General features: G+C 43.0%; 1 protein-coding gene across 1 annotated transcript; it reads left to right on the top strand.

Annotated features, from left to right (window-relative positions):
• Positions 1–15,377: 15,377 nt before the first annotated feature.
• On the top strand, positions 15,378–69,716 carry LOC135544355 (Kv channel-interacting protein 1-like). The gene is made up of 8 exons (XM_064971898.1): positions 15,378–15,714; positions 66,223–66,347; positions 66,932–67,001; positions 67,127–67,197; positions 67,698–67,805; positions 67,898–68,002; positions 68,145–68,207; positions 68,769–69,716. Exons 1-8 carry the CDS (start codon positions 15,627–15,629, stop codon positions 68,814–68,816), a joined length of 678 nt encoding a protein of 225 aa, XP_064827970.1. The 5' UTR covers positions 15,378–15,626; the 3' UTR covers positions 68,817–69,716.
• The last annotated feature ends 2,373 nt before the right edge of the window (positions 69,717–72,089 follow it).

Raw genomic sequence — 72,089 nt, 5'->3', positions numbered from 1 at the left:
GGAATGTAGTGGAGTAAAAGTAAAAGATGTCAACAAATATAAATAGTAATGTACAGATACTAAGACACTGACGGAAGACCACATGTGCCACTGTTTATGTAATGAGTTTCTTAATGAGGTGGTAATAGCACTTATGGGCTGTTATTATGGGGTGGAAATACTGCAGCAGCAGCAGCATCGTTGGTGCCGACTGAAGATGGGGTTTTGGGTACTTTTGGATACTGTTTATTTAGCGTTATTCTATAATGTAGAATTGCTACAGTAGTTGGTATAATGCAGGTGGAGCTGCTCCTGACTTCATACATTTTCGACATAGCAGCAGTGCTTTCCAGTCAAATAATAGCATTACCGTTTGTTTGCCTTTTAGAAGGATTGTTTTTACTGCACAGGGAGCAAAGTGGCAACACTGCATGAAGAGGTTTAGCAAATTTATGGCAGAGTTCGATTTAGGCTAGCGTTGCACAATGACGGACCAAATGGGACAATAAATAGGCTGATTAAGATTATGATCATTTTATTGGTCAATTGCACACAAGGGCCACCGGAAATTTGACTTTTTCTTTTAACCCAACCCCTATGAAAGACACACATACAGTGGGGCAAAAAAGTATTTAGGCAGCCACCAATTGTGCAGGTTCTCCCACTTAAAAAGATGAGACAGGCCTGTAATTTTCATCATAGGTACACTTCAACTATGACAGACAAAATTAGAAAAGAAATCCAGAAAATCCCATTGTAGGATTTTTTTATGAATTTATTTGCAAATTATGGTGGAAAATAAGTATTCGGTCACCTACAAACAAGCAAGATTTCTGGCTCTCACAGACCTGTAACTTCTTCTTTAAGAGGCTCCTCTGTCCTCCACTCGTTACCTGTATTAATGGCACCTGTTTGAACTTGTTATCAGTATAAAAGACACCTGTCCACAACCTCAAACAGTGAAACTCCAAACTCCACTATGGCCAAGACCAAAGAGCTATCAAAGGACACCAGAAACAAAATTGTAGACCTGCACCAGGCTGGGAAGACTGAATCTGCAACAGGTAAGCAGCTTGGTTTGAAGAAATCAACTGTGGGAGCAATTATTAGGAAATGGAAGACATACAAGACCACTGATAATCTCCCTCGATCTGGGGCTCCACGCAAGATCTCACCCCGTGGGGTCAAAATGATCACAAGAATGGTGAGCAAAAATCCCAGAGCCACACGGGGAACCCAGTGAATGACCTGCAGAGAGCTGGGACCAAAGTAACATCAGTAACACACTACGCCACCAGGGACTCAAATCCTGCAGTGCCAGACGTGTCCCCCTGCTTAAGCCAGAACATGTCCAGGCCTGTCTGAAGTTTGCTAGAGAGCATTTGGATGATCCAGAAGAAGATTGGGAGAATGTCATATGGTCAGATGAAACCAAAATATAACGTTTTGGTAAAAACTCAACTCGTTGTGTTTGGAGGACAAAGAATGCTGAGTTGCATCCAAAGAACACCAAACCTACTGTGAAGCATGGAGGTGGAAACATCATGCTTTGGGGCTGTTTTTCTGCAAAGGGACCAGGACGACTGATCCGTGTAAAGGAAAGAATGAATGGGGCCATGTATCGTGAGATTTTGAGTGAAAACCTTCTTCCATCAGCAAGGGCATTGAAGATGAAACGTGGATGGGTCTTTCAGCATGACAGTGATCACAAACACAACGCCCGGGCAACGAAGGAGTGGCTTCCTAAGAAGCATTTCAAGGTCCTGGAGTGGCCTAGCCAGTCTCCAGAGCTCAACCCCAGAGAAAATCTTTGGAGGGAGTTGAAAGTCTGTGTTGCCCAGCAACAGCCCCAAAACATCACTGCCCCAGAGGAGATCTGCATGGAGGAATGGGCCAAAATACCAGCAACAGTGTGTGAAAATCTTGTGAAGACTTACAGAAAACGTTTGACCTCTGTCATTGCCAACAAAGGGTATATAACAAAGCATTGAGATCGACTTTGGTTATTGACCAAATACTTATTTTCCACGATAATTTGCAAATAAATTCATTAAAAATCCTACAATGTGATTTCCTGGATTTCTTTTTCTCATTTTGTCTGTCATAGTTGAAGTGTACCTATGATGAAAATTACAGGCCTCTCACATCTTTTTAAGTGGGAGAACTTGCACAATTGGTGGCTGACTAAATGCTTTTTTTGCCCCACTGTACATACATATACAAATAGAGGTTTTGGAGAGGTGCGGGGGGCTGCCACACTAGGTGCCCAGGGAGCTGTTGTACTGCACTTCATTGTGCAGTGTTAGCACCACTAAGTAATTAAGCAGTACCTTTGTAGTGGCACAGTGGGACCTTTAGAGCCTATCATGCTATCAGCCTTCTGAACTAAGTCTGCTCCAGAGTTCACATTCTGCTGAGGGCCTTTTAAAGCATAATGAGTACATGATGAGAGGCTGTAGAACAAATCCATCATTACAAGGCGCTTAGTAACTTCAAACCTCACAGGCTGGTTCCCGAATATCATCACACCAAGATCAATCAGCTTTACACTAATTAGCGTTATTCACACACACACACACACACACACACACACACACACACACACACACACACACACACACACACACACACACACCACCAGCATATACATACACAGATAAATACATTAGATCATACCTAACTATCTTACACATTTAATGCGAACATGAGATCACCGTATCATACATCTCTTGCTCCAGTTCACGGATCTGGTTTTAATTGAGTGTGAACTGAGCTGATACACAGTGTTTGATTTGGAGTGAAATAGTTGCAGGTAATCATTTTGACAGATAGTGTATTATGAGTTATGCATGTGATATACAGTGCATCATAATGAGTGGTATCAGTTTTAGCGAGTGTGATGATGATGTGTTTGTTACTAACTTGCTATACTGTCAATTCATTCTCTCTCACTCACCCTCTCTGCATTCAAGGGATAGGTGTCCCGCTAGCAGGACACAATCTGACAACATCCGGTGAAATTGCAGGGCGCGCAATTCAAATAAATAATCGTAATATCAAACATTCATGAACATACAAGTGTCTTATATCATTTAAAAGTTTAAATTCTTGTTAATCTAACTGCGTTGTCCGATTTCAAAAAGGCTTTACGGCGAAAGCATACCATGCGTTTGTCTGAGGACGGCGCCCCCACATCATCATATTTCTCAACCAGCACAGGCTTCATGAAATCACAAATAGCGATTAAATAAATCCCTTACTTTTGAACATCTTCCTCTGTTTGCAATCCCAAGGGTCCCAGCTACAACATGAATGGTTGTTTTGTTAGATGAAATCCTACTTTATATCCCAAAAAGTCTGTTTAGTTGGCACCATCGATTACAGTAATCCACTCGTTCAACATGCAGACAAAGGAGTCCAAAAAGCTACTGCTAAACTTCATCCAAACAAGTCAAATGACATTTCTATTTAATGCTCAGGTATTCTAAAATGTAAATAAACTATAATATTTCATATGGAAAGTAGTATGTTCAATAGGACAGGAAGCCTAGTGGTTAGAGCGGTGGACTAGTAACCGGAAGATTGCAAGTTCAAACTCTGAGCTGACAAGGTACAAATCTGTCGTTCTACCCCTGAACAGGCAGTTAACCCACTGTTCCTAGGCCGTCATTGAAAATAAGAATTTGTTCTTAACTGACTTGCCTGGTTAAATAAAGGTAAAATAAAATTTTAAAAAATGTAGTAAGCACGCGCCGAAAGACTAATATTTTTCCGGTGCTCTTCTCACAAATACTTGTTCGTCTTTCAAAAACAAGCCTGAAACCTTGAATAAAGACTGTTGACGTGTAGTGGAAGCCATAGGAATTTCAATCTGGGAGATGCATTTACATAGAAACAATAGGTTTCCATAATGAGAGCCTGTGGGCTAAAAAAAAAAAAGATTGCGGCTGGATTTCTTCGGATTTCTGCCTGCCATATCAATTCTGTTACAATCTCGGACATTATTGTAACAGTTTTAGAAACTTCAAAGTGTTTTCTATCCAATGCGACCAATTATGTGCATATCCTGGCTACTGGACTTGAGTAACAGGCAGTTTACTTTGGGCACGTCAGTCAGGCGGAAATTCAGGAAACTAGACCCCTTAATGACTATCTATATTTAAACCAACTATCAGAGTGCATCCTTCACTTCTCATCAATCAAGCACTCCTCCCCTTCTCCTGCAGACATCTATATCTTCTCATCCTCTATGTACCCCCTCCCCCCTGTGAAGTTCCCCGCTCACTGTTAGACATGTATAGTATACACTTGATCATGTACACCCCCAACAAAAGCCTATTTCTCTCTCTCTCTCTCTTTCTCTTATGTGGCATGCATATTGTTTATTTTGAAAGAGTTATTGCTATCCTGGTATGCAGCTGTGTGCCTCTAGCTGTACTGGCAAGACAGACACTACACAAAGCCTACATGCCCTGCTCTCTTTCCCCGCCAGTACTCTCTGTTGTTTCCATTTAGTGATAGGTGGCTATACCTGTGTTTGTTGCGTATCATTATAAAGCAGGTTGCTAACGTGGTATTTAGGTGCACATGTATGTATAGAGTATAAGACTTTATGAGTGTGTTTCTATGCGATAGTGTTTATATTTGTTGATGCATGTGCCTGTGGGCATGACTGAGCAGTGCTTAATTTCTAAATCGGGATGTTCCGGAACAAACAGTGAACACCAGAGGGGGTTGACCTAGTGAGTCCTGAGGTTCCGGAACGCATAAAATAAAAAAGAATAAGGCATTGCATTCATATCATCGCATTTGCGTAGTGACATAGAGCAGTAGAGTAGAGACACTTGCAGAAGTGGCACACATGGGAAACATTTTTAGTAGCATAAAGTCCGGGAAAATGTTGGCCTTTTATAAATGCATTTCATGCAATTCTACATCATTTTACATGACTGGATACTTTGGCAGAATCTTTGTTAATACAACACAAATGAATGAAATATCAGGCTACTTTGACACTGACAAACTGAGAATCAGAGATCAATAAAAACAACCTTGTCTTGAATCCATCAATAGCCTAGGCTAGGTGTGTGAAGACACATATTGTAGGCTACAATATGAGGAGGAATTGATAGTCCTAAAAATGCTTTCCAGTTTCACTGACTCACCCAATGATGCACAGCTCATTCACTGGTGGTGGCTCATGCACTCGTGCCAAAAGCCCATCTCTCTTTCGGTGGCCTACAGCATAGAGTCTAAATAAATGATTAAGTGCAATGCTTGAGAGATGAGAGTTCAGGCTCATGTCTATCAGAGCAGAGAGGGAGAGAGATCATAGTAAGTGAATCTCATTCTAGTGTTGTGACTTTACTTTAATTAATCTGTAGACTGGTATTTATCTAATCAACTAACTATGTTTAATTGTTACCAGATTAAATTAATCATGTAACAATTAACTCAGTAGGATTTGGGGCACCAAGAGAGCGGTTCTTTAAAGAGTTACCATCTCCTAAATTAAACATCCATAAACAGCAAACGTATTAATCATAACCTCGTATTATATCATCAGTCTGAACAAAAATCTGCAAAAACCTGAGCCTTGCTTATGATTCAGTAATACACACATTTGTTTAATTATTTACTACCTAAATAAATTGTAACACAGGATAAACATACACACTTTATATATTAGAAACAGGTCACTAGCGGCCTGAAAACAATATGGCTGCTCGTTGCAAAATACATGGAGAGGGAGAGAGAGAGAAAGGGAGAGACATAATAGGTTGGTACTTTTAGAAGCTACTTTCACAGTAATCATATACTTTGCACACAAACCCCTTCCCTCTTTGAGTAAGAAATCATGAATATAGTTACGTGAAATGCCTTGGTTCGTCATGTATTTCTGTCGGAACCAGGCCGCCTTGGAAAGGGAGTTGGGCCTTTTCGCAGCACGCTTGTAAGGCTCTGATTGTCCAAAAGGGGTTCCCACCCGTCTTCCACTGTTGTTCTCCTCTGCCATCATCCGGTGTCTGGTGAGTTGTCATGTAGTACTGAACAGAACTACAGTTTATTCTACTTCCATTTGCTCTGGAAGATGCTTCTTTGAAGATGGGCTAGCCAGCCGTGTCGGTGGTTCCCAGTGGGGTGATGAGAGTAGCGCACTACAGTGATTGGAGAAGAGTAGTAGAATGGTCCTACTTAAATTCACTTTCGAAGATACTTTACTAAGGACAGCTAATCAGCCGTGACCAGTGATTGTCCGGGACTTGATTATCGTCTCTACCTCGTGTTGAGATTCAGAGTTCAAACCACTTTAAACGTGAGATACAGCCCGAAGTCACTCAGGTCTGATATGTTAATTCTTAACCCACCATTTTAAACAGTTTGTTCAAAATGGGCGGTTCTGACAGGCTGACACGCTCTCTGACATAGTTATAGAAACAATTTCCTCTTATAGTTTCTCAAATTAAATCCCGCCATATGCATACATGCTCAGCTGTGGGGCTTACAAGACTCGAATGTCATATACTTTTCAAGATATCAATGTAGCAGTAGAACAAACATATCACAATAATTTGATTTGATATCAGAATATACGGTGCCTTCAGAAAGTATTCAGACCCCTTGACTTTTTCCACATTTTGTTGCGTTAAAGTCTTATTCTAAAATGGATTTAAGTAAAAAGAAAGAAAAGAAAAATCTTCAACAATCTTCACAGAATAACCCATAATGACAAAGTGAAAACAGGTTTGTAGAATGCTTTGCAAATGTATTAAAACTAGAAAACAGAAATACCTTATTTGCATAAGTATTCAGACCCTTTGCTATGAGACTCGAAATTGAGCTCAGGTGCATCCTGTTTCCATTGATCATCCTTGAGTTGTTTCTACAATTTGATTGGAGTCTACCAGCTCCATTTGTTTTTTTGTTGGATACGCTATGAAGCACATATCGCTTGTCCATAAATATTTTGAAGTGTTTGATAGCTCCCATCTCTTTTACCACATCGCCTATTGCGAGCTCAAGCCTGTGTGCCGAGCAGTGCCAAACAGTTACATTGGGGAAGAGGGCCTGGAGCCTTGCTGTTACTCCGCTCTTGCGTCCCAGCATGACAGATGCAACATCACACGTAATTCCAATGAAGGTTTTGGAGATAAAGTCCTCAGTAAACTTTACACCCTCTAATGCAGATTACAGATTACGAACAATTCCACCATCAGATAATTCCTCCAGTTCCACAAGATTAACAAAAATGTTAGCTGGTACGTTCTTATCTGCCAGCTGAAGTTTGATGTATACAATCAAGACAGTCTTTTTTTATTCAAACTAGTAGCCTCATCGAGCATTAGGCTGATTTTGGGAGAGGACTGTACTATTTTTTTCAAATAGGTTCAATTCAGATTAAATATGCTGCTGTACATTGCCTTGCAAAAGTATTCACCTCCCTTGGCATTTTTCCTATTTTGTTGCCTTACAACCTGGAATTAAAATAGATTTTGTGTGGGTTTGTATAATTTGATTTACACAACATGCCTACCTCTTTGAAGATGCAAAATATTCTTCCAACTATTAAATGGGACTTGGTTTGGGCATGTTCAGAATACTTTTTTCTGAGGGCTTTTTGTTGCTTTTTTACATCAGAGGCAGAGGATTGTACTGTACATTCCACCCACTCTTTTCTTAGTTTCTATGTTGTCCAGCTCCGCTTTGAATTTTGCTTGACAAGCCGGGGGTTATAAGTTTGCTTGGTCTTGAACTCATCCTTAATCCAAATTACACCTGCTCCAGGCACTCCGTCGGTAGATGAACTAACCCCGCTCCTCGTCAGCCTCTCCCTCTGAGTCTGACTCTCTAGTAGGCCTACTAGCTAGTGGAGGTGCCGGTCGTGATGCTGAACTAGCGGGATAAGCAGCGCTGCTAGCTAAGGCAATGCCATCAGGAGCCGTTTGCTTTTCAATCCTCTCATCCGGCACTGGCAGTTCTCTGGCTCGTTTCAGGTTCGATTCACCATGTTTTTCAGGATTTTTGCATTTGATAAACTTTTCTTTTCTTATTTCCTTATTCCTTTCTGATTTGGCTTTCCCTCAGTTTCCACTTCAGTAGGGAGACGACTAGTCTTGGCTGTGTGACGTGTTTACACAAGGACCTCTTCACTGGGCTTTTATATATGGTTTTTCTGGTAGGTGGGAGAAATAACCAGGAGGCAACTTGATTTAACTCTGATTGCTTTTCCCAAAAAAATTACAGTGCCAACATTGAAGAAATTGTATAAATAATACCGCGTGATGTACACGAGCCTGGCAAATAGGTGCCGGAACAAATAAGGTCAAATCTTAGAGGTGCCGGATCCTGTCCCGGCAGAATCCAGCTCAAATGAAGCACTGTGACTGAGATCACCTTTTCATGCATGTTACAGTACTTCGATGTTTTTCCACATTGTCCCCATGATTGAAGTCAAAAGCCCTACCCCCCCCCCTCCCCCATGAGTTTCTAGTAGATGGTTATGGTTCAAGAGAAAATAGACTAATTAAAATTAAAATGCATCTAATCAACAATGCCGTTATTTACAATTAACTTTGCAACTCTTCCAACTATTTACTTTTTTCACAACTGCCACCAATTTGGTGCCACAACATTGCAGAAACACTCATATCACCAATGGTATTCACTAAGTTGATGGTTTGTATGTAGGGTAATGTTTTACAGCTGTTGTCATTCTATTTTTTATTTTAGAATGATCTTATTTCATTATTTCATACCTTTTACAGGGACAAACAGAGGACACACACAGGGCCAAATATAATTTCAGACACTTGTTGATAATTTAAAACCACGAGATGTCTCGTGATAAATTACATAAAATCCTTGAAAGTTACCAAAATTCTGGTAGTTTACTAGTAAACTTTGAACGTTTCCAGTAATTTACCCTCCTTTGCAACCCTAATCCTGGCTGAACGTTTCTGCTCAACCTACCCCAATATAGGTTGAGTAATATATATATATATATATATATATATATATATATATATATATAGTTATAATAGTTATAATAGTCAGGCAACAACATTGACGAATACGCTGATTCGGTGTGCGAGTTCATTAGAAAGTGCGTTGAAGATGTCGTTCCCATAGCAATGATTAACCTCTTGAAACTCCCCATCCCGGATCCGGGATTGTGACTAAGCCTCAGGCTCATTAGCATAACGCAACGTTAACGATTTCTGAAAATCGCAAATACAATTAAAATAATGCGTTTGCTCTCAAGCTTAGCCTTTTCTTAACAACACTGTCATCTCAGATTTTCAAAATATGCTTTTGAACCATAGAAATTGACTAATTTGTGTAAGAGTATGCAAAGCTAGCATAGCATTTTGTGTAGCATGTAGCACGCAACATTTTCACAAAAGCCAGATAATCAAATAAATAAAATCATTTACCTTTGAAGAGCTTCTGATGTTTTCAATGAGGAGACTCCCAGCCACATACCAAATGCGCAGTGTTTCCTGAAAGCGAATGTGTGTAGGAGAAATCGTTCCGTTTTCTACATTGCGCCTGGCTACCGAAACGAACCGAAAATGCAGTCACCTACAACGTGAAACTTTTTCCGGATTAACTACATAATATCGACCGAAACATGGCAAACGTTGTTTGGAATCAATCCTCAAGGTGTTTTTTCACATATCTCTTCATTGACATGCAGTTCATGGAAGCTTGCTTCTCTCTCTGTGCCCCATGGAAAAATACTGGCAGGTGACTTTTGCGCACCAATTTCGGCGCAGGACACCGGGCGGACACGTGGTAAATGTGGTCTCTTATGGTCAATCTTCCAACGATCTGCCTACAAATACGTCACAATGCTGCAGACACCTTGGGGAAACGACAGAAAGGGCAGACTCATTCCTCTTGCGTTCACAGCCATATAAGGAGATCATGAAAGACAGAGCCTCAAAAATCCTTGTCATTTCCTGGATGCCAAGTCATCTTGGTTTTGCCTGAAGCTCACGTTAAAGGGCACGCACAGAGAAGATATTTGTATTTCTGGACACGTCAGAGTGTTTTCTTTCGAACAGTAGCAATTATATGCATAGTCGAGCATCTTTTTGTGACAAAATATCTTGTTTAAAACGGGAACGTTTTTCTTCCAAAAATGAAATAGCGCCACCATAAGTGTAAGAGGTTAAAACATTCCCAAACCAGAAACCGTGGATTGATGGCAGCATTCGCGTGAAACTGAAAGCGGCGAACCACTTCTTTTAATCAGGGCATGGTGACCGGAAACATGACCGAATACAAACAGTGCAGCTATTCCCTCCGCAAGGCAATCAAACAAGCTAAGCGTCAGTATAGAGACAAAGTAGAATCTCAATTCAACGGCTCAGACACAAGAGGTACAGTGCCTTGCGAAAGTATTCGGCCCCCTTGAACTTATAGTGCCTTGCGAAAGTATTCGGCCCCCTTGAAAACATGCGGACTCTCCTTCACTGCAGCCGAGGTGAGTAAAACATTTAAACGTGTTAACCCTCGCAAGGCTGCAGGCCCAGACGGCATCCCCAGCCGCGTCCTCAGAGCATGCGCAGACCAGCTGGCTGGTGTGTTTACGGACATATTCAATCAATCCCTATACCAGTCTGCTGTTCCCACATGCTTCAAGAGGGCCACCATTGTTCCTGTTCCCAAGAAAGCTAAGGTAACTGAGCTAAATGACTACCGCCCCGTAGCACTCACTTCTGTCATCATGAAGTGCTTTGAGAGACTAGTCAAGGACCATATCACCTCCACCCTACCTGACACCCTAGACCCACTCCAATTTGCTTACCGCCCAAATAGGTCCACAGACGACGCAATCTCAACCACACTGCACACTGCCCTAACCCATCTGGACAAGAGAAATACCTATGTGAGAATGCTGTTCATCGAGTACAGCTCGGCATTTAACACCATAGTACCCTCCAAGCTCGTCATCAAGCTCGAGACCCTGGGTCTCGACCCCGCCCTGTGCAACTGGGTACTGGACTTCCTGACGGGCCGCCCCCAGGTGGTGAGGGTAGGCAACAACATCTCCACCCCGCTGATCCTCAACACTGGGGCCCCACAAGGGTGCGTTCTGAGCCCTCTCCTGTACTCCCTGTTCACCCACGACTGCGCGGCAACGCACGCCTCCAACTCAATCATCAAGTTTGCGGACGACACAACAGTGGTAGGCTTGATTACCAACAACGACGAGACGGCCTACAGGGAGGAGGTGATGGCCCTCGGAGTGTGGTGTCAGGACAATAACCTCACACTCAACGTCAACAAAACTAATGAGATGATTGTGGACTTCAGGAAACAGCAGAGGGAACACCCCCCTATCCACATCGATGGAACAGTAGTGGAGAGGGTAGTAAGTTTTAAGTTCCTCGGCATACACATCACAGACAAACTGAATTGGTCCACTCACACAGACAGCACCGTGAAGAAGGCGCAGCAGCGCCTCTTCAACCTCAGGAGGCTGAAAAAATTTGGCTTGTCACCAAAAGCACTCACAAACTTCTACAGATGCACAATCGAGAGCATCCTGGCGGGCTATCTCACCGCCTGGTACGGCAACTGCTCCGCCCACAACCGTAAGGCTCTCCAGAGAGTAGTGAGGTCTGCACAACTTATCACCGGGGGCAAACTACCTGCCCTCCAGGACACCTACACCACCCGAGGTTACAGGAAGGCCACAAAGATCATCAAGGACAACACCCACCCGAGCCACTGCCTGTTCACCCCGCTATCATCCAGAAGGCGAGGTCAGTACAGGTGCATCAAAGCTGGGACCGAGAGACTGAAAAACAGCTTCTATCTCAAGGCCATCAGACTGTTAAAACCTGATGGGGCTATGGGAAATACTGCCCCCTTTGGATGAATTGTGTGCCCAAAGTAAACTAAAACAAAACTGTCAAAAATTGCTAATATATGCATATAATAATTATTATTGAATAGAAAACACTCTAAAGCTTCTAAAACCGTTCGAATTATGTCTGTATGTAAAGCAGAACTCACAGGGCAGCCATTCTCCCAAACTCTCTCTCTCTCCTAAGAAAGTTGCTCCAACTTTGACGTCATCGCCCCCACCCTTCCCAACCAGCTACGGATCTGGGAACAGTTTCTATTTCTCGCACGCTCTCGTCTTTCAATGAGACGTGGAACGGAGAAAATAGCACGAGCTTTGACTGCTTGGTGGGCAAAATACTGAGGTGTCACGAGTTTTCAGGAGCGCGCTTTGTGAAAAGGGACTTTTTTTTCCAGTCTGGCTGAAGAGAGTTCGTTATGTTTGATTTAATCGCCAATTGTTTTGTACGTTAAAAACATCCTAAAGCTTGATTCTGCACTTAGTTTAACCTGTTTAGTCGACATATAATATGTAAATTTGAATTTTTGATGCGCAATTTTTGTGATCAGAAGTCCTTTTTGGGGTAATTCAACTGAAGATGTTAGCTTTTGCTAATACAAAGACACACCAACAGCAGCCAAACGTTATATTAGGTAAGTATAACTCCTTCCACGGCATTCTTGTCGAAGACCATCAAAGGTAAGGGAATATTTATGTTATAAAATTGTATTTTTGTCGAATCCAACATAGTAGAGAAATAATGCTAATGGCTGAGCGCCGTCTCAGATTATTGAATAGTGAACGAATTCTGTAACGTTAAAAATAAAATAAATGTAACACAGCGTTTGCATTAAGAAGAAGTGTATCTTTCTAAATATATGTAGAACATCTATATTTAGTCAAAGTTTATGATGTTTATTGCTGTTATCTGGCGTTAGCTGCTGGAGATATTTATAATTTCTCTGGTCATTTCTGCTGCATTTTTTGAACATGGCTCAATGTAAATGGAGATTTATGGATATAAATTGCATATTATTGAAAAAAACATAAATGTACTGTGTAACATGTGCTATTACTGTCATCTGATGAAGATTTTCAAAAGGTTAGTGAATTATTTTTCTTTTAATCCTGCGTTTGTGATTGTGCTATTTTGCATAGCCATGTGGCTACATATTGTATGTTTCCCTAGTGGTGGTTTAACATAAATATGTGCTATGTTTTCACTGTAAAACATTTTAAAATTCTGACATGCTGGGTAGATGAACAAGGTGTTTATCTTTCATTTAAGCTATTGGACTTGTTAATGTGTGGAGGTTAAATATTTTTAAGAATATTTTTGCTTTCCCTGCGCCACCGCTTGGGCTGAAGGGGGGTTCCTAGTTGGGAACCCGTAGCCCCATTTAAACAGCAACCACTAACTTTGAGTGGTTGCTGCCAACACACTGACTCAACTCCAGTCACTTCAATAATGGGAATTGATGGGAAAGGATGTAAAATATATCACTAGCCACTTTAAACAATGCTACCTAATATAATGTTTACATACCCTACATTATTACTGTACTCTATCATCTACTGCATCCTTATGTAATACATGTATCACTAGCCACTTTAACTATGCCACTTTGTTTACATACTCATCTCATATGTATATACTGTACTCGATACCATCTACTGTATCTTGCCTATGCTGCTCTGCACCATCACTCGTTCATATCTTTATGTACATATTCTTTATCCCCTTACACTGTGTATAAGAAATTAGTTTTGGAATTATTAGTTAGATTACTTGTTGGTTATTACTGCATTGTCGGAACTGGAAGCACAAGCATTTCGCTACACTCGCATTAACATCTGCTAATCATGTGTATGTGACAAATAAAATTTGATTTGATTTGATCATCTGACCTTATACCTTTTTTATTTTTATTTTATTTATTCTGTTATTTTACCAGGTAAGTTGACTGAGAACACGTTCTCATTTGCAACAACGACCTGGGGAATAGTTACAGGGGAGAGGAGGGGGATGAAAGAATAGGAATACCTATTCCCCACCTTTCCCCCTTCCAGCCTTCCATCCATCCCTCTATCCCGTCCTTCCACAGCCTCTTCACACAATAATCCCAATATCTCGTCCTACTTCACTCTTAGAAAAAAAGGTGCTATCTAGAATCTAAAAGGGTTCTTCAGCGGTCCCCATAGGAGAACCTTTTAAAGAACCCTTTTTGGTTCCAGATATAACTATTATGGTTCCAGGTAGAACCATTTTGGGTTCCATGTAGAACCCTTTCCACATAGCGTTCTACATGGAACCCAAAAGGGTTCTTTCTACCTGTAACCAAAAAGGGTTATCTTATTGGGACAGCCGAAGAATCCTTTTGGAACCCTTTTTTCTAAGAGTGTACTGTCATCTCAGTGATGTCCTCCTCTAGCAGTCACAATCCCTGCAGCTGGCTGGCGTATTAACCCAATGACTGCAAATAATAATCAGTGGCTTAAGGCTCACTTAAAATAAATTGAAATAAAGAAAAAAGAGATTACGTGGTGGAAGGGGAAGATGGAGCAGAGGGATGTCAGTTTTTTGGAGGCTCATCTGCAATTGGGTATGCACCAGAGTGGGGTAGGAAGAGAGAGTGTGTGTGTGTGTGTGTGTGTGTGTGTGTGTGTGTGTGTGTGTGTGTGTGAGTGTGAGAGAGAGAGAGAGAGAGAGAGAGAGAGAGAGAGAGAGAGAGAGAGAAAGAGAGTGTAACACAAGCGGTCGGGTGGTGGCTGGTGTTCTATGCTGCAGCGATCTGTCCTGGAGCAGAGCTCCACTACACTGCCGCAGGTTTCCAGCTACAAGCAGCCCAGAGAGGACCAGCCAACACACAGAGAGAGACCCCGCTGGCTGCCCACAGAGACATGCAGAGAAACACACCAGAAAGGGGGAGATAGAGGGTGATCAAATAGACATAAATACAGAGGAGAGGAGGTACTCGTCATCTCCATGGACACAGGGAACTTTCAGCAGTGCACTCGGCTCTCCACGATGGTTATTCATATTTCCCTTCTCATCCGACAGCAGAAAACAACTTTTCCTTTTAAAAGTTTGAGAGACGGAGGTCCGAGTATTTCTTACCTACCAACATCTCTTTGTGTCACTTGTTGGCTGTTTTGTGTGTGTGTGGGTTAGTGTTGGTGAGATAGTGAGTGTATTAGTGAGTGTATTAGTGAGTGTGTGATTGAATGATTGAATGTATAAGTGATTATTTGTCTGAATGAGTAAATGATTGAGTTTGAATGCATCAATGTTAGAAAGGCTAGAAGACCTCTAACTTACAAGCGACGTCATCTTTCCTCATAGTTTTCCCAGTGAGGATCCAATCTCTTCTCAAGAAGATTTGTGTTTTCTACCAGGATCATTTCAAAGGATACCTCCTTTGTGTGTAAGAAACCACTGAAGAAACCATATTTCTCCACCTTAGACTCCTATCAACACTTTGAAGGAGGCATTCCTCTCTCCTATTTTATTAGGCAAGTCAGTTAAGAACAAATTCTTATTTTCAATGACGGCCTAGGAACAGTGGGTTAACTGCCTGTTCAGGGGCAGAACGACACATTTGTACATTGTCAGCTCGGGGATTTGAACTTGCAACCTTTCGATTACTAGTCCAACGCTGTGACCACTAGGCTACCCTGCCGCCTACAAGGACCCTTTGAGAGACTATTTTACCTACTCTACTCTATTAGGAGTGGGTGAGAAGGACAGTGGCAGATTTTCTCCAGGTATTTTCTCTGTCTCTGTGTCAGGATGGCTGGCTGTACCTGCCGCTGCAGACAGGGGGTGCTCAAGTTCATCCAGTCTTTACGCAGACTCGTTTTTGGGACCCTCACAAAAGGTACTGCACCCTCCTCAACTAACACTCCTTTAGCTCTTCTACTTTTTTTCATTAGCTAGTGGAATAGTGACATTAGCTAGTGGAATAGTGACATTAGCTAGTGGAATAGTGGCATTAGCTAGGGTAACAGTGACATTAGCTTGTGGAATAGTGACATTAGCTAGTGTAATAGTGACATTAGCTAGTGGAATAGTGACATTAGCTAGTGGAATAGTGACATTAGCTAGTGTAATAGTGACATTAGCTCGTGTAATAGTGACATTAGCTAGGGTAACAGTGACATTAGCTTGGTGCTGGGTCAAGCTTGAGGCTGACAGTAGTGAACAGTGGTGTCACATCCATCCAGTGATGCCCCGTTGTTGCCCCGTCATCGCCCCTGAGGAACTAAGTGATGAGCTCAAGTTGTGACACTGGCGTATCCTCTGTTTACTCCCCCAAGTCAACTTCTGTGTCTTTACTCTCTACCTCCCCCTCCTGTTTCACCAGGTCCTCTCCTACGCCTGTCATTTATCCCTGCATTTTCCTCTCTCCTTACCTCCTTCACACAGCTATCTGATTGTATCTCCCTCTGGTGTCAGTGGCCTGCTGTCTCTATCCCTCACCTCCTATCCCCGCATCAGCAGAAAAGCACTGCATGGTGTGTCACTATGGCAACACAGCTCAGGGAGACCTGACAGATAGCTAAATGCTGCTCTATTTCTATATACAGCACTTGACCACTCTGACTAATAAAGCTCCTCTTATCACATACAGTCTATTGTCCACTTTATCGTCCTCTTCTTCACACACTGCCTGCTCTACCTGGTGTCTGCAGAAGGCTGTGAGAGTGGCTGGAGGCACGGGCTCTGGCTCCTCAAATTCAGCACCCTTTTATTGAGCTTCTTCAATGGAGACTAATCAAATCATTCAGACGCTGGCCATTAGTCTATGTTCTCAATGATATCACAGGCTGGAAAAAGTGAGAACAACCTTTTCACTTTCTCTGGGCTGCAAAATCTACACTAGCCAATCCATGACTGTCAAATGAACCAGGCAGTATTAGATGGCAGTTAAATTAAACCACAATTGTGAACATTTCACTGGAGCTAAGACTTTCTGATAACCTGATAACTCTCAGTGGTAGTTGAGCAGTCCCTCTGACAGTTTTGGTTTGATGCTTGGTAACGCAAGTGTTGAGAACTAAGCATAAAGGCTGGCCAGTTCCTGGCACTACTGTCAGAGTCTCTCTGTCTCTCTCTCGAAACTTTAAAATTTCTTGACATTTTCCACAATGACTGACCTTCATGTCTCAAAGAAATTATGGACTGTCTTTTCTCTTTGCTTATTTGAGCTGTTCTTGCCATAATATGGACTTGGTGTTTTACCAAATAGGGCTATCTTCTGAATACCACCCCTACCTTCTCACAACTCAACTGATTGGCTCAAATGCATTAAGAAGGAAAGAAACTGTACATATTTACAGCTGTAACAATGATAAGTGTCGATTGGGGGGTTGAGGCAGGATAAATGTTTTTGACTGTCTCCACAGTGGCAATGTTGATGAGGATGGGGGCGTGCCCAACCTGGTTCCTCCTGAAGTCCACAATCAACTCCTTTGTTTTGCTGACGTTGAGGGAGAGGTTGTTTACCTCATTTTTGCACTCAAGCCTTGCTCAAGGTCATATCCACATATTTTCCAACTAGTCGGCTCGACCCAGCGACCTTTCGGTAACTGGTCCAACGTTAGGCTAACTGCCACCCCTGAATCCTAGAAGCCAACAGTGTGTGTGTGTGTGTGTGTGAGTGTGTGTGCGTGTGTGTGTGGTTGTGTGTGTGTGTGTGTGTGTAGACACACGAGCAAAAACCTGTACACGAGCAAAAACTATCACACATGGATAAAGAGACTCAATAACTGAAAAAAAGAGTCCACAGAAACGGCCTGCAACAGTTACAATCAACCATTGAACATATGCTAATTGTGAGCTGTTTCCCAGTTTCCCATGGCAACCCTAATCTAGGTGCCACGGTCGGTTTAGCATGGTCGGTTTAGCATGGCCTATCGTGGAATGGTGTGTCTCTGTTTGATGGTATTTTACAGTGACCAAAAACAAGACTTGCTCTCTTGTTTTTGACCCTGCTTTACAGCTCTATGTGGTACAGTAAGATCTGTGTGGCACAGTAAGATCTGTGTGGCACAGTAAGATCTATGTAGTACTGTAAGATCTGTGTGGTACAGTAAGATCTGTGTGGTACAGTAAGATCTATGTGGTACTGTAAGATCTGTGTGGTACAGTAAGATCTATGTGGTACAGTAAGATCTGTGTGGTACAGTAAGATCTGTGTGGTACAGTAAGATCTATGTGGTACTGTAAGATCTGTGTGATACAGTAAGATATATGTGGTACTGTAAGGACTAGAGGAAAATGAAAAAGTGCTTGACATTTTTTGAAAATCGATCAATCTGGCCCTTTTGGAAGTAAAACCAGAAGTAAAACCATTCCCTTACACTCAGGCGAAAAGCATTGTTACCTGAGTGCTTTTTACCTTTCGGGGGTGTGTGTGTGTGTGTGTGTGTGTGTGTGTGTGTGTGTGTGTGTGTGTGTGTGTGTGTGTGTGTGTGTGTGTGTGTGTGTGTGTGGGGTGTTGTGTGTGTGTGTGTGTGTGTGTGTGGCCACATTACTTTTACTTCAATGCTGTATCAGCCTTCAATGTGATATTTCAACATAAGCTTGTCTTTGTGACTGCGCTGCCTTTGTGGATTGTGCAAAGCAGTGTGTGTGTGTGGGGGTGCGTGTGCGCATCTGTGTGTATGTGTGTGTGTGTGCATATATGTTTCAGTGTGTGCGTGTGTGGATTCTAAACCTGAATTCATGCAGGACTAAGACCTTCCTCTCACTACCCGCTCCTTGAGGCTAAAGACACAATTGAAGTGTCAGTTTACAAGATGTTCTTTACTGTTTCCATTTCAGGCTTCTTTATCTTTCTCACCCTCCCCCTCCAACTCTCTCCTGTTGATTGCCTAATGTTACAGTATCTTTCCTTTTTTACTGTACCCTCTGTCTTTTCATCCTCTCATTACAAATACTTTTCCTTCTCTCATTGGCAGAGCTGGAATGTTCTGATGCCAAATTTCCTCCGGCAGTGTCTTATGTAAATGTAGCATCAGATCCGGCAAACATTTTTTCAGGCTCACAACACTACCACCCTTCTCTTCCACCTCTTCTCTTTCCTCACACAATGAGTAAATAATGAGAACAAGATGATTGTGTGTATACAGGTATTTACGTAGGTTTGTGTGTATTTTTGTGTGTATAATGACACATAAATGTGGTATATTGCTGTATGTCTATTGCCCCCCCTCCTCTATGTTTATAAGCCTGTATTACATTCAATGGCAGCGGGGGTACTAAACTCTTAAAATGACCCATGACCTCCTTGGCCCAATGCCTATTAATTATCAATTCTTTACAATCACAACAGGCCCAAGACAACAGTAAAGGTCCATGTTTTCTATTCAACCAATTGATATTCATTAAGAATGCATGGTCCATTAATTAAAGGGCATTTTTGTGTCTAAGGTTAAAGCAGCTATATGATATTCCAGTGTTTTTACTCTGGATTGAGAAAGATATTTGATCCGACAGAATTGTCACTTTATTCTCACATTGTACATTGCTCCAAATGTGAAGACAAGGTGTAGCTATTTCCTAGAACACCAACACCGCCATACGGGACAAGCTAAACACCTTTTTCTCCCACTTCGAGCATAATGACTCTGAGCTGACGAGGAGAGCCCCTGAGGACAACGGGGGATACGTCTCCACGGAGGATGTATGGAAGCCATTCAAGCCTGTTAACTCTTGCAAGGTATCCCCAGCCGCACCCTCAGAGCATGTGCAGACCAGATAGCTGTTGTGTTTTCAGACATTTACAATCCCTCTCTAGCTCAGGCTGTTATCCCAACCTGCTTCAAGATGTCGACTATCATCCCTGTGCCCAAGAAAGGGAAAGTAACTGAAGTGAATGACTACCGACCCTTAGCACTCACTACTGTCATCATGAAGTGCTTTGAGATGCCAGTCATAGACCACATCACCTCCTCCCTCCCCGACACACTCGACCCACTCCAATTCACCTGCCGCACTGACAGATCCACAGATGACACAATTGCCATTGCACTGCACACTGCTCTCACCCACCTGGACAAAAGGAATGCATATGTGAGGATGCTGTTCATCAACTACAGCTTGGCCTTCAATACCATAGTGCCCTCTAAGCTCATCACAAAGCTCTCTTCCCTATGCAACTGGGTCCTAAGACTTCCTGATGGGCTGGACCCATGTGGTGAAGGTGGGCAACATTATCTCCTCCACACTGACGATCCTCACCACTGGGGCCCAACAAGGGTGCATCCTCAGTCCCCTCCTGAACTCCATGTATACCCATGAATGCGTTGCCTCATTCAGTTCCAACTCCATTATCAAGTTTGCTGATGACATGACAGTACCAGGCCTGGTTACCAACAACAATGAGACGGCCTACAGAGAGGAGGTAGGCTCTCTGGTGGCATGGTACCAGGCAAACAACCTCTCCCTCAAAGGGGCTGATTGTGGACTTCAGGAGGAACCAAGTTGGGCACGCCCCCATCCTCATCAACAGGGCAGCCGTGGATACGGTCAAAAATGTAATGTTCCTCAGCATACACATCCCTGGAACGCTGAAATTGTCAAACCACACAGACACTGTGGTGAAGAAGGCATGGCAGTGATTCTTCAACCTCAGGAAGCTGAAGAAATCCAACCTGTCCCCGAGGGCCCTCACAGTGTTCTACAGGAGCACCACCGAGAGCTGTTGGGCTGCATCACTGCATCTGACTGCAAGGCTCTACAGAAGGTGCTCACTGGCTGTGCTCCAGGACACCTACAACACCAGGTGTCGCAGGAAGACCAAGAAGATCATAAAGGACCTCAAACACAGAGCCAAAGCCTGTTCTCATCACAGACACGGGCAGTATAGGAGTATCATGGCAAAAACTGGCAAATAACGTCTACCCCCAGATCATCAGGCTGCTGAATAGCCACTATGCAGCTATCTGCTACCTTCCACCCACTCCTGCCCCCGGACATCCTACCCCTACACCCCACCACCCCCCCATCTCTGCTACTCTTATTAATATTCTACCCCCCCATTAACAGTTACCCTGCCCCCACACCCCAGTGGACTTTTATAATTGTTACCGCTGTAAATATATATATTTTTTATTGTTTCATTCACTTTTCAGTTCCTCCCCTGCTATGTTACAGTCTGAATTAAAATAAAATATATAAAAATTCACCCATCTACACACAATACTGCATAATGAAAAAGAGAAAACACGTTTATAGAATTTCATTTCACATTTATTGAAAATGAAATAACACATTTACATAAGTATTCACAACCCTAAGTCAATACTTTGTTAAAGCACCTCTGGCAGGGATTACAGGTGTGACTCTTTCTGGGTAAGTCTCCAAGACCTTTCCACGCCTGGATTGTGCAAAATTTGCCCATTATTATTTTAAAAATTCTTCAAGCTCAGTCAAATTGGTTGTTGATCAATGCTAGACAACCATTTTCAGGTCTTAACAGATATTCAAGTAGATTTAAGTCAAAACTGTAACTCGCCCACTCAGGAACATTTATTGTCTTCTTGGTAAGCAACTCCAGTGCAGATTTGGCCTTGTGCTTTAGGTTATTGTCCTGCTGAAAGGTGAATTCATCTCCCAGTGTCTGATGGAAAACAGACTGAACCAGGTTTTCCTTTAGGATTTTGACTGTGCTTAGCTCCATTCTATTTATTTTTTCATCCTGAAAAACTCCCCAGTACTTAACGATTACAAGCATACCCATAACATGATGCAGCCACCAATATGCGTGAAAATATGGAGAGTGGTACTCAGTAATGCGTTGTATTGGATTTGCCACAAACTTAACATTTTGTATTCAGGACAAAAAGTGAATTGCTTTGCCACATTTGTGCAATATTACTTTAGTGCCTTGTTGCAAACAGGATGAATGTTTCGTACTATTGTTATTCTGTACAGGCTTCCTTCTTTTCACTCTGTCAATTAGGTTAGTATATTGGAGTAACTACAATGTTGTTGATCCATCCTCAGTAACTGTTTTATAGTCTCCATTGGCCACATGGTGAAATCCCTGAGCGGTTTTCTTCCTCTCCGGCAACTGAGTTAGGAAGGACGCCTGTATCTTTGTATTGACTGGGTGTATTGATACATCATCCAAAGTGTAATTAATAACTTTACCATGCTTAATGCCTGATATTCAATGCCTGCTATTTATATTTTTCACCATATACCAGTAGGTGCCCTTCCTTGTGAAGTATTGGAAAACCTCCATGGTCTTTGTGGTTGAATTTCACTGCTCGACTGCAAGACATTACAGATAATTGTATGTGTGGGGTACAGAGAGGAGGTAGTCATCCAAAAATAATGGTAAACACTATTATTGCAAACAGAGTAAGTCCATGTGACTTTTAAAAATAGTTTTACGCAAAACTTATTTTGGCTTGCCATAACAAAGGGCTTGAATACTTACTGACTCAAGACATTTCAGATTTTAATTTTTAAGTAATTTCTAAAAAATTCAGAAAACATAATTCCACTTTGAAATTATGGGGTATTGTTTGTAGGCCAGTGACACAAAAATATATCTAAATTGAATCCATTTTAAATACAGGCTGTAACACAACAAAAGGGTGTGAATACTTTCTGAAGTCACTGCACCCTGCACCCACCCCCCAATGGACACTAATTGTATTTATTTTTATTTATTTGTTTAACCTTTATTTAACTAGGCAAGTCAGTTAAGAACAAATTATTATTTACAATGACGGCCTACCCCGGCCAAACCCGGACAATGCTGGGCCAATTGTGCACCGCCCTATGGGACTCCCGTTGTGATACAGCCCGGGATCGAACCAGGGTCTGTAGTGACGCCTCTAGCACTAAGATGCAGTCCCTGTGATTTACTTACCTGCACTGTTGGAGCTCGGAGCAAAATAAGTTCACTGTACCCTGTGATTACATTGATGAATGTGACTAATAAACCCATCTAATCAAATGTATTTATATAACCCTTCGTACATCTGCTGATATCTCAAAGTGCTGTACAGAAACCCAGCCTAAAACCCCAAACAGCAAGCAATGCAGGTGTTGAAGCACGTTGGCTAGGAAAAACTCCCTAGAAAGGCCAAAACCTAGGAAGAAACCTAGAAAGGAACCAGGTTATGAGGGGTGGCCAGTCCTCTTCTGGCTGTGCCGGGTGGAGATTATAACAGAACATGGCCAAGATGTTCAAATGTTCATAAATGACCAGCATGGTCAAATAATAGGCCTGGGACAGATAGCACGGTGAACCGGTCAGGATTCCATAGCCACAGGCCGAACAGTTGAAACTGGAGCAGCAGCACGGCCAGGTGGACTGGGGACAGCAAGGAGTCATCATGCCAGGTAGTGCTGAGGCATGGTCCTACGGCTCAGGTCCTCCGAGAGAGAGAAAGAAAGAGAGAAAGAGAGAATTAGAGAGAGGAGACACTGTGGCCCCATCCGATGATACCCCGGACAGGGCCAAACTGGAAGGATATAACCCCACCCACTTTGCCAAAGCACAGCCCCCATACCACTAGAGGGATATCTTCAACCACCAACTTACCATCCTGAGACAAGGCCGAGTATAGCCCACAAAGATCTCCGCCACGGCACAACCCAAAGGGGGCGCCAACCCAGACAGGAAGATCACATCAGTGACTCAACCCACTCAAGTGACGCACCCCTCCTAGGGACGGCATGAAAGAGCACCAGTAAGCCAGTGACTCAAACCCTGTAATAGGGTGAGAGGCAGAGAATCCTAGTGGAAAGAGGGGAACCTGCCAGTCAGAGACAGCAAGGGTGGTTCATTGCTCCAGAGCCTTTCCGTTCATCTTCACACTCCTGGGCCAGACTACACTCAATCATATGACCCACTGAAGAGATGAGTCTTCAGTAAAGACTTAAAGGTTGAGACCGAGTTTGCGTCTCTCACATGGGTAGGCAGACCATTCCATAAAAATGGAGCTCTATAGGAGAAAGTCCTGCCTCCAGCTGTTTGCTTAGAAATTATAGGGACAATTAGGAAGCCTACGTCTTGTGACCATAGCGTACGTGTAGGTATGTACGGCAGGACCAAATCAGAGAGATAGGTAGGAGCAAGCCCATGTAATGCTTTGTAGGTTAGCAGTAAAACCTTGAAATCAGCCCTTGCCTTGTCAGGAAGCCAGTGTAGGGAGGCTAGCACTGTAGTAATATGATCACATTTTTTGGTTCTAGTCAGGATTCTAGCAGCCGTATTTAGCACTAACTGAAGTTTATTTAGTGCTTTATCCGGGTAGCCGGAAAGTAGAGCATTGCAGTAGTCTATCCTAGAAGTAACAAAAGAATGGATACATTTTTCTGCATCATTTTTGGACAGAAAGTTTTTGATTTTTGCATTGTTACATAGATGGAAAAAAGCTGATCTTGAAACAGTCTTGATATGTTCATCAAAAGAGAGATCAGTGTCCAGAGTGACGCCGAGGTTCTTTACAGTTTTATTTGAGACGACTGTACAAACATTAAGAGTAATTGTCAGATTCAACAGAAGATCTCTTTGTTTCTTGGGACCTAGAACAAGCATCTCTGTTTTGTCCAAGTTTAAAAGTAGAAAGTTTGCAGCCATCCACTTCCTTATGTCTGAAACACAGGCTTCTCGTGAGGGAAATTTTGGGGCTTCATCATGTTTCATTGAAATCAACAGCTGTGTGTCATCCGAACATCAGTGAAAGTTAACATTATGTTTTCGAATGACATCCCCAAGAGGTAAAATATATAGTGAAAACAATAGTGGTCCTAAAACGGAACCTTGAGGAACACCAAAATTTACAGTTGATTTGTCAGAGGACAAACCATTCAGAGAGACAAACTGATATCTTTCCGACAGATAAGATCTAAACCAGGCCAGAACTTGTCCGTGTAGACCAATTTGGGTTTACAATCTCTCCAAAAGAATGTGTTGATCGGTGGTATCAACAGCAGCTCTAAGGTCTAGGAGCATGAGGACAGATGCAGAGCCTCGGTTTGATGCCATTAAACGGTCATTTACCACCTTCACAAGTGCAGTCTCAGTGCTATATTGGGGTCTAAAACCAGACTGAAGCATTTCGTATACATTGTTTGTCTTCAGGAAACCAGTGAGTTGCTCCGCAAAAGCCTTTTCTAAAAAGTTTGAGAGGAATAGAAGATTCGATATAGGCGGATAGTTTTTTATATTTTCTGGATCAAGGTTTGGCTTTTTCAAGAGAGGCTTTATTACTACCACTTTTAGTGAGTTTGGTACACATCTGGTGGATAGAGAGCCGTTTGTTATGTTCAACATAGAAGGGCCAAGCACAGGAAGCAGCTCTTTCAGTAGTTTAGTTGGAATAGGGTCCAGTATGCAGCTTGAAGGTTTAGAGGCCATAATTATTTTCATCATTGTGTCAAGAGACATAGTACTAAAACACTTGAGTGTCTCTCTTGATCCTAGGTCCTGGCAGAGTTGTGCAGACTCAGGACATCTGGGCGTTGAAGGAATACGCAGATTTAAAGAGGAGTCCGTAATTTGCTTTCTATTAATCATGATCTTTTCCTCAAAGAAGTTCATGAATTTATTACTCCTGAAGTGAAAGCCATCCTCACATGGGGAATGCTGCTTTTGTAGAAAGCTTTGCAACAGTATCAAAAAGAAATTTCGGATTGTTCTTATTTTCCTCAATTAAGTTGGAAAAATAGGATGATCGAGCAGCAGCAGTAAGGGCTCTTCGATACTGCACAGTACTGTCTTTCCAAGCTAGTCGGAAGACATCCAGTTTGGTGTGGCGCCATTTCCGTTCCAATTTCTGGAAGCTTGCTTCAGAGCTTGGGTGTTTTCTGTATACCAGGGAGCTAGTTTCTTATGAGAAATGTTTTTAGTTTTTAGGGGTGCAACTGCATCTAGGGTATTGCGCAAGGTTAAATTGAGTTCCTCAGTTAGGTGGTTAACTGAATTTTGTCCTCTGATGTCCTTGGGTAGGCAGAGGGGGTCTGGAAGGGAATCAAGGAATCCTTGTGTTGTCTGTGAATTTATTGCATGACTTTTGATGCTCCTTGGTTGGGGTCTGAGCAGATTATTTGTTGCAATTGCAAACGTAATAAAATGGTGGTCCGATAGTCCAGGATTATGAGGAAAAACATTAAGATCCACAACAATTATTCCATGGGGCAAAACTCGGTCCAGAGTATGACTGTGAAGGTGAGTAGGTCCAGAGACATGTTGGACAAAACCCACCGAGTGGATGATGGCTCCGAAAGCCTTTTGGAGTGAGTCTGTGGACTTTTCCATGTGAATATTAAAGTCACCAAAAATGTGAATATTATCTGCTATGACTACAAGGTCCGATAGGAATTCAGGGAACTCAATGAGGAACGCTGTATATGGCCCAGGAGGCCTGTAAACAGTAGCTATAAAAAGTGATTAAGTAGGCTGCATAGATTTCATGACTAGAAGCTCAAAAGACAAAAACGTCATTATTTTTTTTGTAAATTGAAATTTGCTATCGTAAATGTTAGCAACACCTCCGCCTTTGCAGGATGCAAGGGGGATATGGTCACTAGTGTATCCAGGAGGTGAGGCCTCATTTAACACAGTAAATTAATCAGGCTTAAGTCATGTTTCAGTCAGGCCAATCACATCAAGATTATGATCAGTGATTAGTTCATTGACTATAATTGCCTTTGAAGTAAGGGATCTAACATTTAGTAGCCCTATTTTGAGATGTGAGGTATCACAATCTCTTTCAATAATGACAGGAATGGAGGAGGTCTTTATCCTAGTGAGATTGCTAAGGCGAACACCGCCATGTTTAGTTTTGCCCAACCCAGGTCGAGACACAGACATGGTCTCAATGGGGATGGCTGAGCTGACTACACTGACTGTGCTAGTGGCAGACTCCACTAAGCTGGCAGGCTGGCTAACAGCCTGCTGCCTGGCCTGCACCCTATTTCATTGTGGAGCTAGAAGAGTTAGAGCCTTGTCTATGTTGGTAGAATCTAACTTCTAATCGCACAAATTACATCCCTTGGAGTCGTGAAGTGTTATTTTTAGCAAATCTGTCCATTGGACTGTGGCAGATCTGATTTCCTCAGGCATATCTAAACAACTGAATTAATAAATAAAATAATACCAAGCTAATTAACATAGACGTGCTTGAGCTGTATCAGTTACCATGGTTATGGTTAAGAGTTATTTTTGAAAGACCTTTCAGGGGTCGTGAGGGGGAAGCTTGAGGGAGTGAAGCGAAACATTGAAGTGGGAGTGAGGGAAACAAGAGTGGTGCTGCTGACTGCATCTTCTGCCCAATCACTCAGCTCTCTCCCAGAGGAGTATGGGTAAAGGTGGGCGATTCTCTGGAGAGACCATAGTAGCACAAACGGAAAACAGACTCACATGCTTGGACACACACAGGGATACAGACACATTCTCTCACGAACAGGCAAACACAATGAAGAGTCTTACGCACGCAGACACACACACACTCAGGTACCCACACAACACATGCAAAACTCTCATGGGCCCACACACCTTGATACACTCACATCTATGTTCAAGGTCTGATCATGCATATTGTCATACACTCTGGTTTCAACACCTCCCCAGTCCCCACTCTGTTTCAACACCTCCCCAGTCCCCACTCTGTTTCAACACCTCCCCAGTCCCCACTCTGCTTTCAACACCTCCCCAGTCCCCACTCTGCTTTCTACATCTCCCCAGTCCCCACTCTGGTTTAACACCTGCTTTCTACATCTCCCCAGTCCCCACTCTGGTTTAAGACCTGCTTTCTACAATCTCCCCAGTCCCCACTCTGCTTTCTACATCTCCCCAGTCCCCACTCTGGTTTAACACCTGCTTTCTACATCTCCCCAGTCCCCACTCTGCTTTCTACATCTCCCCAGTCCCCACTCTGGTTTAACACCTGCTTTCTACATCTCCCCAGTACCCACTCTGCTTTCTAAATATCCCCAGTCCCCACTCTGGTTTAACACCTGCTTTCTACATCTCCCCAGTCCCTACTCTGGTTTAACACCTGCTTTCTACATCTCCCCAGTCCCCACTCTGCTTTCTACATCTCCCCAGTCCCCACTCTGGTTTAACTCCTGCTTTCTACATCTCCCCAGTCCCCACTCTGGTTTCAACACCTCCCCAGTCCCCACTCTGTTTCAACACCTCCCCAGTCCCCACTCTGTTTCAACACCTCCCCAGTCCCCACTCTGTTTCAACACCTCCCCACTCTGTTTCAACACCTCCCCAGTCCCCACTCTGTTTCAACACCTCCCCAGTCCCCACTCTGGTTTCAACACCTCCCCAGTCCCCCACTCTGGTTTCAACACCTCCCCAGTCCCCACTCTGTTTCAACACCTCCCCAGTCCCCACTCTGTTTCAACACCTCCCCAGTCCCCACTCTGGTTTCAACACCTCCCCAGTCCCCACTCTGCTTTCTACATCTCCCCAGTCCCCACTCTGGTTTAACACTCTGGTTTCAACATCTCCCCAGTCCCCACTCTGGTTTCAACCTGCTTTCTCAACATCTCCCCAGTCCCCACTCTGGTTTAAGACCTCCCCACTCTGGTTTAACACCTGCTTTCTACATCTCCCCAGTCCCCACTCTGGTTTTCTTTCTACATCTCCCCAGTCCCCACTCTGCTTTCTACATCTCCCCAGTCCCCACTCCCCAGTCCCCACTCGTTTAACACCTACATCCCCCAGTCCCCAGTAACACCCCCACTTTTAACATCTCCCCAGTCCCCACTCTGCTTTCTACATCTCCCCAGTCCCCACTCTGGTTTAACACCTGCTTTCTACATCTCCCCAGTCCCCACTCTGTTTCTAAACATCTCCCCAGTCCCCACTCTGGTTTAACACCTGCTTTCTACATCTCCCCAGTCCCCACTCTGGTTTAACACCTGCTCCCCAGTTCTACATCTCCCCAGTCCCCACTCTGCTTTCTGTTTACATCTCCCCAGTCCCCACTCTGGTTTCACTCTGCTTTCTACATCTCCCCAGTCCCCACTCACCTGCTTTCTACATCTCCCCAGTCCCCACTCTGGTTTCAACACCTCCCCAGCTTTGGTTTCAACACCTCCCCAGTCCCCACTCTGGTTTCAACACCTCCCCAGTCCCCACTCTGTTTCAACACCTCCCCAGTCCCCACTCTGTTTCAACACCTCCCCAGTCCCCACTCTGTTTCAACACCTCCCCAGTCCCCACTCTGTTTCAACACCTCCCCAGTCCCCACTCTGTTTCAACACCTCCCCAGTCCCCACTCTGTTTCAACACCTCCCCAGTCCCCACTCTGTTTCAACACCTCCCCAGTCCCCACTCTGTTTCAACACCTCCCCAGTCCCCACTCTGGTTTCAACACCTCCCCAGTCCCCACTCTGGTTTCAACACCTCCCCAGTCCCCACTCTGTTTCAACACCTCCCCAGTCCCCACACTGGTTTAACATCTCCCCAGTCCCCACTCTGCTTTCTACATCTCCCCAGTCACCACTCTAGTTTCAGTCCCCACTCTGTTTTCCTCCCCAGTCCCCACTCTGTATTCTACACTTCCCCAGTCCCCACTCTTCTTTCTACACCTACCCAATCCCCACTCTTCTTTCTACATCTCCCCAATCCCCACTCTTCTTTCTACATCTCCCCAGTCCCCACTCTGTTTCAACACCTCTTTCTACATCTCCCAAGTCCCCACTCTGTTTCTACATCTCCCCAGTCCCCACTCTGGTTTCAATATCTCCCCAGTCCCCACTCTGGTTTCAACACCTCCCCAGTCCCCACTCTGGTTTCAACACCTCCCCAGTCCCCACTCTGTTTCAACACCTCCCCAGTCCCCACTCTGCTTTCTACATCTCCCCAGTCCCCACTCTGCTTTCTACATCTCCCCAGTCCCCACTCTGGTTTCAACATCTCCCCAGTCCCCACTCTGGTTTCAACACCTCCCCAGTCCCCACTCTGGTTTCAACACCTTCCCAGTCCCCACTCTGTTTCAACACCTCCCCAGTCCCCACTCTGCTTTCTACACCTCCCCAGTCCCCACTCTGCTTTCTACATCTCCCCAGTCCCCACTCTGGTTTAACACCTGCTTTCTACATCTCCCCAGTCCCCACTCTGCTTTCTACATCTCCCCAGTCCCCACTCTGGTTTAACACCTGCTTTCTACATCTCCCCAGTCCCCACTCTGCTTTCTACATCTCCCCAGTCCCCACTCTGGTTTAACACCTGCTTTCTCCCCACATCTTAACACCTGCTTTCTACCCCAGTCCCCACTCTGCTTTCTACATATCCCCAGTCCCCACTCTGGTTTAACACCTGCTTTCTACATCTCCCCAGTCCCCACTCTGGTTTAACACCTGCTTTCTACATCTCCCCAGTCCCTACTCTGGTTTAACACCTGCTTTCTACATCTCCCCAGTCCCCACTCTGCTTTCTACATTTCCCCAGTCCCCACTCTGGTTTAACACCTGCTTTCTACATCTCCCCAGTCCCCACTCTGCTTTCTACATCTCCCCAGTCCCCACTCTGGTTTAACTCCTGCTTTCTACATCTCCCCAGTCCCCACTCTGCTTTCTACATTTCCCCAGTCCCCACTCTGGTTTAACACCTGCTTTCTACATCTCCCCAGTCCCCACTCTGGTTTAACACCTGCTTTCTACATCTCCCCAGTCCCCACTCTGCTTTCTACACCTCCCCAGTCCCCACTCTGCTTTCTACACCTCCCCAGTCCCCACTCTGCTTTCTACATCTCCCCAGTCCCCACTCTGTTTTAACTCCTGCTTTCTACATCTCCCCAGTCCCCACTCTGGTTTAACACCTGCTTTCTACATCTCCCCAGTCCCCACTCTGCTTTCTACATCTCCCCAGTCCCCACTCTGGTTTAACTCCTGCTTTCTACATCTCCCCAGTCCCCACATCTCCCCAGTCCCCACTCTGCTTTCTACATTTCCCCAGTCCCTACTCTGGTTTAACACCTGCTTTCTACATCTCCCCAGTCCCCACTCTGGTTTAACACCTGCTTTCTACATCTCCCCAGTCCCCACTCTGCTTTCTACATCTCCCCAGTCCCCACTCTGGTTTAACTCCTGCTTTCTACATCTCCCCAGTCCCCACTCTGCTTTCTACATCTCCCCAGTCCCCACTCTGCTTTCTACATCTCCCCAGTCCCCACTCTGGTTTCAACACCTCCCCAGTCCCCACTCTGTTTCAACACCTCCCCAGTCCCCACTCTGTTTCAACACCTCCCCACTCTGTTTCAACACCTCCCCAGTCCCCACTCTGTTTCAACACCTCCCCAGTCCCCACTCTGTTTCAACACCCCAGTCCCCACTGTTTCTGTTTCAACACTTCCCCAGTCCCCACTCTGTTTCAACACCTCCCCAGTCCCCACTCTGTTTCAACACCTCCCCAGTCCCCACTCTGTTTCAACACCTCCCCAGTCCCCACTCTGTTTCAACACCTCCCCAGTCCCCACTCTGTTTCAACACCTCCCCAGTCTCCACTCTGTTTCAACACCTCCCCAGTCCCCACACTGGTTTAACATCTCCCCAGTCCCCACTCTGCTTTCTACATCTCCCCAGTCACCACTCTAGTTTCTACCGTTCCTCAGTCCCCCACTCTGTATTCTACACTTCCCCAGTCCCCACTCTTCTTTCTACACCTACCCAATGCCCACTCTTCTTTCTACAACTACCCAGTCCCCACTCTGCTTTCTACACCTACCCAGTCCCCACTCTTCTTTCTACACCTACCCAGTCCCCACTCTGCTTTCTACACCTACCCAGTCCCCACTCTGCTTTCTACACCTACCCAGTCCCCACTCTGCTTTCTACACCTACCCAGTCCCCACTCTGCTTTCTACACCTTCCCCACCACTCTACATTATACACCTCCCCACTCTGTGTTCTTCACCTCCCCACTGCTCAACCTGTTCTTCCTCTACTCTCTGTGTATATACAGTGCCTTGCGAAAGTATTCGGCCCCCTTGAACTTTGCAACCTTTTGCCACATTTCAGGCTTCAAACATAAAGATATGAAACTGTATTTTTTTGTGAAGAATCAACAACAAGTGGGACACAATCATGAAGTGGAACGACATTTATTGGATATTTCAAACTTTTTTAACAAATCAAAAACTGAAAAATTGGGCGTGCAAAATTATTCAGCCCCTTAAGTTAATACTTTGTAGCGCCACCTTTTGCTGCGATTACAGCTGTAAGTCGCTTGGGGTATGTCTCTATCAGTTTTGCAGAGACTGAAATTTTTTCCCATTCCTCCTTGCAAAACAGCTCGAGCTTAGTGAGGTTGGGTGGAGAGCATTTGTGAACAGCAGTTTTCAGTTCTTTCCACAGATTCTCGATTGGATTCAGGTCTGGACTTTGACTTGGCCATTCTAACACCTGGATATGTTTATTTTTGAAAAATTCCATTGTAGATTTTGCTTTATGTTTTGGATCATTGTCTTGTCTCCGTCCCAGTCTCAGGTCTTTTGCAGACTCCATCAGGTTTTCTTCCAGAATGGTCCTGTATTTGGCTCCATCCATCTTCCCATCAATTTTAACCATCTTCCCTGTCCCTGCTGAAGAAAAGCAGGCCCAAACCATGATGCTGCCACCACCATGTTTGACAGTGGGGATGGTGTGGTCAGGGTGATGATCTGTGTTGCTTTTACGCCAAACATAACGTGTTGCATTGTTGCCAAAAGTTCAATTTTGGTTTCATCTGACCAGAGCACCTTCTTCCACATGCTTGGTGTGTCTCCCAGGTGGCTTGTGGCAAACTTTAAGCAAAACTTTTTATGGATATCTTTAAGAAATGGCTTTCTTCTTGCCACTCTTCCATAAAGGCCAGATTTGTGCAATATACGACTGATTGTTGTCCTATGGACAGAGTCTCCCACCTCAGCTGTAGATCTCTGTAGTTCATCCAGAGTGATCATGGGCCTCTTGGCTGCATCTCTGATCAGTCTTCTCCTTGTATGAGCTGAAAGTTTAGAGGGATGGCCAGGTCTTGGTAGATTTGCAGTGGTCTGATACTCCTTCCATTTCAATATTATCGCTTGCACAGTGCTCCTTGGGATGTTTAAAGCTTGGGAAATCTTTTTGTATCCAAATCCGGCTTTAAACTTCTTCACAACAGTATCTCGGACCTGCCTGGTGTGTTCCTTGTTCTTCATGATGCTCTCTGCGCTTTTAACGGACCTCTGAGACTATCACAGTGCAGGTGCATTTATGCGGAGACTTGATTACACACAGGTGGATTGTATTTATCATCATTAGTCATTTCGGTCAACATTGGATCATTCAGAGATCCTCACTGAACTTCTGGAGAGAATTTGCTACACTGAAAGTAAAGGGGCTGAATAATTTTGCACGCCCAATTTTTCAGTTTTTGATTTGTTAAAAAGGTTTGAAATATCCAATAAATGTCGTTCCACTTCATGATTGTGTCCCAGTTGTTGTTGATTCTTCACAAAAAAATACAGTTTTATATCTTTATGTTTGAAGCCTGAAATGTGGCAAAAGGTCGCAAAGTTCAAGGGGGCCGAATACTTTCGCAAGGCACTGTATATATATATATATATATATATACAGTTGAATTCGAAAGTTTGCATACACTTAGGTTGGAGTTATTAAAACTAGTTTTTCAAACACTCCACAAATGTTTTGTTAACAAATTATAGTTTTGGTAAGTTAGTTAGGACATCTACCTTATGCATGACACAAGTAATTTTTCCAATTATTGTTCACAGACAGTATATTTGACTTATAATTCACTGTATCACAATTCCGGTGAGTCAGAAGTTTATATACACTAAGTTGACTGTGTTTTTAAACAACTTGGAAAATTCCAGAAAATGAGGTCATGGCTTTAGAAGCTTTTGATAGGCTAATTTGCCTCATTTGAGTAAATTGAGGGGTACCTGTTGATGTATCTAAAGGCCTACCTTCAAACTCAGTGCCTCTTTGCTTGACATCATGGGAAAAACAAAAGAAATCAGCCAAGACCTCAGAAAATTGTAGACCTCCACAAGTTTGGTTCATCCTTGGGAGCAATTTCCAAATGCCAGAAGATACTGTACAAACAATAGTACGCAAGTATAAACACCATGGGACCATGCAGCCGTCATACAGCTCAGGAAGGAGACGCGTTCTGTCTCCTGGAGATGAATGTACTTTGCTGCGAAAAGTGCAAATCAATCCCAGAACAACAGCAAAGGACCTTGTGAAGATGCTGGAGGAAACAGGTACAAAAGTATCTATATCCACAGTAAAACGAGTCCTATATCGACATAACCTGAAGGCCGCTCAGCAAGGAAGAAGCCACTGCTCCAAAACCGCCATACAAAAGCCAGACTACAGTTTGCAACTGCACATGGGGACAAAGATCTTGGAGAAATGTCCTCTGGTCTGATGAAACAAAAATAGAACTGTGTAGCCATAATGACCATCATTATGTTTGGAGGAAAAAGAGGGATGCTTGCAAGCCGAAGAATACCATCCCAACCGTGAAGCACAGGGGTGGCAGCATCATGTTGTGGGGATGCTTTGCTGCAGGAGGGACTGGTGCACAACATCTCAAGACATCAGTCATGAAGTTAAAGCTTGGTCGCAAATGGGTCTTCCAAATGGACAATGATCCCAAGCAGACTTCCACAGTTGTGGCAAAATGGCTTAAGGACAACAAAGTCAAGGTATTGGAGTGGCCATCACAAAGCCCTGACCTCAATCCTATAGAAAATATGTGGTCAGAACTGAAAAAGCATGTGTGAACAAGGAGGCCTACAAACCTGACTCAGTTACACCAGCTCTGTCAGGAGAAATGGGCCAAAATTCACCCAACTTATTGTGGGAAGCTTGGTGAAGGCTACACGAAAAGTTTGACCCAAGTTAAACAATTTAAAGGCAACACTACCAAATACGAATTGAGTGTAAACTTCTGACCCACTGGGAATGTGATGAAAGAAATTAAAGATTAAATAAATGATTCTCTCTACTATTATTCTGACATTTCACATTCTTAAAATAAAGTGGTGATCCTAATTGACCTCAGACAGGGAATTTGTTCTGAGATTAACTGTCAGGAATTGTGAAAAACTGAGTTTAAATGATTTGGCTAAGGTGTATGTAAACCTTCGACTTCAACTGTATACAGTGGCTTGCGAAAGTATTCACCCCCTTGGCATTTTCCCTATTTTGTTGCCTTACAACCTGGAATTAAAATAGATATTTTGTCAGGGCGTTTGTATCATTTGATTTACACAACCTGTCTACAACTTTGAAGATGCAAAATATTTGTTTTGTGAAAACAAACATGAAATAACACAAGAAAAAACAGAAAACTTGAGTGTGTATAACTGTTCACCCCCCCCAAAGTCAATACTTTGTAGAGCCGCCTTATGCAGCAATGACAGCTGCAAGTCTCTTGGGGTATGTCTCTATAAGCTTGGCACATCTAGCCCCTGGGACTTTTGCCCATTCTTCAAGGCAATACTGCTCCAGCTCCTTCAAGTTGGATAGGTTCCTGCTGTTTTACAGCAATTTTTAAGTCATACCACAGATTCTCAATTGGATTGAGGTCTGGGCTTTGACGAGACCATTCCAAGACATTAAAATGTTTTCCCTTAAACCTCTCGAGTGTTACTTTAGCAGTATGTTTCAGGTCATTGTCCTGCTGGAAGGTGAACCTCCGCCCCAGTCTCAAATCTCTGGAAGAGTGAAACAGGCTTCCCTCAAGAATTTCCCTGTATTTAGCACCATCCATCATTCCTTCAATTATGACCAGTTTCCTGGTCTCTGCCAATGAAAAACATCCTCACAGCATGAGGCTGCCACCCCCGTTCCTCACTGTAGACATGGTGTTCTCAGTGTGATGAGAGGTGTTGGTTTTGCGCCAGACCAAGCATTTTCCTTGATGACCCTAAAGCTCAATTTTAGTCTCATCTCACCAGAGTACCTTCTTCCATATGTTTGGGGAGTCTCCCACATGCCTTTTGGCGAACACCAAACGTGTTTGCTTATTTTTTTTAAGCAATTACTATTTTATGGCCACTCTTCCGTGTGCGGCTTAAAGTGGTCCTATGGACAGATACTCCAATCTCCGCTGTGGAGCTTTGCAGCTCCTTCAGGGTTGTCTTTGGTCTCTTTGTTGCCTCTGATTAATTCCCTCCTTGTCTGGTCAGTGAGTTTTGGTGGGTGGCCCTCTCTTGGAAAGGTTTCTTGTGGTGCCATATTCTTAACATTTTTTTATAATGGATTTAATGGTGCCCTGTGGGTTGTTGAAAGTTTTTTTTTTTTTTAACCCAACCCTGATCTGTACTTCTCCACAACGTTGTCCCTGACCTGTTTGGAGAGCTCCTTGGTCTTCATGGTGCCACATGCTTAGTGGTGTTGCAGAATCTGGGGCCGTTCAGAAGAGGTGTATATATATACTGAGATCATGTGACACTTAGATTGCACACAGGTGGACTTTGTTTAACTAATTATGTGACTTCTGAAGGCAATTGGTTGCACCATATCTTATTTAGGGGCTTCATAGCAAAGGGGGTGAATACATGTGCACGCACCACTTTTCCATTTTGTTTTTTAATAATTGTTTTAAACAAGTTATTTTTTTCATTTCACTTCACCAATTTGGCCTATTTTGTGTATGTCCATTACATGAAATCCAAATAAAAATCTATTTAAATTACAGGTTGTAATGCAACAAAATAGGAAACCCTTTCCCTTGACGACTGATTTGCACACTCTTTTTTTATTTGAGTTACTGTTTGTTTTGGCAAATGTTTCTTTGAAATGACGCAACCGTATTTTCTTCTAGCGTGGTTCCTGCTATCGATATTTGCAACCGTTGTGTATGTGTACTGCTTCTGTGAGCCACAGCCGAGGCGTTCATATTTGAAAAACTTTCCTTCACACCACCATCGGTTGTGTAACGCAACACATAAGACATTTGGGCTACATTGCTGATGTCTGTCATCTCGTCAACCATGATGGTTACAAAGGGGGTTTTCTTCAATTCTTCCTTCATGACATCTATCATTAAATTCAGGTAATCAGGCTACGGTAGCCGTAGCCAAATGGCAGTTTAACGTGCTGTCGTACTCAGCCAAGAAATCCAGTATTTCCAAGTAGTTTCCCTTATTAGCTGATTCTTTACCCTCATCATGTCTTCTGAATGTTAATTATTGCTTTCCTAAAAACACAACTGTATGAATAAGGCACTTTAGAATCTCCCTGTTGTGCCTAACTTTATATTTGTGGGCAAGTGTCTCATTGCACCACTGCTCGTTAAGAAGGTCTACTCTTGCTTCCCCAAATTTTTTAAAACTCACTGTAGCTCGCAGGTGTGAAGTTGAGTTTTTGTGTTGAAGTGCTGGCTTTGTCAAACAGGCTAAATCTTTGAAACCAGTTGTCCAGGTTGAGCTATTATCCGTGCTGAAGAGAAAGCAATTCCAACTGTAAGCTTTTTTGTCAGCTCACGGCCGGTTATCCACGGATGCGCTCATAATTATTATCTTGAAAATACCTTTCAAAACTATTTTCTCGTTGCACCAAATAGGCATTGCAGGAGTTGGTCTCCCAGTCTGTATAAGATTGAACTTTTCATAAAAAGTTAGTCTTGAAAAGGGCAATGCTAACAATTTAGCCACCCCATTGTCCCCTATTCCTCTCTCTGCATTTGCCATCGGCATCGTTACATACACTCACTGAAAAAAGCTAGCCAGTTAGCTAGGCTTATGCTTGAGAAAACAAGATAATGCTCGCTATTGGCTCTGAATTAGTGACTTATACTTAGGCCTTGAGGCATCATACAATTATCCCACCTATTACAAGACAATTTGTGATTGGTTGATTCTACTGTCATTCCAAAATGCTGCTCTAATTGAAGTCAATGTCTTCTTTTTCCAACACAAACTGAAGAAATTCAATAGGAAGACCATTACAATTAAGACAAAAAAAATATTAAATCAATGGAAAACAAAATGACAAATTATAATATATAAAAATACATACAGATTTGTATGTATCCTAAGGCCCTCTCTGAGGGCGTAGAGGGCTCTGATGGTTCCCCACTGTCAGATACTGATCCTGTCATTGACTAGATCTTCACTGCCCAATTCTCACCCCTGTTCCTAGTTGTAGGCTCAAACACAGGTGTTATTTAATTATGGGGATTGTACAGGAGGGTATGGCACTACGCTCGGTATAGTATAGTACAGTATAGTATAGTACTTTATAGTATGGTATGGCAAGGTACACTACACAATTATATAGTGTAGTATAGAATGAGACAAATAGAGGGAAGAAATGCACTCTTTGTGTTCTATTACGTCAGTTAATTTGTTGTACTTCCGGTATTCCATTCAATCATAAGGAAATGAGAGATCATTGGCCTGATGTGATGATGACAGGAGGATGATTAAAGCTATTATATTGGGTCGATATATGATTAAATAGAATATTGTTATATTTTACATTTGATTGCATATTGCGATTGCAAGACTGTACTCTATTTGAACTTTACAAATCAAAACTGTGCAGTTTTATCAGTTAGGCTGTATCAAAATGTTGGAAATTAAGGGCTAAGTGAATTATATAAGCCATGTTTTTTTACCACAACAAAGATTATTTAATGAGAATCTGACTATAATATATTAAATAAGCACAAAAATTGCACGGGCTGGAATTATTTAGTCATTAACGCCACAAAGTGATTATATTGGATATGGCCATATTTGGAGTAGCGTATCATAGAAGAGGTCTCAACCTTAATTGCAATTGTCTACAATGCTGCCACCTGTTGGTCGTGAATTGGCACCACAACAACTTATTACAGGCACTGCTACACTGTGTGTGTGCTCTGTGTTTATGTGCTTTATGTGATGAGTATGTATGCTTCATTGTAATGCACCTCTTAAAATATCAACAGATTTGGTAGAGATACATTGATCTATTAGAGATGCAACTCTCAAATACAGAAACCTGAGTTTTCACATTTTGCCACCAGATGGCAATGTGCTCCTGCCCTATCAGTGGCCATGTCAGACAGTAGAATGCCATTAATGAGAGAGAATATTTGAAACAAAATAGTATATTTTAGGAATGGGGAATCATTTGAATTGTGTTGTGTGTGTGTGTGTGTGTGTGTGTGTGTGTGTGTGTGTGTGTGTGTGTGTGTGTGTGTGTGTGTGTGTGTGTGTGTGTGTGTGTGTGTGTGTGTGTGTGTGTGTGTGTGTGTGTGTGTGTGTGTGTGAGAGAGAGAGAGATTTTGAATTGAAAAGATGTGGGAGAGAGAGAGAGAGAGTATATAAATGTAACAATCTGCTGTAGCGCCTTACAGTCAGATGCTTAGCAGTTGCCAACAATCACAGATAACACAAAAACACACACACACAGATTGTTACATTTATACACAGGTTATTCCCTGTTAGGGGAATAACCTGTGTATGTCCCTGTTAGGGGAATAACCTGTGTATGAATGTAACAATCTGCTGCTGTATGTTTTTGTGTTATCTGTGATTGTTGGCAACTGCTAAGCATCTGACTGTAAGGCGCTACAGAGGGTAGTGCGAACGGTCAGTACATCACTGGGGCCAAGCTTCCTGCCATCCAGGACCCCCCCTCTTGTACACTGCTGCTACTCTGTGTTTGTTTGTTACCTATGCATATGCTTCGTCCCCACCTACATGTACAGATTACCTCAACTAGCCTGTACCCCTGCACACTGACTCGGTACCGGTGCCCCCTGTATATAGCCTCGTTATTGTTAATCTTATTGTGTTACTTTTTATTATTACTATTATTATTATATTTAGCCTACTTGGTAAATATTTTCTTCTTCTTGAACTGCACTGTTGGTTAAGGGCTTGAAAGTAAGCATTTCAGGGTAAAGTCTACACTTGTTGTATTCGGCACATGTGGCAAATAAAGTTTGATTTCATAGTTATGTATGATTTAATGTCTGGGCCAGTATCCACAAAGAGTCTCAGAGTAAGAGTACTGACCTAGGATCTGTCCAAATAACATTATTCATTATGATCTAAAATTCAAAACTGATCCAAGATCAGCACTCCTACCCTGAGACGCTTTATGGATAAGGGCCCTGATCTCTCCTCAGTGTCTGAAGAGCACTGGGCGTGTTCGACTCGCATCCCTGACAGATACATACAATAGCTAGTGTGGGACAGTTGTCATTGGCAAATACTGTTGTACTGAAAATGACGTTGTGTGGAGACAAAGGGCAGGACATGGTCAGAAGCATTCTGGGATGTGTTAATTAATCTACTCTCAACTTTTCATTATAAAGTACCGATGTAGTTTGTTGCATTTGAATGAGCCTGTTGGCCAACTTTCCAAGTACTGTATGTTGTGTTTATTAGTGCTGTTGACTTTCATGAACGAAAGATGAGGGAGGAAGGGTTCTTAGGGGGGAAAGAGAATCTACCACAAAAAAGGGTTTAACAATAATCTTGTCTCCTTCACGTCTTTAGGGATTGTATGAGATAGTGGGCACTGAAGAATTGAGACGAGAAGGAGAGAAGTACAAACTGTGTTAATCAAATGTGCATCCCAGGAAAAAGTGCATATTTGAAAATCCACAAGATAGTAAGGGAGGGGGAACTAGAGAGGAGGATTCAGGGAGCAGAAAAACCAGTCAGAGAGAGGGAGAGAGGAAGAGTGAGGATCACAGACTTTTGAAACAAAGACAATGCTTTACAACAGAGAGGAGCATGCACTTGTGTATTAGAGCAACAGAGACTGAGAGGTATAGAGAACAGAATTACAGAGAGGAACTCAGAAAGACAGGGACGGAGAGAGGTAGAGAACTCAAAAATCTTGAGAAGAGGAAGAGACATTGAGATGGGGGTTGTGCTGGGGACTTTACCCATGCACACCAAACAGGTTGACTACAGAAGACGAGGTATGAGAATGTATAATCATATACATGGAAGTGTGTGTGTGTGTGTGTGTGTGTGTGTGTGTGTGTGTGTGTGTGTGTGTGTGTGTGTGTGTGTGTGTGTGTGTGTGTGTGTGTGTGTGTGTGTGTGTGTGTGTGTGTGTGTGTGTGTGTGTGTGTGTGTGTGTGTGTGTGAGTGTGTGAAATGAGAGCGCAGCAGAGACCGAAGGGCTTGTGTGTCACGTGATCATTGATTTTGTTTATGAGCGTGTGTGTGTGTGCGTGTGCGTGTGTGAGTGTATGTGAAATGACCAAGTCAATAGCGCAGCACTCTCCAAGAGACCGATTTCAGGGCTTGACTAGAGCCTGTTCACTTATTGATCATTGATTTTGTTTATGAGGATTCAGGACATTGGTCTTTACACAAATGTAAACTTTGATGTGAGCGGACTGTTTGCATTTGTTTTAGAGGTACTTTGTGTGAGTGTGTTGAATACAGTATGAGGGTGCTGTGAATGTGTCAATACAGTATGAGGGAGCTGTGAGTATGTTCAATACAGTATGAGGGTGCTGTGAGTATGTTCAATACAGTATGAGGGTGCCGTGAGTGTGTTTAGTACAGTATGAGGGCGCTGTGAGTGTGTCAATACAGTATGAGGGTGCTGTGAGTATGTTCAATACAGTATGAGGGTGCCGTGAGTGTGTTTAGTACAGTATGAGGGCGCTGTGAGTGTGTCAATACAGTATGAGGGTGCTGTGAGTGTGTTCAATACAATATTATGGTCCTGTGAGTGTGTTTAATGCAGTGTGGGGTCCTGTGAGTGTGTTTTGTACAGTATGAGGGTGCTGTGAGTATGTTCAATACAGTATGAGGGTGCAGTGAGTGTGTTCAATACAGTATTATGGTCCTGTGAGTGTCTTTAATACAGTGTGGGGGTCCTGGGAGTGTGTTTAGAACAGTATGAGGGCGTGTGAGTGTGTTTAATACAATATGAGGGTGCTGTGAGTGTGTTTAATACAGTATTATGGTCCTGTGAGTGTGTTTAATGCAGTGTTGGGTTCCTGTGAGTGTGTTTTGTACAGTATGAGGGTGCTGTGAGTGTGTTTAATCAAGTTTGAGGGTGCTGTGAGTGTGTTTAATACAGTATGAGGCTGCGTGAGTGTGTTTAATACAGTATGAGGGTGCTATGAGTATGTTCAATACAGTATGAGGGCGCTGTGAATGTGTTCAATACAGTATTATGGTCCTGTGAGTGTGTTTAATACAGTGTGGGGGTCCTGTGAGTGTGTTTAGTACAGTATGAGGGCGTGTGAGTGTGTTTAATACAGTATGAGGGTGCTGTGAGTGTGTTTAATACAGTATGGGCATTGTGTGAGTGTGTTTAATACAGTATGAGGCTGCTGTGAGATTGTTTATACAGTATGAGGGTGCTGTGAGTGTGTTCAATACAGTATTTTGGTCCTGTGAGTGTGTTTAATACAATGTGGGGGTCCTGTGAGTGTGTATAGTACAGTGTGAGGGCGCAGTGAGTGTGTTCAATACAGTATTATGGTCCTGTGGGTGTGTTTAATACAGTGTGGGGTCCTGGGAGTGTGTTTAGTACAGTATGAGGGCGCTGTGAGTGTGTTCAATACATTATTATGGTCCTGTGAGTGTCTTTAATACAGTGTGGGGGTCCTGGGAGTGTGTTTAGTACAGTATGAGGGTGCTGTGAGTGTGTTTAATACAGTATGAGGGTGCTGTGAGTGTGTTTAATACAGTATGAGGATGCTGTGAGTTTGTTTAATACAGTATGAGGCTGCTGTGAGTTTGTTTAATACAGTATTATGGTCCTGTGAGTGTGTTTAATACAGTGTTGGGTTCCTGTGAGTGTGTTTTGTACAGTATGAGGGTGCTGTGAGTGTGTTTAATCAAGTTTGAGGGTGCTGTGAGTGTGTTTAATATAGTGTGGTGGTCCTGTGAGTGTGTTTAGTACAGTATGAGGGCGCTGTGAGTGTGTCAATACAGTATGAGGGTGCTGTGAGTATGTTGAATACAGTATGAGGGTGCTGTGAGTGTGTTCAATACAGTATGAGGGTGCTGTGAGTGTGTTCAATACAGTATTTTGGTCCTGTGAGTGTGTTTAATACAGTGTGGGGTCCTGTGTCTTTAATACAGTGTGTGGGGTCCTGTAAGTTTGTTTATACAGTATGAGGGTCGTGAGTGTGTGTGAGGGGCGTTCAATACAGTGAGGGCGCTGTGAATGTGTTCAATACAATATTATGGTCCTGTGAGTGTCTTTAATACAGTGTGTGGGGTCCTGTAAGTTTGTTTAGTACAGTATGAGGGTGCCGTGAGTGTGTTTAATAAAGTATGAGGGTGCAGTGAGTATGTTCAATACAGTATGAGGGCGCTGTGAATGTGTTCAATACAGTATTATGGTCCTGTGAGTGTGTTTAATACAGTGTGGGGGTCCTGTGAGTGTGTTTAGTACAGTATGAGGGTGCTGTGAGTATGTTCAATACAGTATGAGGGTGCTGTGAGTGTGTTTAGTAACATATGAGGGTTCTCTGAGTGTGTTCAAAACAGTATTATGTTCCTTTGAGTTTGTTTAATCACGTATTAGGGTGCCGTGAGTGTGTTTAATACAGTATGAGGGTGCTGTGAGTGTGTTCAATACCGTATGAGGGTGCTGTGAGTGTGTTTAGTAATGTATGAGGGTTCTCTGAGTGTGTTCAAAACAGTATTATGGTCCTTTGAGTGTGCTTAATACAGTATGAGGGCGCTGTGAGTGTGTTTAATACAGTATAAGGGTGCTGTGAGTGTGTTCAATACAGTATGAGGCTGCTGTAAGTTTGTTTAATACAGTATGAGGTCGCTGTGAGTGTGTCCAATACAGTATGAGGGTACTGTGAGTGTGTTTAGTACAGTTTGAGTGTGTGTGTGTGTGTGTGTGTGTGTGTGTGTGTGTGTGTGTGTGTGTGTGTGTGTGAGTGCGTGCGTGCGTGCGTGTGTGTGTGTGTGTGTGTGTGTTTGTGTGCGAGAGAGAGAGAGAGATGTTCAGGTGTTGTGCTGGTGTTTCTGTGTCTTTTCTCTATGAGCAGTTATCAAAGTGTTACTGATCGGCTTTTTCAAAAACCATTATCTCTTAATTGTTACTATTGGCTGTGAGCTGTTTTTAATGAAGAAAGAGAGGGAGAGAGACCGGGGTGATAGAAAGCAGAGAAAAAGAGGGAAGAGGCTGTGAACAAGAGATAAGAATGGGAGATACAGTATGGGAATGGTGGGAGAGGCCGATGGTTACACACCCATGAATATTCATGCCTTGATGTTTAATTAAACGCTACTGCATGTCTGCTAAGATTCTGTTTCAACTCAACCAGAGCACTCACGTACCAGGCAATCCATTCCATGCATACACACTCACACACACTCACACAGGGTTGGGGTGTAATTCATCACATGTAAGATTACAGAAAACTACATGATTACTTTTTGGATTCCTTTTAAATTCAGAAAGGATGTTTGCGAAAAAATACATTATGATGCTTTGTTTTTTCAATGACATTCAATTCAGCGTTGAAAAAAGGTGCAGGTTTAAGTTTGTTCCACCTGAGCGAGTCTGACCACAAGTCAGAGACCACTATGATGACACAGCACATGCGTTTGATGGATCTTTTTTGTCTTCTTCTAGGGGAAAGTAATCCAAAAGCAACTGCAAGTAATCCGATTATGTTACTGAGTTTGGGTAATCCAAAAGATACGCTACTGACTACAATTCTGGACAGGTAAATAACTAGTAACTAATGGATTACATTTAGAAAGTAACCTACGCAACCATCCACGCTTACAAGTGCAAAAACACACACACAGACTTAAAACATTCTTACTTTAGTAACTAAGAGACTAACGTTAGCTTGTGTGTAACCTGTTGTCTTTCAGATGGTTGGCTATACTAACACTGCCTGATCATTTACTTCTACTGGCTATGCTGACATACTGTACATGACAGTGTTTCAAACTAGTGGAGCAACACTGATCTATTGTCAGTACTGAGATTAGTACAAAGGGCATCTGACAGAGTCCAAGGACATAACAAACTGATGTAAAGGGAATACTGAATGTATTAGCTATTGATATCAAGGGTAGTTGTCTGTTGGATCTCTTCTCATCATAGTTATCAACAGCCTGTCCAGTAGAGTTCATGGAATAGAATGAATACATAATTTCACCATTTGATGTATCTATGGACTTTGTTTGTGCCCAATGGAGAGGGAATGCATTTTAAACAATGGGAGATTTTTTACAACACTGACACACACATATACATATACATATACAGAGAGAGAGAGAGAGAGAGAGAGAGAGAGAGAGAGAGAGAGAGAGAGAGAGAAAGAATTTACGCTGTTGGTACAGAGTTAATGGGATTATAAATTCTGGGTAAAAACACAAAACCCCTAAGAATGTTTGAAGCCCTTGATTCAAATCCCCTGGAGCTTTCTGGTGGGAATTGTAACTCCTCTCTCTCTCTCTCTCTCTCTCTCTCTCTCTGTCTGTCTGTCTGTCTGTCTGTCTGTCTGTCTGTCTGTCTGTCTGTCTGTCTGTCTGTCTGTCTGTCTGTCTGTCTGTCTGTCTGTCTGTCTGTCTGTCTGTCTGTCTGTCTGTCTGTCTCAAAATGAAGATAGGGGTGCTGTTGCATGCTTCTGAGTCCTGGATCCTGAGTAGACTGGTTATGGTTCGTTTCTGTGTATGCCTGGTTCATATTAACTTCTTTAGTGAGGAACCTGATTTTGATTGCCTGTTTAAACCTCTTTGGGATAGGGGGCAGTATTTTCACGTCCGGATGAAAAGTGTGCCCAAAGTAACCTGCCTGCTACTCAGGCCCAGAAGCTAGGATATGCATATAATTGAAAGATTGGGATAGCAAACACTCTAAAGTTTCTAAAACTGTTAAAATAATGTCTGTGAGCATAACATAACTTATTTGGCAGGTGAAACCCTGAGGACAAACCATCCAGGCACCTGGTTGCAGTTCCTGTGGCTTCCACTAGATGTCAACAGTCTTTAGAAATTTGTTCATGTTTTTCCTTTGAGAAATGAAGAAGTACGGCTGTACTTTCCAAGCCAAGTGGACTCTTTTGTTTGGTGTGCGCGACCTGGAGCTCGCTCCACTTTGATTTTATCCGCTATTGAACACAGTATATTCCATCTTACATTTTATCGATTATTTACGTTTTATGATACCTAAAGTTGGATTAGGAAAGTTGTTTGAAATGTTTGGACCAAGTTTACAGGTAACTTATTAGATCATTTGTAGTCATGTTGGGCGAGTTGGAACCGGTGTATTTCTGAATCAAACTAGCCAAATAAATCACAAAATGACCGTTTGTGATGTTTCTGGGACATATTGGAGTGCCAACAGAAGAAGATCTTCAAAGGTAAGGCATGAATTATATCATTATTTCTGACTTTCATGTCGCACCTGCTTGGTTGAAATATGATTTTCATGTGTTTGTATGATGGGGCGCTGTCCTCAAATAATCGCATGGTTTTCTTTCGCCGTAAAGCCTTTTTGAAGTCTGACACGGTGGCTGGATTAACAAGAAGTTAAGCTTTATTTTGGTGTATTGCACTTGTGATTTTATGAATGTAAAATATTTAGAATAATTTAATTTGAATTTCGCGCTCCGCTAGCGGAACGTCTAGCCGTAACAGGTTTAAGGACTAAATAGACTGGGTTATAGTGGTTGTGAGAGGACTGTCTATTAATGGAGTGTTAAGAATCAGACACAGCTGCCTAGGTTTGGTAGGCTCTGAATTTCCTAATTTTTCTCCTACCCATAATTCAAGCCCAGAGGGGATTCAGTCTTTCTAACTACTTACTACTCAACGAGCTGTGTAAGGCCATAATCAAACAAGAAAATGCTCATCCAGAAGTGGCACTCCTAGTGGCCGGGGACTTTAATGCAGGCAAAATGAAATCCTTTTTACCTAATTTCTACTAGCATGTCACATGTGCAACTAGAGACACCACACACAGAGACGCATACAAAACTCTCCCTCGCCCCCCATTTGGCAAATCTGACCATAATTATATCCTCCTGATTCCTGCTTACAAGCAAAAACTGAAGCAGGAAGTACCAGTGACTCGCTCAATTTGGAAGTGGTCAGATGAAGCAGATTAATACGCTACAGGACTGTTTTGCTAGCACAGACTGGAATATGTTCCGGGATTCATTCGATGGCATTTTGGAGTATACCACCTCAGTCACCGGCTTCATCTATAAGTGCATCGACGACATCTTCCCCATAGTGACCGCTCATACACTATCGTTCAGAAGTTTGGGATCACTTAGAACTGTCCTTGTTTTTGAAAGAAAAGCCCATTTTTTGTCCATTAAAATAAGATCAAATTGATCAGAAATACAGTTTAGACATTAAAAATGTTGTAAATGACTATTATTGAAAATGTGTATCACTTTAAAAACCTAATTGATCATTAGAAAACTATTTCGCAATTATGTTAGCACAGCTGCAAAATTTTGTGCTGATTAATGAAGCAATAAAACTGGCCTTCTTTAGACGAGTTGAGTATCTTGGGCATCAGCATTTGTGCGTTCGATTACAGGCTCAAAATGGCCAGAAACAAAGGCCTTTCTTCTGAAACTCGTCAGTCTATTTACATCGATGGGGCTGTAGTGGAGCGGGTCGAGAGTTTGAAGCTCCTTGGTGTCCACATTACCAACAAACTATCATGGTCCAAACACACCAAGACAGTTTTGAAGAGGGCACGGCAACACCTTTTCCCCCTCAGAAGACTGAATAGATTTGGTATGGGTCCACAGATCCTCAAAAAGTTCTACAGCTGCACCATCGAGAGCATCCTGACAGGTTGCATCCCCACTTGGTTCGGCAACTGCTCGGCATCCGACCATAAGGCGCTACAGATGGTAATGCGTATGGCTCAGTACATCACTGGGGCCAAGCTTCTTGCCATCTAGGACCTATATACTAGGCAGTATCAGAGGAAGTCACCCAAGTCTTGGACTGTTCTCTCTGTTACCACATGGCAAGTGATACCGGAGCGCCAAGTCTAGGTCCAAAAGGCTCCTTAACAGCTTCTACCCACAAGCCATGAGACTGCTGAACAATTAATTACATTTTCACCCGGACTATTTTACATTGACACTGCTTCTACTGCTGTTTATTATCTATGCATTTTCACTTTACCCCATGCCTACATGTACAAATTACCTCAACTAACCCCCGCACATTGACCCTGTATATAGCATCGTTATTGTTATTTTATTGTGTTACTTTTTCTTTTATTTATTACTTTAGTTTATTTAGTAAATATTTTCTGAACTGTATTTCTTGAACTGCATTGTTGGTTAAGGGCTTGTAAGTAAGCATTTCACGGTAAGGTCTGCACCTGTTGTATTTGGTGCATGTGACAATTAAAATTGTATTTGATATTACCCCCTCTCTATTTCTATTCTTTCCTTTTCCCCCTCTCTGAATGCTAATTGTGCCCATCGTAATAATGCAGTTACTTATATATTCCCACAGCATGTAGAACCATGACAGTTATGCAAAACAATATTCACCACTTGAATGCAACAGAGATGGGGTTGAATAGAATCCCGCCATGTGCAGAGGAAAGACTGTACAGTGCCTTGCGAAAGTATTCGGCCCCCTTGAACTTTGCGACCTTTTGCCACATTTCAGGCTTCAAACATAAAGATATAAAACTGTATTTTTTGTGAAGAATCAACAACAAGTGGGACACAATCATGAAGTGGAACAACATTTATTGGATATTTCAAACTTTTTTAACAAATCAAAAACTGAAAAATTGGGCGTGCAAAATTATTCAGCCCCCTTAAGTTAATACTTTGTAGCGCCACTTTTTGCTGCGATTACAGCTGTAAGTCGCTTGGGGTATGTCTCTATCAGTTTTGCACATCGAGAGACTGAATTTTTTTCCCATTCCTCCTTGCAAAACAGCTCGAGCTCAGTGAGGTTGGATGGAGAGCATTTGTGAACAGCAGTTTCCACAGATTCTCGATTGGATTCAAGTCTGGACTTTGACTTGGCCATTCTAACACCTGGATATGTTTATTTTTGAACCATTCCATTGTAGATTTTGCTTTATGTTTTGGATCATTGTCTTGTTGGAAGACAAATCTCCGTCTCAGTCTCAGGTCTTTTGCAGACTCCATCAGGTTTTCTTCCAGAATGGTCCTGTATTTGGCTCCATCCATCTTCCCATCAATTTTAACCATCTTCCCTGTCCCTGCTGAAGAAAAGCAGGCCCAAACCATGATGCTGCCACCACCATGTTTGACAGTGGGGATGGTGTGGTCAGGGTGATGAGCTGTGTTGCTTTTACTCCAAACATAACGTTTTGCATTGTTGCCAAAAAGTTCAATTTTGGTTTCATCTGACCAGAGCACCTTCTTCCACATGTTTGGTGTGTCTCCCAGGTGGCTTGTGGCAAACTTTAAACAACACTTTTTATGGATATCTTTAAAAAAATGGCTTTCTTCTTGCCACTCTTCCATAAAGGCCAGATTTGTGCAATATACGACTGATTGTTATCCTATGGACAGAGTCTCCCACCTCAGCTGTAGATCTCTGCAGTTCATCCAGAGTGATCATGGGCCTCTTGGCTGCATCTCTGATCAGTCTTCTCCTTGTATGAGCTGAAAGTTTAGAGGGACGGCCAGGTCTTGGTAGATTTGCAGTGGTCTGATACTCCTTCCATTTCAATATTATCGCTTGCACAGTGCTCCTTGGGATGTTTAAAGCTTGGGAAATCTTTTTGTATCCAAATCCGGCTTGAAACTTCTTCACAACAGTGTCTCAGACCTGCCTGGAGTGTTCCTTGTTCTTCATGATGCTCTCTGCGCTTTTAACGGACCTCTGAGACTATCACAGTGCAGGTGCATTTATACAGAGGTGGATTGTATTTATCATTGGATCATTCAGAGATCATCACTGAACTTCTGGAGAGAGTTTGCTGCACTGAAAGTAAAGGAGCTGAATAATTTTGCACGCCCAATTTTTCAGTTTTTGATTTGTTAAAAAAGTTTGAAATATCCAATGAATGTCGTTCCACTTCATGATTGTGTCCCACTTGTTGTTGATTCTTCACAAAAAAATACAGTTTTATATGTTTATGTTTGAAGCCTGAAAAGGTCGCAAAGTTCAAGGGGGCCGAATACTTTCGCAAGGCACTGTATTAGTCTCTAATAGGCCGCAATGTTCTCTGCAGCCAGAAATTCACCATCATTGGGAGGAATTGGAATCTCAGTCCTCGGAAAAGTTTGTTTTCTGATAATTAATTAGGATGTGAAGTTTTGATTTGACTTGAAGAACATCCCCCTCTGCTCTCTCAGATATATCCCCTCCCTCTCCTTCTTTTCCCATATCCCTCCTTCCACTTTCTCTCCTCTCTCTCTCTCTCTCTCTCTCTCTCTCTCTGGGGTCATGTCAACCCTCTCACTTAACCACTTAATTGTATTTTAATAAAAAATATATTTTACCTATATTTAACTAGGCAAGTCATTTCAGAACAAATACTTATTTACAATGATGCCTTAATGGGACTTAATGAGAACAAACGTCAGACAAGCAGGTGGCCAAAAACAAGCAGCTATTTATACAGACCATTAGAGATAGAGAAGGGCACTCCAGCTGGAGGACTGGGCTGCCCTCTGAGACACACACACAGCATGTGCACGCATGCATACGCAAGTGTGTGTTTACGTGCGTACATGCATACACAACTCTGTGTGTGGGAGGGTGCATGGGATTGTGTATATGTTTTTACATAAAATCAGTCGTCATTATAAGTTCCTTCATTATCTTTTTCTCATGAAATGAAGAATCCACATCTCCCATCCTCATCCCTCCTAGCTGGCTCTGACATGCTGTTCTCAGGCAAAATACACATAACATTCAACACCAGGCAGGACACTGAACATATGTCGAAGCAATCATGCTGTGTGTGTGTGTGTGTGTGTGTGTGTGTGTGTGTGTGTGTGTGTGTGTGTGTGTGTGTGTGTGTGTGTGTGTGTGTGTGTGTGTGTGTGTGTGTGTGTGTGTGTGTGTGTGTGTGTGTGTGTGTGTGTGTGTGTGTGTGTGTGTGTGTGTGTGTGTGTGTGTGCGTGCGTGTGTGTGTGCTAGTGGATTAGAAATACAGAGAGCTCTAAGGTAACAAGAGGAGAGGCCCACTTAGCTTTAGATATTCCACTCTGTCATCGGGTAGACATGGAGGGAAGGTCATATGGAGAGGAGATGCAGCACCATAGTGAAATATGGACAGTATGGAACACTCTCAGCCTTACATACTCTACATCCATACCATTCATTGTATGGGGGTGTGAGCACAGCAACAGTTATTGACACTGCATAACAACAGGGTGTAGAGAGAGAGGGAGAGGGTGGGAGGGAAGGATGGAGGAAGGGAGAGGGAAGGAAGGAAGAATGGAGAGTGAAACAGAGGGAAAGAGAGAGAGCGGTTACCGAGGAGTGGAGAGAAGGGTGGGAGGGGCATGGAGAAGCAGGAGCAGCTTGTGTGCGTTTGGGGACGGCGAATTTGAGCTATAATTCATTCACACAGAAACGACGGTAAAGGAACAGGGGCACCACAATAGAGAGACCCAACGTTGACCAGACTGAGAGACGAGACAAGAGGGGGGCAGGGGCTTATTCAGAGAGATAGGGAGGGAGAAGGACAGAAAAGGGAAGATAAATAGAGAGAAGAGGACTGCTCAGTCGTTTGTTTGAACAAGCAGATTTTCACGGCAACAACATGGGCGCAGTGGTGGGCACTTTGACCATGCAGACCAAGCAGAGGAGACGACCGTCCAGAGGTACGTCAACCAGACAGACAGAGAGACAGACACAACACAGACAGACACAACACAGACAGACAGACAGACAGACACAACAGAGACAGACACAACACAGACAGACACAACACAGACAGACAGACAGACTCAGATCATAACTCATCACAATGAGATGATCATATGACAATATAAGGGAGATCTTCTTGCTTAGAACAAGTCTTAGACTGCTTTCTTTGCAACATTATATTGCATTATACTTGTGGGCTTCACAAACGTTTACCTTCTCTAATATGTCTGGTAGATAGACAGACAGATAAGTCAATAAGGAGGCAAACAAAGTACAATAGTCCCACATAAATTAATTCCATTACTGCTGATAGACAAACATAGAGGAATGAGTTCCACTCGTGCTGCCCTAATGGTTGTACACTAACAAGTGTGGACAAAATGAGAAATCAGGGGACAGCACAACAGAGAAAATGAGAGAGAGATGGATAGCATTGCTAACACATAAGTTTAAACAGAGACTGAGGAACAGTGATCTAGGGGAGACCTCTGTGAAATATGTGTCATTTCTTGCTGTGGTGCACGTGGCTGTACCACAGTCATGGTTGAGAGATGCCCTTGAGAAAGACAGGGTCCAGAATCATTGCCCATGACTCAATGGTTTTTCATTACAGTTTGTGTACGTGTGTGAGCTCTTGCTTGTGTGTGCACAGATACGCATGCATGTGTACTCGGTAGAGAAAGAGTGTGTGTGGGTGTGTTTGTGTGTGAGCATGTACATTAGCACTCTGCTCACATCTCCTTTTAACTCTTCGTATGCTTGAGAGGGCCGTTGTCATGGAGACTGCAGGGTTGTGGGGGCATAAGGGGAATGTGAACAATACTCTGTGGTGCCTATTGGATGGATGATGAAGTTATGGAGCTATGTTATGGAGCAGGGTTCCCAAACTTTTTCACTCAGTCCCCTTTTCCAGCGTTGGAAGAGATCCTGCGGCCCACATCTATTTCTATGGGCACAAGCACTGTTCATGACATAAACTGTTCACACCCCTCTTGTTGGCAGAAAGACAAAAATAGCAGGTTTAAGGCTTATTTCCTGCAATTCGACACATTTTGTCATGGAGCGCAGAGAACATTTTGCAGTTTTAAGCAAGTTTTCTTGCATTTCTATACTTTTTCCCATGTCTAATGTGTATTCATGTCATATTTGAGTGACTCGAACGTTACTACAAACTCTATGGGCTAAAAAACCTAGCTATGGCTTCTTGATCCGGACATTTTTGTTAGTTAGAAATAGCTATTGCTAAGTTATGCAATGACTAACATGACCACAGTAAAACTGATGATGCACTATCCAATCTACTATACCAACTTTTAATTGTTTTAGGGGGGACACACTGTGACCATTTCCAAACTGTTGACTATCTAAAACATTTTAATGCTATATTAGTTATGGCTTGGGGCTAGGGTTGCCAATTCTGCATGCATACAAAATCTCATTAGCAATCAACTAGGAGGATTGATCTCCTTGATTAAAATCCTGTCAGTGATTAGGGCTGATGTTAGTTTTTGATCATGTGACCTTGATTCCCAGAGATTAGACGCAGTGATATATTCAGATTAATCTCAAAAACCACTTGGCAACACATAGTAAATAATTTGACCATCACTAACACATCTAATCCCCTTCAACAGTTTGTGAGAGAAAAACCTCTTTCAGACAGCTTGTTTTCTACTGGGGAGGAGAGATGGAGTGTGTGACACAGAGCATGTCAGATACACAGTCACCTTGTGCCGCCTTGGGGATCTAGACCCTTACTCATTATGTACTCATCTCTGACACTCTCTGACTGTCTGATTTACCCACAAACCTGTGTCCAGACCTAATTCCACAGAGGTTTTATTTGGTCCTGTTGCCAAGGGACTCAGTAATGGGAATGTTTGTCTTTCAGTTAATTGGGTTTATTTTTCAGTGATGTGTAGTTTTGAAGCTCTGTCCATAGGCTATGTTGTGCATTAGTAATCAGACTGTAGTTGTGTCAGTATTGTAGTTGTGTAGGATAAAAGTATTGAGGCCATGTTAGTATTGAAAGGCCAGGCTGGTTTCTCCATGTAACCAGGCTGAGCAGAATAAAGGTATGTTCCCTCACCATCCTGCTAGGCTCGGTCTGATGAGGTTCTCATTCACTGTGTCTAAATCTCCCCCCCGGTTCTTCTCATCCCTCTCCCATCTTCCAAACACTCTTAGAAAAATGCAGCTATCTACAGTAGAAGCCTGAAAGGGTTCTTTGGCTGTCCCCATAGGAGAACCCTTTTTGGTTCCAGGTAGAACCCATTTCACAGAGGGTTCTACATGGAACCCAAAAGGGTTCTACCTAGAACCAAAAAGGGTTCTCCTATGGGGACAAACAAATAACCCTTTTGGAAACCTTTTTTCTACTAGTGTAAACTGGATTCCTCTATTGTTCTCTGCCTCCATGTGTTTGTGTCGTCCTCTCCTCTCTTTCACTCTCTCCCTCTTTTTTTCTTCATCACTAAAGCTTGCCTCCTTTTCACACATTCACTCTGTCCTACCACCCACTATTTCCTACCCTCTTTTCATCCTCTTTCATTCCCACTTTATCTCTCTCCCCTTTCCCTAGCTCTGTGTTAGTTACTCTATAAGTAATTAACTGATGTTATTCAGGTTGTCCTCTGTACTCTTTTTCATGATTACTGGTATGTGTGGTGTGAGTGTGTGTGCCTGTTTGTGTTATAGGAGTAGCTAGTTATCTGCAGCAGGACAAGGGCTTTCTGAGGTGTGTGTATGCTGTAGAGTTTTATAGTAAATAGCCTGTCAGTATCCATTATGTAAATCTTGTTCAGTCAGGCCGACAGTAGATAAACACACAGAACAATAAGCCAGCCACACACGCATTCAGTGAAGCTCTCCTTACTAATGTTGGTTTACGTAGGAGGAGGTCTTATGCATGCACTTTGCTGGTTTATGTGTTCATCTTTTTAATACATGTATTCAATTAGTGCTTGTGTTCAAAACATGTTGGAAATCTGTCTGTCTCTATGACAAAAATAAATGTCTAAAATGTCAGAGATTCCAACAGTGAGCGAGGGAAAGATTAATAGAGAGATTGGTGAGAAGGACTGAGAGAGTGTATTGACCAAAAGGTAAAGTGGAAATTAAAACAAGAGGAGTAGAATAACCAATATTGGAAGAGAGCGGGACCAGGATAGACATGTACGCTTCATTATCTCATCATCTTTAATCCAGATGATCATAAACCTGTAGTCTGTCCTCTTCAACTGCATGATCAGTTTTCGTACCAGTGGAGGCTCCAAGGAGGAAGTACCATCCTCCTCAGCGAATTTCATAAAAATAAAAACAGTAAAACATTTTAAAAGTTATTGTTTTTAGATAAAACTATACTAAATATAATCACGTCACCAAATAATTGATTAAAACACATTTTGCAATGAAGGTCTACAGTAGTCTCAACAGCACTCTGTAGGGTAGCACCATGGTGTAGCCAGAGGACAGCTAGCTTCCGTCCTCCGCTGGATACATTGACTTCAAGGCAAAACCTAGGAGGCTCATGGTTCTCATCCCCTTCCATAGACTTACACAGTAATTATGACAATTTCCAGAGGACGTCCTCCAACCTATCAGAGCTCTTGCAGCATGAACTGACATGTTGTCCACCCAATCAAAGGATCAGAGAATGAATCTAGTACTGAAATTATTAGCTACATCTAGCTAGTACTGTAGTGCATAAAATGTGGTGAGTAGTTGACTCAAAGAGAGAGAAAGACAGTAGTTGAACAACAACAAAAAATTGCAATATGAAGGAGAAGCAAGAGAGAAATAGAGAGAGATCGTCTTTTTTAAACTTTCAGTTTCACAAAACGTTACTTAGCTAGCAAATGCAGCTAGCTAGTTTAGCCTACTGTAACACCCTGAATTAACAGAGGGATTCTATGTTAGCTAGCACACTACGACTTTCCAATACAGCATTGGAACTCTTCCAAGTCAATGTAAGCTTTTGGTTTTACAAATATATTGCAATGGGGCCCGCCGGTGTAACTACTTACTGACTGTACACTGCAACGTTACTGTATGAATGTAGCGTGTTGACTAATGTTTTAGTCCCATTAGATATGCTGACTATGACATTACTTTAGCTAATATGGTGACAACGATGTAAGCTGTGTGTAACGGTTTGGCTTGGAAAGGTTTTTTCAACAGTCACATACAGCTGATGTGTTGTGCATTGAAGTCCACAAGCGAAGTGAAGAGGTAAGAGGAGAGCGTATAGATACAAGAATGGCTACAACGTGCCTGCTATGAAAGTGAACTGTGTTTACGTGTGATCAGGGGTGTATTCATTCCGCTGATTCTGTTGAAAAACGTTTCTTAAACGGAAGCAAACTGAACAAAATGGGGATAAACATACCTGAATTTGTCCAATAGAAACTCTTGTTTGCAACTGTTGAACTAATGATGTGTGATGTGGGGGTGTGATGTGGGGGTGTGATGTGGAGGTGTGATGTGGAGGTAAACCCAGGCCCTGCATGTCCCCAGGCACCCTCATTTGTTTCATGCATGTCAACATCAGAAGCCTCCTCCCCAAGTTTGTTTTACTCACTGCTTTAGCACACTCTGATTTCCATACCCAACTATAACATTTTCCGTCAAGATAGAACTGCCAAAAGGGGAGGAGTTGCAGTCTACTGCAGAGATAGCCTGCAAAGTAATGTCATACTTTCCAGGTCCATACCCAAACAGTTCGAACTACTAATTTTGAGAATTACTCTCTCCAGAAACAAGTCTCTCACTGTTGCCGTCTGCTACCGACCCCCCTCAGCTCCCAGCTGTGCCCTGGACACCATTTGTGAATTGATCGCCCCCCATCTAGCTTCAGAGTTTGTTCTGTTAGGTGACCTAAACTGGGATATGCTTAACACCGCGGCAGTCCTACAATCTAAGCTAGATGCCCTCAATCTCACGCAAATCATCAAGGAACCCACCAGGTACAACCCTAAATCTGTAAACAAGGGCACCCTCATAGACGTCATCCTGACCAACTGGCCCTCCAAATACACCTCCGCTGTCTTCAACCAGGATCTCAGCGATCACTGCCTCATTGCCTATATCCGCTACGGAGCCGCAGTCAAACGACCACCCCTCATCACTGTCAAACGCTCCCTAAAACACTTCTGTGAGCAGGCCTTTCTAATCGACCTGGCCCGGGTATCCTGGATGGACATTGACCTCATCCCGTCATTTGAGGATACCTGGTCATTCTTTAAAAGTAACTTCCTCACCATTTTAGATAAGCATGCTCCGTTGAAGAAATGCAGAACCAAGAACAGATATAGCCCTTGGTTCACTCCAGACCTGACTGCCCTCGACGAGCACAAAAACATCCTGTGGTGGACTGCAATAGCATTGAATAGTCCCCGCGATATGCAACTGTTCAGGGAAGTCAGGAACCAATACACGCAGTCAGCTTCTAAGGCCAGCTTCTTCAGGCAGAAATTTGCATCCTGTAGCTCCAACTCCAAAAAGTTCTGGGACACTGTGAAGTCCATGGAGAACAAGAGCATCTCCTCCCAGCTGCCCACTGCACTGAGGCTAGGTAACACGGTCACCACCGATAAATCCATGATTATGAAAACTTCAACAAGCATTTCTCAATGGCTGGCCATGCCTTCCGCCTGGCTACTCCAACCTCGGCCAACAGCTCCCCCCCCGCAGCTACTCGCCCAAGCCTCTCCAGGTTCTCCTTTACCCAAATCCAGATAGCAGATGTTCTGAAAGAGCTGCAAAACCTGGACCCATACAAATCAGCTGGGCTTGACAATCTGGACCCTCTATTTCTGAAACTATCCGCCGCCATTGTCGCAACCCCTATTACCAGCCTGTTCAACCTCTCTTTCATATCGTCTGAGATCCCCAAGGATTGGAAAGCTGCCGCAGTCATCCCCCTCTTCAAATGGGGAGACACCCTGGACCCAAACTGCTACAGACCGATATCCATCCTGCCTTGCCTATTTAAGGTCTTTGAAAGCCAATTCAACAAACAGGCCACTGACCATCTCGAATCCCACCGTACCTTCTCCGCTGTGCAATCTGGTTTCCGAGCCGGTCACGGGTGCACCTCAGCCATGCTCAAGGTACTAAACGATATCATAACCGCCATCGATAAAAGACAGTACTGTGCAGCCATCTTCATCGACCTTGCCAAGGCTTTCAACTCTGTCAATCACCATATTCTTATCGGCAGACTCAGTAGCCTCGGTTTTTCTGATGACTGCCTTGCCTGGTTCACCAACTACTTTGCAGACAGAGTTCAGTGTGTCAAATCGGAGGGCATGCTGTCCGGTCCTCTGGCAGTCTCTATGGGGGTGCCACAGGGTTCAATTCTCGGGCGACTCTTTTCTCTGTATATATCAATGATGTTTCTCTTGCTGCAGGCGATTCCCTGATCCACCTCTACGCAGACAACACCATTCTATATACTTCCGGCCCGTCCTTGGACACTGTGCTATCTAACCTCCAAACAAGCTTCAATGCCATACAACACTCCTTCCGTGGCCTCCAACTGCTCTTAAACGCTAGTAAAACCAAATGCATGCTTTTCAACCGTTCGCTGCCTGCACCCGCACGCCTGACTAGCATCACCACCCTGGATGGTTCCGACCTTGAATATGTGGACATCTATAAGTACCTAGGTGTCTGGCTAGACTGTAAACTCTCCTTCCAGACTCATATCAAACATCTCCAATCGAAAATCAAATCTAGAGTCGGCTTTCTACTCCGCAACAAAGCCTCCTTCACTCACGCCACCAAACTTACCCTAGTAAAACTGACTATCCTACCGATCCTCGACTTCGGCGATGTCATCTACAAAATTGCTTCCAATACTCTACTCAGCAAACTGGATGCAGTTTATCACAGTGCCATCCGTTTTGTCACTAAAGCACCTTATACCACCCACCACTGCAACCTGTATGCTCTAGTCGGCTGGCCCTCGCTACATATTCGTCGCCAGACCCACTGGCTCCAGGTCATCTACAAGTCCATGCTAGGTAAAGCTCCGCCTTATCTCAGTTCATTGGTCACGATGGCAACACCCACCCGTAGCACGCGCTCCAGCAGGTGGATCTCACTGATCATCCCTAAAGCCAACACCTCATTTGGCCGCCTTTCGTTCCAGTTCTCTGCTGCCTGTGACTGGAACGAATTGCAAAAATCGCTGAAGTTGGAGACTTTTATCTACCTCACCAACTTCAAACATCTGCTATCTGAGCAGCTAACCGATTGCTGCAGCTGTACATAGCCTATCGGTAAATAGCCCACCCAATTTTACCTGCCTCATCCCCATACTGTTTGTATTTATTTACTTTTCTGCTCTTTTGCACACCAATATCTCTACCTGTACATGACCATCTGATTATTTATCACCCCAGTGTTAATCTGCAAAATTGTAATTATACGCCTACCTCCTCATGCCTTTTGCACACAATGTATATAGACTCCCTTTTTTTCTACTGTGTTATTGACTTGTTAATTGTTTACTCCATGTGTAACTCTGTGTTGTCTGTTTACACTGCTATGCTTTATCTTGGCCAGGTTGCAGTTGCAAATGAGAACTTGTTCTCAACTAGCCTACCTGGTTAAATAAAGGTGAAATAAAAAAATAAAAATAATGATTACACCCTATATCAGCTAGATGCAGGCAAGAGTGTGCAAGGCTGTATTGAATGTCACTGGCTGTCCATGTGTCACTGTCTGTCACCTCAAATTTGTCTCTCGACCTGTATGCACCTACGTCGTAAAATTTAATTCATAGGCTAGGTTGTAGTAACCTCAGGATGGATACAGGGAAAATTCTAGCATCATGTTGTAGCCTAAACCTATCACTGTTACATTGAATGACAGTCATCCAATATGCTGTAATAGCAATAAGGCTATGCTCGTTAAAAAAAATGTCCTTCCTCATCTTAAACGGCACTGTCCGCCACTGTTTGGTACTGATACGTGATCTGAATTCACTGACATCCTCATTTGATCAGTTCAAGTATGGATTCAAATTAAATCACATCTCCCTGATACAGTAATGAGCAGAGGATTTAACCCTCTAACAACCAAAACACAATATATCAAGATTCAATATGAGCTGTACTGCACAAATGGATTCAACGGATAAAGAAAAGCCTATCCAGCAAGGGTGTCCAGGATGGTAGAGTGGTGATTACACAGTGTGTTAAGGGACCTATTACCAAGGAGCTGCATGTAGGAGCTAGGCACTAAAGGCCACTCCACACTTCACGCAAACAGAGCGATGAAGTGTCATATATGGTCCGTTCCCAAATGATTACCACACAAAAGTATGTAGAACTATGATGTGAAAGCGACTCTCTGTCGCTGAGTTTGCGTGAAGTGTGTAGGGCCCATAAGACACAGCTGTAAGGGGATTAAAGCTTTGTCATATCCTGCTGGAGTTATACCCAAGAGGTACAGACAGACACCCATTGTGATGCAGTGTGACTCATTAGGAATTACAGGAAGGTCAGTACAGCAGTCAGTAAGTCTTTTCAATCTGAATGATGAGAGGGGGGGGCTCACTGACGCCCTCTGCAAAGTACCACCTTGCACATGGTCCATTTCCCCTGCATCAGTCTCATTTCTTTCATGTTCATGTCCCTCCCTAGCACCCTTTCCCTCCCTCGCACCCTGTGTGTGTGTGTGTGTGTGTGTGTGTGTGTGTGTGTGTGTGTGTGTGTGTGTGTGTGTGTGTGTGTGTGTGTGTGTGTGTGTGTGTGTGTGTGTGTGTGTGTGTGTGTGTGTGTGTGTGTGTGTGTGTGTGTGCGCGCGTGCGCGTGTGCGTGTGTGTACAGTACAACGAAATGCAATTAGCATCTAAACAGAAGCGCAAATAAAAGAGTACAAAAAATGTACAAATGTAACAATTAAGTACAATGTATATCATTAAGTGGGATGTATAAATGTACAATGAAGGCAAATGGCAAGTACAAATGGCAAGTACAAATGGCAAGTCTAAATGTGCAATGAAGGAAAATTGAAAGTGCAAGGAGGCATGCAATTGAAATGCAGGAATAGCAGCAATGAGGTTACCGAGGTACACATGTACATGTACAACTGAATAACGTCCTTAATCAGACTTTGCAAAGCAATATCAGAGTCCACTAGTACCATGAAGAGTGCAAAGAGAGTAATACAACAAGGTCCCTGAGGGCCGTACTAAGTGGTGGGTTGGTGGATGTGGCTAGTGCCGTGTCACAGAGTTCAGTTGGAAAGAGACTGTTCTTAAGCCTGCGAGTGCAGGAACGTAGAGACCTGTACCGCCTGCCTGATGGTAGGAGGGCAAACAGTTTGTGGCATAGATGTGAAGGGTCACTGATCGATGCCACGCCCTACGCAGACACCGCTTGCCCTGGAGGTCAACGATGGCAGGTAGCTGGGCACCAGTGATGTGCCGGGAGGTTTTCACCACCTGTTGCCGGGCCTTCTGGTCAGCCATGGAGCATCCGCCAAACCACACTGTGGTGCAGTTAGTCAGAATGCTCCCAGCTCTCTGCCATCGTAGACCTCCAGCACAAGTGGTGTCTGCGTAGGGCGCGGCATCATCAGGGACCCTTTACATCTATCATTCCATTGTGGTCTTTTCCCCCCTCAGCAGTTTCCCTCTCCTAACAGTTGGACTGTATATAAAGATCGCCCAACCTCATAATTAGCTACCAAGAAGCCATTTCAGGCTATCAATCAAGTCAGAGTAGCTACTCACTGGGCACACACTGGTTGAATCAACATTGTTTCCACCTCATTTCAATGAAATTACGTTGAACCAATGTGGAATAGACTTAGAATTGATGTCTGTGCCCAGTGGGTAGCTTGTCTAACTACTGTATCTTACCTGGCATGCCTGCTGGCAAGGTTGATAGACTTTAGAAAAACTAAACTAAATGTACTGAATAAGACTCACAATCCTTTCATTCTTTTACCCAGATTTTAGCAGCGATGCAGAGAAGCATATTTAGTTTCTTAAAAAATAGAACCACCAGTCGGATTAAGGCAGCTCAGATATACAGAAAAATAGACATACTGTATTTTTTACATAGAATTAAGCATAATGATTATGGCTCTAGATTGCAGGAAAGAGCTTTTTGAAAATGCCAAATTCTCCAATTTACGGACAGGGAGGGGTTCCCGGACCACCCTCGAGCCTTCCTCACATACTTTGTGCCCCATCAGATTTTTGGAGTGTGTGACGCCCCTATGTTTGTTCTGAGAGGAGCACTGATGTATCTGTTTCCTCTCCTACAGTATACCAGAGACTGAGTGATAAACAACCCCCCTGAGAGGACACCAGCTCATCACATCATTACCTAACATCCATCTCTCTCTGGCACCCAAAGCACAAAGTTACCATCAGTACAGTTCCCCAAGTCAATGGAGGGAGTCCAATTTGCCATACCTCTCATCCCTCCTCCCTCCCTCCCTTCAGGATGACATGCATTCTTCGAAACACAACGCAGCCAAACCACACTGCACACCAAACCACACCAAACCAAACCACACCAGTGCCTTAGACAACTGCGCCACTCAGGAGGCCCAGATTGATGTTTGAGTCTTGTCCAGGAGGCAGAACTAAGTAATTTCCACTAGATGGGCCAGCTGCAAAGTCAAAATTGGCTATATTGTAAAAATTCCTGAAACCAAACATTTACTTTTTGGTCTTCATTTAAGGTTAGAGTTAGGCATTAGGATTAGCGTTGTGCTTAAGGTTAAGGCTTAAAAAAATCTGATTTTGTGGCTGTGCCAGGTAGTGACACTCTGCAGAGCTACCTCCAGAACAAGATTGATGACAAAAAATGCTAACCTGCTCCCTCCATCCTCAAAGGCAGCCGCATGCTTCCAGGTACAGTTTGTGCATATATTATGACTTCATTTTGCGATGTTTTTGTTCGTTTTGGAGTTCGGTTAGGGTTCGTCGGCTGTTCGGGCACACAACATTTTTTCTCAAGGTCCAGCCGAAGTTTGGAAGCCGAAGTCTACACCCCTTCTGTAATATTCATGTGTGTAAACATACTGAATTGTAATTGGATGCATTTTACCGCCATATCATACTGTGCTATGGTTGGTTAAGACCACCGAAATGGTTAGGTCATCGTCAGTTTGATCCTGGTTGGCGATACGTGAACATGCCAGTTATAGCTAGCTAATAGAGCTACGTTAAGAAATATCCTGTAGTACTGCATTTTATCATTTTGTACAAAGTGTGTACCTTCGTCCTTGATTGGTCAACTGTAGGGTTGACACGAGTTTCTGCTTTTTGTTGATTTAGCCCGAAACTATGTGGATTCGACATGACAAACGACAACATCGAGCATCGATTGACTGAGGAGGTAAAGGAGTACCTTCTCCACTGCATTATATAAAGACTAGCATGTAAATGCCAATTCATGGAGGGAGATTGCGGAGACACTGGGGTCCGACCCAACCGCTTGTTCAAAAAATTGGGGAAGAGTTTGTGACAAGTTCGAGAGGTATCCATGTTTTGCTAACAGTAGCTAGCAAGCTAGCGCTAGTTATTTGGCTGGCTAGCAGCGTACACAGGCAGGGATAGCAAGCCAACCAACTAAACTAAAGATCGTTACAACTTTTGATCCAATGCCATTTTGTCATAGAAAGAAAATAATTTTGTTTGAGCAAAGTTGAGTAGCTAGGCCAGGCCTACTCAACTCTGCTCAAATGTTTGCAACAATATATAGTCTATTGTAGTCTCGGTTAATGATATTTGATGTTCATTAATGTTTTGGATGTGTACTAAATAGCCCTTTACTTTTCTTTTTCAACGCTCAAACACATTACATTACATTTACATTTAAGTCATTTAGCAGACGCTCTTATCCAGAGCGACTTACAAATTGGTGTGAATGGAAACACCAGTGAACACCAGTGAACACCAGTGAATGGAGACAGCACCTGGTTTGTTCTCTGCGCCCCAGCATTGCCTTTTCACTGGCCCCAAGCACTACCTCTGCCATCAGTGCTGTCTGGTGATCAGACCCCAGTCCATATCCTGCACATATTTGCAGTGCAGAATTAGAAACGGTCTCCATGCAGGACCTGGGAAGCTCTATCTGGGCCCACCTCAAAGACGTACTTCACTAGCTTGCTCCTCACCAATGCCACACAGCACCAGCAGTGGTAGCAGGGGTGTGTGAAGAAGGGAGAAAAGAGCTGCAGACACAGTCCTTGACACATCACTCGCAAAGGCATTGGAAATGATTGAAGACATGCAGTGCGATCGGAAAGTATTCAGACCCCTTGACTTTTTCCACATTTTGTTACGATACAGTCTTATTGTAAAATTGAATAAAACCTTTTTTCCCTCATCCATCTACACACAATACCCCATAATGACAAAACAAAAATAGATTTTGAGACATTTTTGCAAATAAAAAAAATTGAAATATCACATTTACATAAGTATTCAGAACCTCTACTCAGTACTTTGTTGAAGCACCTTTGGCAGCAATTACGGCCTCAGGTATTCATGGGTATGACGCTACAAGTTTGGCACACCTCTAGTTTCTACCATTCTTCTCTACAGATCCTCTCAAGCTCTGTCAGGTTGGCTGGGGAGCGTCTCTGCACAGCTATTTTCAGGTCTCTCCAGAGATGTTCGATCGGGTTCATGTCCGGGCTCTGGCTGGGCCACTCAAGAACATCCAGAGACTTGTCCCGAAGCCACTATACTTAGGGTCGTTGTCCTGTTGGGAGGTGAACCTTCGCCCCACTTTGTCCCGTTCATCTTTCCCTCTATCCTGACTAGTTTCCCAATCCCTGCTGCTAAAAAAACATCCCCACATCATGTAGCTGCCACCACCATAATTCCGCATTGGGATTTTGCCAGGTTTCCTCCAGACGTGACACTTGGCATTCAGGCCAAAGAGTTCCATCTTTGGTTCATCAGACCAGGGAATCTTATTTCTCATGGTTTGACAGTCCTTTAGGCGTCTTTTGGCAAACCATGTGGGCTGTCATGTGCATTTTACTGAGGAGTGGCTTCCGTCTGGCCACTCTACCATAAAGGCCTGATTGGTGGAGTGCTGCAGAGATGGTTGTCCTTCTGGAAGGTTCTCCCATCTCCACAGAGGAACTCTGGAGTTCTGTCAGAGTGATCAGGTTCTTGGTCGATTCCCTGACCAAGGCCCTTCTCCCCCGATTTCTCAGTTTGGTTGGGAAGCCAGCTCAAGGAAGAGTCATGGTGGTTCCAAACTTCTTCCAATTAAGAATGATGGAGGCCATCTTGTTGGTGGGGACCTTCAATGCTGCAGAAATGTTTTGGTACCCTTCCCCAGATCTGTGCCTCAACACAATTCCTTCAACCTCATGGCTTGGTTTTTGCTCTGACATACACTGTCAACTATGGGACCTCATATAAACAGCTGTATGCCTTTCCAAATCATGTCCAATCAATTGAATTTACCATAGGTGGACTCCAATCAAGTTGCAGAAATATCTCAAGGATGATCAATGGAAGCAGGATTCACCTGAGCTCAATTTCGAGTCTCATAGCAAAGGGTCAGAATACTTATGTAAATAAAGCATTTCTGTTTTTTTATTTTTCATGATTTTGCAAAATAGAAAAATAAATCAAAACAACCATCCCACTCCTTCAGTCACATTCAAATCACATCCCTACACAGACTCAGGTGCCTGTTAGGATGGAACATTTAGGCCATTTGGGCCTCACAGGTGCCTGTGAGGACAGAATAGGCAACTAACATGTGCTCAGCATATGTGGGAACTCCTTCAAGACTGTTGGAAAAGCATTCCAGGTGAAGCTGGTTGTGAGAATGCCAAGAGTGTGCAAAGCTGTCATCAAGGCAAAGGTTGGCTACTTTGAAGAATCTCAAATAAAATATATTTGGATTTGTTTAATACTTTTTTGGTTACTACATGATTGCATATGTGTTATGTCATAGTTTTGATGTTTTGATGTCTACAATGTAGAAAATAGTAAAAATAAAGAAAAACCCTGGAATGAGTAGGTGTTTCCAAACTTTTGAAGTGCCATGATATTGAAGTGCCGAAGTCGGTATGCTTTGTTTATTGGTTGTATGTTGCATTGGCATAGAAACCTGTTGTCGGAAAATTCATTGAATACGTTTTATATAATTATGTTGAAAATCTGATTTCCCCTTAGCTGATCAATGTCGGTAGCCAGTTCTGATTGTAGTGTAATGAAACAGGCAAAGAGAGTGAACTCATCTCTGGTGGTTGGCGAACTCCCAACCTTCTGGCCTGTAGCCCTGTGTGGGATCAACTGTGCCACAAAAGCTTGCTGAAGTGGTGAAGTTGATATCCGCGTATATGAACATATGGTTACTACAGTTATTGTTTTTGTCATCGTAAACATTATCTGTAATTAATTCTATGGGGGAGGGTTTTCCATTTCTTTGACTGTACAAGGGGAGGGTCTTGTGAAAATATATTTTGCATTGGGGAGGGGGGGTGCATTTTTTTATGACACATAAAGTTGGAACAGCCCCTCCCCACAATACATTTTGATCTGTCCTTTATATAAACACACAATTAATCTCTCTCTATACATCTAGACAAGATTGACGATGAGTTGGAGATGACCATGGTGTGTCACAGGCCTGAGGGTCTGGAGCAGTTGGAGGCCCAGACCAACTTCACCAAGAGAGAGCTACAGATCCTCTACCGCGGCTTCAAGAATGTACGCACAGCCTTCTCCCTTTCTTTACTGTCTGTCTATCTTTGTCTTCTTTTCCTCTCTCTTTCTGCCTGTCTTTACTCTATCTCTCTCCCTGCCACTTATGTATACTCCTGCTTATGTTGATTCTCATCTTCACAAGTGTTTGTCAAAGCTCTGTTCTCTTTCATCTGCGACTCCAATATGTAAATGATTTTAGCTTCGCGCCTTCATCACTTCATATGGTGCTAATCAGATTGTACGGCCTGCAGCCAGAACAACTAAGCCTATCATACACCATAGCAACAATTACATGCTGCATTGCCCATATAAACCAAACATTTTTAAAATAAAATATATATAAACATATATTCTCTACATGCACACATGCTCAAATACCCACCCACACATTGACATACACCCACATACAAGTTATATGGAAATTGCTAGTTAATTTCCAGTTATTTAGCTGTCAGATTTGATTGACGCTAATTCTCTGTAACCATGGGTGGTGCCATTCGAGTGTAAATGATTGGTTGATCTGGCCGTTACCCAGAAGAAGCTGCATTATTTTAGCTTGAAATAGTGTTTTCACATGGTTTCCACAGGAGTGTCCGAGTGGAGTGGTGAATGAAGAAACATTTAAACACATCTACGCCCAGTTCTTCCCCCATGGAGGTACAGTACAGCCAGATACCTCTCATTTAGACACGTAACATGCCCTTCCTTACTTGTTTGGGACTCATTTACTAGCACTACTATGGGATCATAAAATCTCATGCCTGTATCTGGTTGTGTTGCAGATGCCAGCACATACGCTCATTATCTCTTCAATGCATTTGACACAACAAACAATGGGTCCATTAAGTTTGAGGTAAAGACCAAACACCATCACTATTACTCAGTGGACAGTTTAAATCAGGGAAGGCAACTAGATTCAGCCAGGGGACGATTTTTGTTGGAGCCGATGGACGGGGGACCAGAACATATTTATAATAATTTGTACACTGCAAATTGACCACAACTAAGCCCAAAAAGAGATTGTATTTGAAAATAAAAATACATTCATTCCTTGATTACATTGAGATACAATCATATAATGTATATTTTTTTATTCGTGAGAATACTTTGGAACAGATTTCCTAAATTCAACATTTTCTTTTCCCGAATTAAAAAAAAAAAAATCTCCCAAAAAAGAAACATGTTTTTTATTCTTTACTAAAAACTTTTGGGCGCCAAATGAAATCACTTGTGGGCCACCTATTGCCGACCCCTGCTTTAAATGAAGGAATGTGAAGAATTATGTCTATCTTATTCACGCAGTCTTTACTAAGTATTTTATCTTTAATCTCGCTCATGTGGTGACTCTTTCAGGAGTTTGTAATGGGACTGTCTACACTGCTGCGGGGCACTATGAGAGAGAAGCTAGAGTGGACTTTTCATCTTTACGACATCAACAACGATGGATACATTAACAGAGAGGTCTCTGTTTGTATTTACATGTCAGTTATGTATTGAAAGATTCACATAAGAAGTTATCTTGTTTTAATACCGTTTGTATTCATGTGTTTCAGGAGATGACTGAGATTGTGAGGGCCATTTACGACATGATGGGGAAATATACCTACCCTGCACTCAAGGGAGATGTCCCTAAACAGCATGTGGATGCTTTTTTCCAGGTGACTTGATATCCTAGAGTATAATGTAATATTAAAGCACATGCATACTCTACCCCTTAGTAGGGCACAACAGTTTAAACCACATAACAATTTCATACTTCCCTAAAAATGTACATTTCACTCACTTTTTCCCTTCCCACAGAAAATGGATAAAAACAGAGCTGGGGTAGTGACTTTAGAGGAGTTCATTGTCGCATGCCAGGAGGTACGTATAGAACATGCATGTTTAGACATTTTATATTGCTGTTGGTGTCCACAGTGCATTCGAGAAGTATTCAGACCCCTTCCCTTTTTCCACATTTTGTTACATTACAGACTTATTCGAAAATGAATTAAATAAAACAAATGATCATAAATCTACACACAATACCCCATAATGATAAAGTGAAAATAGACTTTTATAGATTTTAGCTAATTTATTAAATATATATATATTTTAATATTTTTTTTATTATTGAATATTATTAAAACATATGATCTACGTGCAGTGAAGCTACTCAAAATGTACATTACAATCAGTCATCTACCCGGCTCTTGTCCAGAGCGACCCACAAGAGCAACCAGGGTCAAGCACCTCACCCAAGGTCACGTCTCCCACCAAGTCAAAATGGGGACCCGAACCAGCGACCTATTGGCCTCCGGCCCAAGATCCCAACCGCCAGGACACCAACCATCCAAGATCCTCCAGCAGTTCTCAGAGAGCTGCCCCTCAACCATCCGTGCTGCAACATTCTGTCTTACCATCTTTCTCCTCTTCTCCCCTCAGGATGAAATGATGATGAGATCCATGCAGCTCTTCGAAAATGTGATGTAAAAAAGGAGCCGATGGAAGGAAGGAGAGAATTAGATAATGAGCGAGATTGTGTGTGTGTTTCAGTGCATTCGTGTGAGTTCATGTGCGCGTGCGTGTGTCCACACGTTTGTTTATCCGCGCGTGTCTGTCAGAGCGGATGAATGTGGATGTATATCTATCTCTCTCATCCTCTCATCTAACATGTCAGCATTCATGTGTTTGCCAAATAATGTCTCTGCCTGGCTACCTGCCTGGGTATGGATCAGATGAAGCCAGAACCGCTGAGAGAACCCTGGACTTGCTAGTCATATTACTGAGCCTGGGAATATGCAAACAAATTACCTGGAAAATGCTTTCTGCCTTTTTATGTGACATAAAGGTTTGTAAATCAGATGATCATACAATATAGACTGCAGTGTGATACAGCTGGGAAAACTCAAACCCATAGGCTGCTCCCCGATTAGGCCTATGTGGAAACTCCTGAAAGACTCCTGACCCCTACCTTTCATAAACTGAAACTACGCCGGGATACTTTGGGTTCTTTTGACTCCGCTCTTTTTGCCAAAATAGATGCATGCTTGAGCCAGAGGGATTCCTCCCTCCCTACCGTCTATGCGCCCTACCAACCATTTGTTTGTCCAGGACTTGGACCTTTAAACTCATTCATTCAGTGATTGATTTATCGATAGCTATGATCTACATATCTGCTTATTTATTAATGTGTTTATGCTCGAAAAATATGAGGTTGTCCTAATGTATTATTTGTTTGTTTTAATTGTTGTTTCTGTTTCACTGTTGTCGTGGTGACCTCTGTACCTCTGTTGGCTTGGCTGTCGCACTCCTGTCTATCCTTGTAATTGTGTCTGTCCCTGACTGATGCCTGTTCTACTGTATGCTTATAAATACACTTAATAGACTTGGTTTATGACTGATGATACATCCTCTTGTATGATGGCTGGATCAAACTAATGATAGAAGATGAACATCTGAGTAACGCAACGTGAAAGGTGTTGGTCATTGGTGTTTTGACTTGTCTGTTGAAGTGTGTAGTCAGAGACACAGGAGTTAAGCTAAACCCCAAACTCATCACAGGACAAAACCAACATTCTTCTAATCTGAAACAACTATAATTTTTCTTCAACGAATTACTAATTTGTGCTGACTTTGTCAGTTCCTCCTCAGTGTACATTATGGCCAATAGATACAGTGCATTTGTAAAGTATTCAGACCCCTTCCCCTTTTCCACATTTTCTTGTGTTACAGCCTTATTCTAAAATTAATTAAATTATTTATTTGTCTCGTCAATCTACACACAATACCCCATAATGACAAAGCAAAAATAGGTTTCTAGAAATGTTTTCTAATTTATTAAATATAAAAAACAGAAATACCTTTATTTACATAGGTATTCAGACCCTTTGCTATGAGACTCGAAATTGAGCTAAGGTGCATCCTGTTTCCATTGATCATCCTTGAGCTGTTTCTACAACTTGATTGGAGTCCACCTGTGGTAAATTCAATTGATTGGACATAATTTGGAATGGCACACACCTGTCTATATAAGTTTTCACAGTTGACGGTGTGTGTTAGAGCAAAAACCAAGCCGTGAGGTCGATGGAATTGTCCGTATAGCGCAGAGACAATATTGTGTACAGATTTGAGGAAGGGAACCAAAATATGTCTGCAGCATTGAAGGCCCCCAAGAACACAGTGGCCTCCATCATTCTTAAATGGAAGAAGTTTGGAACTACCAAGACTCTTCTGAGAGTTGGAGAAGGGCCTTGGTCAGGGAGGTGTCCAAGAACCCAATGGTCACTCTGACAAATCTCTAGAGTTACTCTGTGGAGATGGGAGAACCTTCCAGAAGGACAACCATCTCTCAGAACTCCACCAATCAGGCCTTTATGGTAGAGTGGCCAGACTGAAGCCACTCCTCAGTAAAATGCACATGACAGCCTGCTTGGAGTTTGCCTTAAGGCACCTAACAACTCTGAGACCATGAGAAACAAGATTCTCTGGTCTTATGAAACCAAGATGGAACTCTTTAGCCTGAATGCGAAGTGTCACGCCTGGAAGAAACTTGGCACCATCCTTACAGTGATGCATGTTGGTGGCTGTCATCAGGACCTCAGACTGGAGCGAAGGTTCACCTTCCATCAGGACATTGACCATAAGCACACAGCCAAGAGAATGCAGGACTGGCTTCGGGACAAGTCTCTGAATGTCCTTAAGTGGCCCAGCCAGAGCCTGGACTTGAACCCAATCTAACATCTCTGGAGAAACCTGAAAATAGCTGTGCAGCGACGCTCCCCATCCAACCTGACAGAACTTGAGAGGATCTGCAGAGAAGAATGGGAGAAACTCCCCAAATACAGGTGTGCCAAGCTTGTAGCATCATATCCATGAATAGTTGAGTTTGTAAAGTTTGAAAAGAGGAAAAAGGGAAGTTGTCTTGACTATTTTACAAATGCACTATAGATATATATTGATTATGTTGCAATTATTTTTGCCTCAGGTGTCAAAGGTGGTAAATAATGATGAATGATAATCAGCGCTTAAAACAATCTGAATATAAAATGTAACAAAGAGGTTCACCTCATACAATACTCTATCTTTGACTGAGACAGATAGGAGAGAGCTTAAGCTTTCATGTTCTGTTGTACATTGCAAATGCTACCAATAAAATGTTTCGAGAAAATGTGTGTGTGTGTGCACAGAGGGAGACGAGAGAGGGATCTCTGGATTAAATAAAATATGAAGTTAGTCAGTCAAATGAAATTACATTTTATTGGTTACATACACATATTTAGCAGATGTTATTGCGGTGTGGCAAAATGCTTGTGTTCCTAGCTCCAACAGCACAGTAGTAACTAACAAAACACACAACTCTAAAAGTAAAATAATAATATTAAGAAATATATAAATATTAGATTGAGCAATGTCGGAGTGGCATTGACTAAAATACAGTAGAATAGAATATAGTATATACATATGAGATGAGTAAAGCGGTATGTAAACATTATTAAAGTGGTCAGTGATTCTAAGACTATGTATATAGGGCAGCAGCCTCTAAGGTGCAGGGTTGCGTAACCGGGTGGAAGCCGGCTATTAATGGCTATTTAACAGTTTGACAACCTTGAGATGGAAGCTGTTTTTCAGTCTCTTGGTCCCAGCTTTGATGCACCTGTACTGACCTTTCATTCTGGATGATAGCGGGGTGAACAGGCCATGGCTCAGGTGGTTGATGTCCTTGACTCTTTTTGGCCTTCCTGTGAAATCGGGTGCTGTTGGTGT

This window comes from Oncorhynchus masou, chromosome 8 (assembly GCF_036934945.1).
Source record: "Oncorhynchus masou masou isolate Uvic2021 chromosome 8, UVic_Omas_1.1, whole genome shotgun sequence".
Classification (NCBI taxonomy): domain Eukaryota; kingdom Metazoa; phylum Chordata; class Actinopteri; order Salmoniformes; family Salmonidae; genus Oncorhynchus; species Oncorhynchus masou.
This window is presented reverse-complemented; position numbering and strand designations above follow the sequence as displayed.

Bases quoted from the DNA above. Each gene is read 5' to 3' on its own strand.
- LOC135544355 (XM_064971898.1), top strand. From the start codon at position 15,627: ATGGCTGGCTGTACCTGCCGCTGCAGACAGGGGGTGCTCAAGTTCATC. The intron at 67,198-67,697 runs GTAAAGACCAAA...TGACTCTTTCAG, and splicing joins ATGGGTCCATTAAGTTTGAG to GAGTTTGTAATGGGACTGTC. The intron at 68,208-68,768 runs GTACGTATAGAA...TTCTCCCCTCAG, and splicing joins TCATTGTCGCATGCCAGGAG to GATGAAATGATGATGAGATC.